Here is a 60,948-nt window from a genome sequence, read left to right as displayed (position 1 = left end):
TCATAAATAAGTCATAGAGTGTGGTCTTTACCTACTCTGTAAAGTGTCCTGAGATACCTTTGGTTATGATATGGCATTGTAAATAAAATTGAGTTGAACTGTTCCTTTCAATGAACATTGCAATCTTACATTATGATAACATAACCTAAGTACATTTAAGACGAAAGAGTACCATACAATCGACAAAACGAAACTTTAAACAATAAATACAAAGTAAATTAATACAAAACAATTTAATTCTAAAGTAGGCTGTGTAATCACATTTCCTTAAGAAATATTGTAGTATATCAGCTGTAAAAATACATTTCATTACATTAGATATTTTAAAGCTATACAACTCAAAATAATTCCGAAATTAAATTTTGAAGGGAAATGAATGAGATCACAGAATGTGAGGGGTCACACAATTTGTTGTAACACCTGCACTTCCTGGTCGGCGGACCAATCACAGCTCCCCCTGCCTGTAACGTTCAGTGACGTAGGCAGCTGTGGTACTTCCTCGTTTGTTTTCTGAGCTGAACCGAAACCAGACGCCCCAATCCAGGATGCATCTGTGCAGGTAAACACATTATTTTGATTTTGGATGAACCAGCTATATCACAGCACTGTCTCACTTACACTTTAGACATCGGTTAGCCAGTGGGTTTCTGTGTTTTTAGCCATAAGGCTGACAGTTAGCGCTGCTGCTGTAGCTCGCTAAGGTTAAATAGCTAACTATAAACTATAACGGTTATTCGAGTCATCAAGCCGCCCGTTTAATTTACTGTTTAACCAGCTAATGTCAGTGGTGTTCAGTAACGCCTGCACACTGTGTTAATAATGTCTACACAGTGCAGGCCACTCCTCTCACTTTCTCCCCAACAGCAAGCTAACGTCAGCTTAAATACACGTCCTTACCATTATGGGTCCTTACACATTATTCAAGGCTGTAAGCTCATTCTGATGCAGTGTTTACTACTACTACTACTACAACAACACATTATAATAATAATAATAATAATAATAATAATAATAATAATAATAGGTGCCCAGGTGTAATAAACATGGATTCAAACTGTCTCCAGGGGTGTAATAGCAAGCTATTTGAGCTATAATATAGTTATTAAACTTCACGGTCCTTCTAAAGGCTGCAGATAGATGTGCTGTTAAGTTGTATTGCATCATGACACTGCTATAAATAACAGTTATCAAGTTTATTTGATATAATACAGGGGGTCCTCAGAGTTACCACAGGGATCTTTCCTTTCTTTTGTCTGATAAAATACATTAACATGAATGCAACGTATAATTAACACATGTACATTTGTGAAAAAATAAATATATATATTTACACAACCTTGATGATATGCATTATGTAATTTTAGGTGTAAAAAACAAATGCAAGAATGATATTTCTGTGCCCCCTGATCTTATCTACAGTGGAAACAGACACTACATAACTTTTCAAACAGGAATCACATGGACTTAAAAGTGATGAAGTTAGGAGCAAATGTGTAGCCGTGGTTGCCCTCACTATGAATGTATTTGGTAATCCTGGTGTTTTTACCTATAATGAATTTTGATCTCTCCTTGTCTTTCTGTCCCCTGATGTGTTATATCATGTGTTTCTTTTAAATTATATTTGATTTTCTTTATTACCTTTGGCTAATTCAGTCAGTAACATGCATGTACTGCATATGGTCTGACAGTAAAGCGGGACTGCTTGGAGCTGCTTAAGCCGGGATTACACTGACAAGGTTTATTTAAACACACTGCCCTGTTATTCTATCATACAGCTTACATCATCCCCACAGCCACACCCACCTCTAGACCCACTCTTTATTATTCTTAAAACCAGCTGGGGCTACACATGGAGCACAGTGATCAGTATGTGTATCTAATGAACAAAAGATGACATAATTACCCTGTTTTTTGTTTCTTCCAGGGTTGGCATTTACATGAAGAGGAGAAAGCGGGGCTGCTCTCAAGCCTGAACATTTTTTGTCTTATTCCATCTGGAAGTCACTCTCTCTGGCCTCTTCAGATTGGTGCGCATCCCCTCTTCTCTCGCCAACATGTTGTGCTGGGGGAATGCAAAGGATGGACAGTTGGGTGTTGGTGTGGAGAGGAACCCCATGTTTGAGCCAAGGAACTGTCACGTGTTCAGTGGCAGGGGTCTGAAAGAGATAGCCTGTGGAGGACAACACTCGATGTTTCTGCTGCATGACGGTAGCGTGTACACATGTGGTTCTAACAGCTGCGGACAGCTGGGCCACAACAAAACAGGGACTTCCCCAGGTAAGCTTTCGGTGCGCACAGCAGATCGACTGACCTTTGTTTAATCATTACAAATTGTAGGCTGCTGTACTGCTCCACTGTGGAAAGTTACCAAACAGGTGTGAGAATGTGGGTGAACATGACATGGTGTGTTTGTATTGGGAGTGCTTAACAATGTCAGTCAGTCCACCACGTTGGTCCAGATCGAAATATCTTGCAACTATTGGATGGACTGCCATGGAAATGTGCACAGCCATTCATGGTTCCCAGAGGAAGAATCCTACTGTGATTCCCATCAGCCTCGGCTGTATTTTGTGTTTAGCTCTATTAAGAAAATGTTAGCAGCGCACATTATATCCACTTAACATCGGCATAGCATTGTCATTGTGAGAATGTTAGCATGCTGGTGTTGGCTAAAGGAACACTGTGACAAAGTCCAGTCTAATAGAGCTGCTAGTATGGCTGTAGGCCTCTGTGCAAAGCATTGTTGTTAGAAATGTCAGATTTTTGCTTCATTTCTAAACATTTTTATTTTCTTTAAATGTCAAGTATGTAAATGATTAGAGGATATTAATATGGAAAACATTCAGCCAAAAGAGACATTTACATGGCAGCTGAACTTCCTGAGGCAGATTTGCTCCATCGCGTGAGAATTTCTCATGATACCGTGATTCGAACATGACGATTTTCCAGGTAACCCCATCTTCAGGTAAAACTGAAGAAGGTTTCTGAAAATGAAGAGAATTGTCTTTTGCAGGTCTTGGCAAAATATCACATTTTACAGCTGATAGATATCACACAACCTGGATGAGCCTTATTTAGCATGGACTTTATGTTTTAGTTGTGTTATATATAAAATGTGTTTAAATGAAAAGCAAACTGTATTGTCTGTTTCTGAGTGGGTTCTATTGCACAACTACAAAAACCTTTCTGGGAGAGTTGAAACATTCATGGCTTGCGAAGTGATTGCAGACAGCGGTGGGTCGATTGGTATCATGTGGGTGGAAGTTTGTGTTACTTTGTACCGGCACGTGGGTGAAGCTGTAACAACAATGGATTCATGCAGGAATCACTGGACCTTGAGAAAAGAAATAGAGCTAATAGAAAGTCCTCGCCTACCTAAAAAAACATGGTGACAAGTATGTAGGATAGAAACTGCCTCGATGATATCCCACACATCATGTAAGCACTTGTTGATACTTCATCAGGTATGTTTAGTAGTTACTATATCTTTTAATAAGCCTACAAAATGTAGATTGCTGATTAAATGTTTTGAAACCATACATGCTTCTATTTTTCTGTCATGACACTGCTGACGTGTGACGCTCTTTCTCCTCTCACAGAGCTTGTAGGAGCTCTGGATACTCAGACGATAACGATGGTGTCGAGTGGTCGGGCCCATTCGATGGCAGTGAATGAACAGGGTCATGTGTTTGCGTGGGGAGCTGGTGAAGGGGGCCAACTCGGCCTGGGGACTGCAGAGGCGGCTGTTCGAATCCCAAGGTGACTGAGTAGCACAGCATAGAGGAATTCAAGCTGTTAGCCTGACAGGAGAAGAGACACGACAAGGAAATGACGTTCGCTTGGAATCAGTTTGTAGAGACATTCAAAATAACGATGCTATGAATTTGATTGATTTATGAATTTATTCAACTGTTTAGATGCAGTGCATTGCCTGCTGTAGGATAGTGGAGCCTTTATCATTGAAACAGTCTCTTAGGGTTCGCCTATTAGAAATTAGAAATTTAGAAAACTAATTTAAGCCATAGACAAACGTTAGGTCCCTTACCCCCTGGACAATCTCCAAACTTGAGCAATGTTTCAATTTCAATTCAATTCAATTCAATTTTATTTATAGTGTCAAATCATAACAAAAGTTATCTCAGGACACTTTACAGAGTAGGTAAAGACCACACTCAATGACTTATTTATGATTTACATAGACCCAACAATTCCTCTGTAGAGTACAGTGGCAACGAAAACCTTCCCTATAACAGGCAGGAACGTCAGACAGACCCAGCTCTGTGGAGGACGGCCATCTGTCTTGACCGGTTGGGGAGGAAGAAAAGGAGAGAGAAAGAGAGAAAAGACACACAGATGGACAGGGAGAGACAGACAGGCTTTGCTTGCATCTCTGGAAGTGTGTCTAACAGTAACTATAATATTTATAGTAATGTGAATATGACGTATATGTTAAGGCAGTTAATACAACAGAATAGTAGAAACAAGCACAGCTGAGGTGACAGAATATGAAAATGATAATAATTATGGTGGCAAACATGATCAATGATGAGTAGTGGCAATAGCAGCTACAATACAGCTACAAATTTTATAGTTTATTAAACTAGTGATAGTATATATGAGTAACAGTGACAATAGCAGCAGGAAGCGTCATGTAGGACCACGGCAGCAAGCACCACCACGATCAGCAGAGACCTGCGAGACGACAAAGCACAAACAGCTCCGGGGAAGAAGCTGAATCAGTAACATGCATTGATGGGACATGAATGATTCAGACAGAGAGGAGAGAAGCTCAGAGTATCAGGAAAAGTATTATCCCCCGTCAGACTAGGCCTATAGCAGCATCATTAAGCAGAATAAAGTCTTATCGTAAGCCCTAGCTGTAAGCTTTATCAAAAAGGAAAGTTTTAAGTTTACTTTTAAATATGGGGACAGTGTCTGCCTCCCGAATAACATTTGGGAGTTTGTTCCACAGGAGAGGAGCTTGGTAGCTGAAGGCTCTGCCTCCCATTCTACTTTTGGAGACTCTAGGAGCAACGAGTAGCCCTGCATTCTCAGAGCGCAGAGATCTAGTTGGGTGATACGGTACTATGGACAGTTTCCATGGTAGTATTTAATGCCACCTGACAACTGTGTTTGGGAGCAATGAGTAGCCTCTGACATGCTTTTTTAAAAGTTTGATTCACAAATGTTTCTTTTCCTAGGTTGGTCAAAAGGCTGTGTGACCACCGGATCTCTCAAGTGATGTGTGGGAATCAGCACTGCATTGCACTCTCTAGAGGTGTGAAAGACACAATTTCTTCACTACACCCGCACTGTTTATGTACTGTTGCATCCATCCACTGTTTGTCCCAGCTCTATCCATATCCACAGCAGTTTAAACTTCTCTTAAAATTCATCTTGACTGACTTACTGCATCGTATTTTGGTTCCCTACACATTTGAGACTGAGTGTGATAGGCTGACACAACTGTCAGTCAAGCTATCATACCCCCCAAAAACACAATACAAGCTGATATTTGTTCATAAATTAAAAAATAGATTTATAAACACGGACAGACACATTCAATTAATGATATCAGCTGTTGAGACCAAGCGTCTTCTTTCTTTTTAAATGTTTTACCTGATATTGACACTCAAATGAAATGGTAAATTTAGGGCACTATATAGTAAAGTTACATTTGGGACACTTTGGGGCATTCTTAATTCTTTTTTTGTCTTTATTTGACGTAGAGACGTAGAAAGAGAGGGATCCCTGAGAGATGTTGAAGATTCATGTTTTCATTTTAACAACTAGATAGTCCCACATTACCAAGAAAATGTACTGTTCTGTCAGCAAGTGTTGTAGATGTACAGTTACCGGTTTTCCTCCCTGTCCTTTTCCCTCTTAGATGGCCAGCTGTTCACATGGGGCCTGAACACCAGCGGCCAGCTCGGTCTCGGGAAAGGAGAGCCCAGCAAGCTGTTCCCTCATCCCCTCAAGTCTCTGGCGGGTATTCCTCTGGCACAGATAACCGCTGGGGGAGACCACAGCTTTGCTCTCTCATTGTCCGGAGCTGTTTTTGGTTGGGGCAAGAACAAAGCAGGACAACTGGGTCTCAATGATAAACAAGGTAATAATCAACTGGATAGAAAGAAGCCAGGTGCTGCAATTTAAGAGATAAAAGGATGTATCGTGTAGATTTAACACTTCACATATCAATTTAAGTATTGTTTTCTCTTAGACATTAAGACATGTTTATGTTTCATAGAAGCACTTAGTGTTCATAGAGTAGGAATGTACGAAGTAAAAAATGCCTATTGGACGGTAAAGTCACAGATTAATCGCCACTACAATACTCGATTTAAATGCAGAAGTTACTATGTTCCCCTAAGTCGTACCATTCATTTGTAAATTAATCAAACAGTGGAGAGCAGTGTGACCTTTCTTGCTGGTTTTGGTTCCCTTCTTCAGATCGAGCTGTCCCATGTCACATCAAATTTTTGAGAACTCAAAAGGTTGTTCACATCAGCTGTGGAGATGAACATACAGCAGCCCTCACAAAGGTACGGAGATACAACCAACAGTGGCTTTCAGTTCACACTATCTTCAACGCATCTTGCTGCCTCTGATAACATGCTACCAAATGTTTAACCAGTTTGGTTAGTCGCTGCTTGGTCAGCTGTCTTTTCTTTCTACATAGTGACTCATGTATGCGACCTTTATTGCACGGATGAAATCTAAATCTTATTCCAACCAGACTGCCTGACCAACTACTCTTAATCCAGCACCTTCACACATGCGCTTTACGTGTGCTCCTGGAGAAAAAATATATTCAACTTTTACTAACTGCCTGATATAAAGAAGAATCTCTTTCTCAACAACAACAATTCTGTGTCGTGTCTCTGGCAGGATGGCGGCTTGTTTACATTTGGTGAAGGCTCGTGGGGCCAGCTGGGTCATGGCTCCACCAATAATGAACTTTTACCCAGACGAGTGCTGGAGCTCATGGGCACTGAGGTGTCACAGATCACCTGTGGCAGGTACAGTCTCTTTTAAACCACCGACTTTTGGTTTTCCATTTTATTTGTTAGTCATTGAACATGTTTCTAACACAGTATCAAAGAAAAGTGAAGATTCAAAGATCACAAATGAATTGCAGGATCATTGAATTCTCCTAAATTAGACATATTAGAGGCTTGTTGTGTCCCTCTACATCCTAAATCTTTCTTCTTTTGTCAGGCACCACACGTTGGCATTTGTGCCTTCCTCTGGTGTGGTGTATGCATTTGGTTGTAATAGCCATGGCCAGCTGGGCACAGGAATACTGGGGGATGCCAGGAGCCCATTTCCTGTCAAGGCCAATTTCCTCACTGGAAATTATCATAGAACAGGTATGTGAGGTTGGCTGAGTGGCTTTGGCACGAAGACTGAGAACAAGATCCAGTTTAAGCAGTCCAAGTGTATACATTTACATATTTATTCACAAGTCAATCCCACATAGCAATATTTTCAGTGCAGGCCTGGGAAAAAAGAAGAGGACTGAGAAATTATACTTGCAAAAAAACACAAAACAGCTCTACACAGAACTCCCCCTTTAAATCTTGAGCCTCTTCATCTCTCCACACTGGCTTGACTTTGTTCAAGGTTTGTTCACACTCCTCTCCCATGGCCTAGGGTGCTACTAAGACATTGATTAGTTATCGTCGATGCTCGATTATTCCAAGGGAGATGGAATATGGTCTCTCAGAATTATCCACACATTTAAAATGAAAATACAACACATTCTTAGACATGCTCAAAAGCCATTAAATAGCATTTCTTATTGACAAACTATATAAATATACTCTATCAATACTCTACCTTTGCCCAGAACCCCCCCCACACACACACACTTAAGACAATAATGCTGATGTGAAATCAGGCTATGCAAACACTATGACACAGACACCCCCAGGCTCACTTTATTTAATTAATAACAGAAGTAGCTACGCAGCGTGTATTTGTGCAAGTGTTCAGCTTACTTTTAAAGGCTCTGTGCTCATTTTACAGTATATAAGAGTGTGGTTTAAATGGCTCTTTTGAATTACCTGGTTATTACATTATACTTTCCCTTTTTCTTTTGCTGGTGACCATGCTATAAGCGGGTTAATCCTCTTCTAGGTGTCCATAATCAGGAATAAATGGACTCTGCGGAGGCAAGATCCAGTTCGTCCATTAATTCCTGATAATAGACACGTCGTCGGGGATTATCCCTTGCGTAAAAAAGCATAAATACAATTACTCTAGGTAACTATTTGATTAACTGTTGTAAAATGTTGGTTGGCTAATATGTGCTGTTTCTTTTCTTTTTAAAGAATCAATACAATATACAGTGACCAGAATCATCTGTGGAGGAGACCATAGCTTCTTGTTGTACTCTAGTGATAAGGTATGTGATTTCATTAAAGTTGAAATGACCCTCTTTCTCTAAATTTTGTCGCCTAAATGAATTGTTATAGTTGCATCGGTAAAACTTCAAATCTGTGTCCGTGTTGAGTGTAATCACTCCCTTTAGACTCTGACGTTCTTTTCACAGAATTGAAAGCCTAAACAGCAAAACACCAAATTCTTTTGCCTCATAATTTGCAATGTAACGTCTTTAGCATTTTACTGCACACATACTCTCTAAGCACACATAATCTGTTTAACCTCAACATCAGCACTAAACCCTCAACATAACCTGATAATAATTACAAAAGTAAAAAATACAGATTAAAACAATGTCAAAATATGCAGCTTAATAATAAGAATAAGTAGTTCCAGCGTTTCACCACTGGGGGGAAGTAACGTCTAAGCTCTTACCACTTCTTAGAAAAGATCTATCATGTATTTTGAGCAATTGTCTGCTACAAATATTTAGTAAATGTTCAGGAATGTGCACGATTAAAGACACAACACACATTCAGCCCCTGCAGCAAAAAATATTTAGACTCCAGACGTGGCCTTTTGTTTTATCTTCATGCAGGAAAGAGACAAAAAACAGACTGGAGCCCAAATGTCTCTGTGCTGAACTGTGGACGTACCATTGCTTACAATCTTGTGTCTGTATCTTCCTCTCTGCAGAGTTGGGTCCCCCCAGAAGACTTCAGAGTGATTAATGTCAGTAAATCAATTGCCCCAATCAATTATGAAAGAATAAATTCCTGGAGGTTAAAGATGATGTACACCACAGATTCCAGTGTCACAAAGTAAGTCAAATAATGTCAGTGGTGGCAATATTTTTACACATTGGACTTGATTTTGTTAAATTCATTTTAATGTTCTCTACTTTTTGGTCAAACATTGTTTCACAGTGAGGTTGTGTAATATGTTTTTGTGCACAGTGACATCATAATTCAACTCTCCTCTACGGCTTGTTGGAACGGCAGTTTCTTGGACCAAAGGTACGTAAATGTAAACACCACGTTTATGAAGTACTGTTTCTCTACTTAACTAGGTTTTATTGCGGTTTGTACTCCAGTACGACAGCGGCTGCAGTCACTAATTCGATTTTACATAAAACACATATAATATAAATTTACAATATACAACACATTTTGTTTTAAATTAAACCCGTGGTTTACAACTTTTTCGGAATTTTACTCCATACACAAAAAGCAGTGTATAGTTGGGGCCATTTGTCCCGTTTCAGATGTCTATGAGTTGTAAGTTTTTTCACCAAAGAAACATTTTCCTCCAGATATTTCAAATAATTCAATATTTCACACAAAAATCACTGCAGAGTTTTGCAGCAGAACTTCTTCCTCCCTCTCATCATTATCTAACAACCCCTCAGATTTATCTGGTGACCCCTAGGTTGACTCAACTACCTAACGACATGTAGTTGTAGTTGTAATTTGACCAGCTACCTAAGTAAAATGCTGCTTATACATTGATGAATCCGTATTAACAATCCTTTATATAATATTGTTGATGTCGGGCAGAAACCTTGTATGTCCAAAACTGTCATTTTTCAGGAACGTGAGGTTTTGCTGACAGATTGAGGATCCAATGGATTTACAAAATTTAGTCACAAGCTCTTTTTTTATACTTTTCATTGGTTAAAACTGTATAAAACACACACAGACCTACAACGACGTTATGAAGAAAAAGAAAACTTATGTAAACTAAGGGTCTGTGGTGTCTGTGTCTGTGTTGTAAGCTACTGCTCATGTGAATTTCCCCGCTGTGGGATCAATAAAGTCTATTCTATTCTATTCTATTCTAAAAATGACAAAATATGGAGATGTGAGCTTTCTGCCAGACAGCGACAATGTATAATAACATACCAGTCCATAACCATTTTTATGAAGACTTCCCCCGTACAGCTGTCATGAGCAGGAAAACAGCTATAGAGACCAAAACAGTTTTTTGTCCCAGGCTGTAAACATGTTTATTTATGCTGTAAAGTTGGCCCCTTTAACGTGGGGGTCTATGGGTATCGACTCTCTTTTGGAGACAGCCCCATGTGGTCATTTGAGGTACTGCAGTTTTGCCAAAAATAGCAGAGGATCTTTGGACTGTTTGGTAGGCTAGACTCCTGTGACCTCAGAGAGTTTACTTAATGGTATGTCGTCTTACCTAACAAAACATGCTGATCGACAGGGCTGGGAAAGATGCTATCTGTTGGCCACTGACGGGTTTCTCTGACCATCAGTGTGTGTTGACTCTTTAATACAGACTCATCAGCAGATAGTTATCGTGGGCAGAAGTGTGGAGGCCATCGGGGTGGAAAACAGGCGCCCGGAGACAACATGAAGTACTTCATACTGAACTTCATGTCTGCTCAAACTACTGAAACTCACTAGGAATTAGTAGTCACTTAAACTTTTTACCAGTTTTCCAATTATTCAAGTACTGTACTTGTACTTGACTATTTCTATTATATGCAATTTATTGTACATTTTTTACAGAAAATACACTGCAGATTGAGATTATTAATTCAAAATATAAATCAACAAATTAATTATGTTGTATTATTATGCATTAAGTTACCCAGCAGTATATAAAATAGTTAATATTAGCCCCACTTTTACATTAAAGTGATACATTAATGCATCAATAATTACATCCCAATGGTACTTTTACTTTTGGAAGTATATTTTGATGCTAATACTTTTACTTGTAACAGAGTATTTCAACACTGGTATTTCTACATGAGTGCAAGATTTGAGTACTTCCTCTGCCACTGGAGACGTAGGAGAGAGGGATTAATACGACACAATTTTATTACATTTTATTCCATAATTATATTATTATCATCTATTTTATCATAATAATTTAGGAAGGTATACATACTTGTGAAAACAAAGCAAGGTAAATAGATGGACAGTAAATGCATGTTTTCGACTCTTGCAGACCTCCATTCGTGTCTATTTATCTAAGTACAACAAGACAACTAATTATTAAGCTAATGAAAGTTGTGTAATCCATCACAGAGAAAATCAAGTCTGCACTCATTTTAGTTACACCAAAGCTTCAAGAGTCTGTTGATTTATTTTCGTACCACATGTAGTTGTAAATGAATGGAAGCCAATGGCTGCCTGGAACTGTAGAGAATAAGTGTTTTTTGTTTGGCAAACAGTCTCCACAAGATCAGATCTGATGTATTTGTGTTATGACTAAATAAAACCTGTGCCATACGAATGTGAAGGCTTACACTATAAATAGCTGCTGTCCTTCACGCTGAGGAGTTTGTTGTACTCTGATGAAGACACAATAGTGCTGAAACGTCTGTTGGTTTGCACAATTAACGGCTAAAAACATGCATCAGTGCGCTTCAGTCTTCTCTCCCTTTTGAGTTTGTTGGCTCTTTGTTTAAGCATGTTTATTACTTTGTACTAACTACTGCTCTCCCAGGCTGAAGAGGAGATTTGCGGAGTTAAATACCTTTAGGCTGTGTTTTCAACTAACTGTGGGTGTTTAATCCAAAGTAACGTGCACCTTTACCATTGAAGCTTTACCACAAAGTCCCTGAATCTGAGCTCTGACCTGTTTTTATCCTGTTAGTGATCACTGAGACATCATAGAGAGTTGACACATAACCGTGTGTTTGTTTGCTTGCTTTCTCAGTGATGATGCCCACTTCAAAACCAACCCAAAGATCCCAGGTATTGATCTCTGCTCTGTCAGAATGCTATTTGAGACGCTCAACAAACCGGCTTTCTCTGGACTTCTGGAGCAGGTATTGACTAAAAGTGTGTTTAAAAAACTGTATGTGTACAAGGGAATAACATTCAGTCAATGTTGAGTAACATTGAGTCAAAACTCGACACGACTCAGATTAGCTTCCTGTTTGAGTTTTTGTCACTGTAATGAAGCAGTTAAAAGAGGAACTTTGTCATTGTCACACAGTAATGGAGAGAAAAAAAACATCCATATGTTAATACTGGGCTTGTTTTGAAAGTACTTCAAGTTCTGCTGCAGATTCATGGCAAAAACTGCAACTCTGACTCATAACCTCTAACATTAGCACAGTAATAATAGGTTTGGGGTGCATGCACCTCATCCCGACATGAATTATAATCCGTGTGGACACCAAGGCCACATTCCCAACCACTAAAAGCCACTCCCAATATTTTGTGATATTTTTGAATTGAGAAATGTCCTATACCTTTCTCTAGTTTATTTATTAAAGTGGACCTATTATACTTGTTTTTGGGCTCATACATGTATTTTATGTTTCTAGAACATGTTGAGATCCTCAAATGTGCAAAAAAACACTTTACTTTTCTCATACTACTTATGGCTGCTCACCCAGAAGACCGTGTAAAATCACAAATAATGATTTATGAACCAACAACTGGACATGTTGCCACTGGACTGTGATCTGACATTAGGGAATAATAAATAACACAAGCAACCAATAGTACAGCTTTATCTGGCGTTAGCATGTAGCGACATTTACCTAGTGGTGGACTGTAAGGGAATATAGCAGCACTCGCTACTGTCAAAAATCACAAATATTGCTAAACACTACACAACCGCACATGTTGCAGCAGTGAGTGTGATTGTGATATTAAATTAGGGAGAAATTAATAACACAAGCAACCAATATGACAGCTTTGTCTGCTACTAGCATGTAGCTACATGTAGTAAACAGTGAACCGTGAAGGAATATAGATGCATTTTGTCAAAATAACAAATAAAGACTTTTAATCCAAACAAGACACAACCAGACATGTTCCAGACTAACATTTCAGTGATATGTTACCTACAGCTTCTGAGTCACTGACATGGACCTTTTATAAATGCAAAAAGTCCCGTCTTTTAGCATAAGCCTAGACGAAAATCTTGCCTTATACTGGTGACGCGGTGGTGCGTTTCCTGATGTGGGCGGGCTGTACGTGGAGCAGATGAAAAAAGAAAATCCACAAAGGCTTTAAGTCAGACCGAGAAAGTAGAAAAAAACTGTCTGAAAGGAGGCGTTGACAGCAGTCTGAATCCTGAGCATATCTGCGCATGGCGGTTATTCACACATTTACCTCAATTTTTGAAACTTTGGTCATGTTTAGCATAAACAGCTGACACAACGGAAAAGCATAAAAGGTCCACTTTAATACTTGTAGCTTTCAAACATGTCATAGTACAGTACATTTCAAATACTTTTCTCTGTATCACAGTAAATATTGTTCATATCTATGTTATGGAAAGTGTAAACATACACAATCTGTTAACCGTGTCCGCCCTCTTACTTTGTCCGACTCTCTCTTTAGGCCACCAAGAGTTTTGAGAGTCTGTTGATCCCTCAGCTGCCACGCTCCCCTCCTGACGTCGAGGCCATGAGGATCTACCTCATCTTGTCCGAGTACCCAGCCCTGCTGGACTCCAAGAACTACATACGCCTCACTATCCCCCTGGCAATGTCCATCCTCCGGCTAGACGCCAACCCCAGCAAAGTATTGGGTATCATACTTGCATGCACACACTACAAGTTTTTTAAGACATTTGAAATCATCTTTGGTCGCTGATAACACAGAACATCATGTCAACACCATCACACTTCATGACTCATCACCTACAGTACACCTGTATCTTCATCCACATCCATGTTATCTATTCTCAGGGCGCACTCACACTGTCCATCCGTACTGTGCCCAAGCACGTTTCACGGCTAAAGTCTAGTTCGTTTGACCAGTGTGAGTGCAACCGTACGTCTCCTACGGCCCGTTTGGTAGAGGCAGGCTTTTGTAAAGCATGTTTGCACATGTACGAGCACGAGTGTGTGCACGTGTCCGAGCACGAGGCCTACGGCTGTTCTGACGTTATTTTATGTGCGCCTGTTTGGACATAGAAAAAAGAAGGACGGACCATGCGAGGACATTTAAAACAACGGCGGCGAAAGGTTCACGTTGATGTGATGCGGAGTGTTTACTGCAGATTTGGTCAGAAAAACCACAAAGCCAAAACGTTACCATGTTTTCTGCGATGCTTTCCATTATGTGGCCAAAAGACTGCACGCTTTTGTAAACAAAGCGACGCATCGTGTGACGTCAATCAATGCCTGTGACGCATTTCGGCGTGATGACCTATAGGCATGCAAGAAGCACGGGGCACGGTACGGATGCACAGTGTGAGTGCGCTCAGTCTGTTATTTATTGAGATCCGGATTATTCAACAGGATTACTCATTGACTTTGGAAATATCATGCATCTATTAAACTTAAAAACAAAGTTTTTACATTTTCTTTAGCTATATTTCAACTGAAAAAAGGAGATAAATATGAAATATATCATATTTAAATATATACACATTTATATCCCCAAAGAAATTTTAGTCAAAAGCAACTGGACTTGGTTGTTTGTCTTTGAAGACGTTTAACCTTTTATCTGACCAGTCCCAGCCTTGAGCAGTATGAGAAAAGTAAAGTGTTTCTTTTTCCATTAAAGCATCTAAACATGTTCTAGAAACATAAAATACATGTATGAGCCCGAAAGCAATGGCTTGGACAAATGAGAACATTCACAGGCTTATACACATTAATAAAAATAATATAAAAATAATAAATAAAAAAAAAGTAGATCAACTATATTGTAACCGAAGTGAACTTCAACAACTTTTAAAAAAACTAACAAACATATATTCAATATCTTAAAATGATGAATAAAATTAAATCAGACCAAAATAAATTAGAATAAATATGTTCTTGTGTACTGACACAACCTGCTGAAAACTCTTAAACATATTCAACAAAGCGCACCGCTGTAAAGGAAGAGGATGTGCTGACAAGACAAAACGAGAGCTTCATTGCGAAACAGAATGTGGCGCAATAATTGTTTTTTCTTATTTTCTATAATCGTTGAAAGCCAAAATTGTGATTCGAGTGAAGTTTTGAATAATTGCCCAACAAGAACCAAGAAAATTGTTCCAAAAATATATGAAATACATTTTTGAGGCTGATATTGATATTTGGTGAAATAGGAAGAAGTCCAGGCTGTTGCTTCAGTGTGAGAAGAATCAAAACAAACTTTGGACCTGCTTGAAACTTTTTGGTGGTTATTTAAACACGATTTTTTTAACCTTGCAGTTAAGTTTTTTTGGTGTGTGGCTTTCTTCATTGTTGAGATACTTGGGAGTTAAAAGATCACCACACACACACACACACACACACACACACACACACACACACACACACACACACACACACACACACACACACACACACACACACACACACACACACACACACACACACACACACACACACACACACACACACACACACACACACACACACACACACACACACACACACACACACACACACACACACCACTCCCCCCTCTACCCTTTCCCAAGCTCACACTTCACAGTAGGCCAAGACCTGATGAACTCTGAAGCACCCTGAAGCACCCCTCAAAGGCATTCCTGGTGCACTTGTCACACAAGAAAAGTGACCGAAGTAATTGTCAAGAATGAAAGAGGAGAGTTACAAACCCAGCTTATGTTCCTCACCTCTGCACACCTGGCCAATAGCTGCATGAAGTGGGTGTGAATGTTACATGGTCCCTAGACCCTCTAATCCCCATTGACCCTCTAATCTCGACAAGGGAATGGTGTGGCGAGTAGGTTGTTCTAGATTTAGTTTGAAAATTTGCTGAGAACTTGGTTCAATCGGCATTCTGCAAAGACAGTATACAAACAGTACAGGACCCTGCCTTTATACATTTATTGACCATGTAGAGCCAAATGCTGCAGATCAGCGGAGAAACTCCTCTTGTGGTTGAAGTGAAACGTCGTCATGTCTTGTCTGAGCGAGGTGTGTGTGTGCTCTGTAATTTAATTCAATCTTTTCCTCCGTCCCTGCAGATAACTGGTGGTGTTTTGTGGACGGCAGCGCGTTCACCAGAATGGTCGACATGTACAAGAGCATAGTTGTGTTCATGCTAACGGGAGGCAAGACGCTGCTCGTACCTGTGTTCTACGAGAACTATTTTGTCGCCACACTAAGGCTGCTGGAGAAACTCCACAAGGTATCCCCTCAGCTCACCACTGCTGCTGCTGCTGCTGCTGCTGGTCAATGCCATCAATTCTGCACTGTCCCTCCGCAAAGTCTGAGGAGGAAATGTGTTTTTCCTGTTGTCTTGGTAACTGTTGAGATATTCTGTAGACAACTGTGTTGACGAAGGTTTTTTTTCCATGTTACCAGGTAAACTTAAGGGCCAACCATGTGGAGTACAACCGCTTTTATATCCCTGACATCACCAGCCTGGTGGACATCCAGGAAGACTACCTCAAATGGTTTCTGAGTAAAGCTGACATTGTGAGTTCTCCCCAGCAATGTTTCACTTTCTTGTTACTTCTCTGCTGAAGCTACGTGCACACACATGCACATGCACGCACACGCACGCTCTTAACTCTTGTCATTCTCAGTGTCTGTAGATACAGTGAGGAATTCTATCCAGAACTGTTTGTGGGTGTGTCTCTGTTTGTCAGTTCTTGTTTGTCTAATAAGTATCTTAAGTTCAAAGACAAGCCTCTATAACTACTTTGACACTTAAGGATCTTGCATCTTTTTCCCTCTTCAAGTTGGGTCAATTGACTTTGCTTTCTCTCATTTTGTTTTCTAGAAAGGGGGATCATCCTCCCCTTCACAGGTACTTGATTTAAAAAAATCAACTTTAGCATCTAAAATTACATGTTTGCTGTGCTTTTTATCTTATTAGTGCAGTAAGTATATTTTTTTATTTTCCTTGCAGAGTGACTTCCCCTCAGTGAACCTATGTGCCTACCCGTTCATACTGAACGCTCAAGCCAAGACAACCATGCTGCAAACAGACGCTGAACTGCAAATGCAGGTATCTGCTGTTAACGTGATCTTGTGGTTTCATACAGTTACGTCACTGAGGTTGAATTTGATTGTTCTCCATACATTTCTTTTTATTCTTTTATTATATTATATTTCAATTTAACTTTATTATCGTTACCAAGATGGCAGTAAGCGGTGCAAACCTACACAACGTCTTTATGCTGCTCACGCTGGAACCCCACCTTGCAAGGAACCCCTACTTGGTTCTCCATGTGCGCAGGAACCATTTAGTAAGTGACACGTTACGTGAGCTCACCATGTACTCCGATGTGGACCTCAAGAAACCGCTCAAGGTGAGAGCTACGCCTAAGCTTTCGAAGGTCACTGTAGTTCCGTCATTTTATTTTTTCTGTACTTTTTGTGATCTCCTCTTGTGCACCTCCCTCCAGGTGATCTTTGATGGAGAGGAGGCCGTGGATGCAGGTGGAGTAACTAAAGAGTTCTTCCTGCTGCTGTTGAAGGAGCTGATGGATCCTGTGTATGGGATGTTCACTCATAACAAAGAGTCCAACCTGCTTTGGTTCTCAGACAAAGTAAGCTAACACTGTGCTAATGATGCAGAAAGACTTCTTTGCAAGTTAATAAAAATGATTAGTCTCGTGGAGCCTTTTAATAATAAGTAGTACTAAAAAAACCAAATGCAGTCATCCTTTATCATTAGGCAGAACTTTTTATTGAGATTGAAAAGGAGTTCCCAAGTGGTGTAACAAGTAGTTTGAGACATTAAAATTTAGGGGTTGAAAATAGTTTCACTGGTTGAATATCAGCATCCTCTTACTACCGCTTCCTGGAGCTTCCAATCTTTCATCCAACAGTTTGCTCAGTTGTCATGGAAATAGCGCAGTAATCATGTGACTAGAGTCTGGAGCTCTGGTAACATGACATGACTTTTATTGCAGTAAGAAAGAATAACAGTATTGTCCACAGTGATGTCATTACTGCCATTAAATTTAGATTTAAATTCAAATGAACATTGTAATTGAGTCGTACTGTACTATCTCAAACTATTTGAAGAGCGCTTTTGTATTAAAGTGGTACATAATAAAATGCAACACAATGTTCTTTACAAAAAAATGCAAAATTTAAATATAATAAAGCAAGTGTAGAAGCAATCAGTGCATAATTTTCAATGGATTAGACAAGACATATACACTGATGAGGTAAGCCATGTTTTAAAGAGAAATGTTTTTAACCTGCTTTTTAAAAGTGTTTAGCGTGGGGGCCTCTCTCACTGTACTTTTCTCTCTCTGTCCTTTTTTTATTTTTACGATCAAATAAAATTTAAGCACATAATCCTCAACCTGAAACCTCATGTAGAGCCAAACAGACAAAATTCTTTGCTGATTTTTGTCAAAAGCACAACATGCAGTTCAGAGATTAGGAACAATATTTCCCATTGTGTTTGTGAATTTGTTTGGAAGCGTTTTATCATGCTTTTATAAAAATGTATCTTTTTAATATGTAATATCAGGAATCTTAGAGATGGATCTCCAGAAAGTGTGCTCTAGCTGTTATTTGACCTGCAGCTGTACTTTCCAGGAATAGTGGGAACAGTCAGGTTTACAAAACACTTGTCTCTATAAGGGAATGTGTCCCTGAACTTTAACAACCGCAGTTACTTAAGTCAAATGATAGAAGATCCAGCAGAGACACAGAAACGTCACAACCCTTTTGTCTGTGTTTGCAAGGTCGAACTCTTATTCAACTTGTCAAAAACATTAACTATATTTACTCAGACTTTGTGGAACATGCTTAGTTTGCGGACGAGAGTTTAAAATATGCATTTATGTTTTCTAATACTGAAACTCTGAAAGCTCTAACTGTTAAAGCATGTTAAAGGTTGAATATGTAGAATCTTTATTAAAAGCTATATTTCTTTTTAAATAATACACCCACGAGCCGGTTTTGAGGAGTACAGAATGAAAGTATTGCTTTTCCATAAATGACTTTCTGTCACGTTCTGTTTACATTGTACCAGCGTTGTGCATTGCAGGTTACCAGGGTTGTCTGTTGTTAGTCTACAGAAACGAGGAATAATTTTGAGTTAAGAGCTAGCTAGCTAATCGATTACACACCACTCAAAGAAACACTACCAGTTGAGGACTGGCTAAAGTTCAATACTGTTGTAAAATTAATTGATTAGTCGAAATTATTCGTAACCCTGTATGATTAATTACTTGACATGGCGCAGGCTGATCGCTGAAACACTCGGCAACGAACCTAGCAACCCGACTGCTGAAATTATTTTCTGTTGTTGCCACTACGATCTTGAGACACTAGTTGGCGGTGTTCTGCTCATTCTCCATATTCAACCTTTAAATGGAATTAATTGCCCATTTATTTTCAGGGCGTTTTGGATTAAATGTTTTATTAAGATGTTTCAGCTATCCAGCCCCAGTTGTTTGTTGAAGAACAGACAGTAGAACAATAATTATATATAATATAGGCTATAATGTGAAAAGCATGATCAGAAAGTACCATGTTCTGGCTGGTATATCATCATCTCTACATGTTTTAAACTTGTGGGATGTGAGATGTTAATGTACACTGTACCACTTTTGTTAGGTGTTACACATAGAGACAGCAGTAATGAATACATAATCCTTGTGTGTGTTTCCAGTGTTTTGTTGAGCAGAATTGGTTTCACCTGATCGGGATCATCTGCGGTCTGGCCATCTACAACTCAACAGTGGTGGACCTCCACTTCCCCCTGGTTCTCTACAAGAAGCTGCTAAATGTGTCACCAACGCTGGAGGACTTCCAGGAGCTCTCACCCACCGAGGCCAGGTAACCTGATGTCTGAGCTGTAAAGGAGAGGACATTTGGTCTTTGTTTTGAGGGTGGACGTGCGTGATTTGAAACGCAGCCATAGATTGTGAACATATATAAAGAAAATGTTTCCGGGAGGATATCAAGCAGCCAAACAGGCACACAATCTCCTCTACTGTGTGTAACCTGGAAACAGGGCAGGTTACACAAACAGACAAGCAGCAAAACTGAAGCACATCATTCACACAAGCCCTTTGAGAGATTCCACAACAGCGCCGCAATGACGGAACGGTTTTCACACAGCCTGTTCGTTGCGGGGCTTTTGTGCCTTTATCACACCCTGTGGTCTCTGTAAAAGGTACAGAGACGGAATTGAGGGAACAGATCTTACAGATTGGCGCCTCTTAACCATCAGCGGAGGTAGTCACAGTGCTGCAACATTGTCAAAACAATGTCTGTGTGAGTGGGAAAGCCAGCAGGGAGTAAAGCCACACAGTTGTGTGCACGAGTCAACCTAAGGGAGGAAGTAGAGCAGAACCATGCACTTTAGACCATGCGCCATGGATCTTCCAAATAGGTCCCTATGTGTCATATGCTTTTATTTAGACTGCAGAATAAAGTCAGCACACTGGCTGCCTCACACTGACGAGGAACGAGATAAGACTTTATTTACATAATTGTGTCAATTGTTTGAGATTAAATTAATTTGTTTTGTGTTTTCAGTATTTTAAATTACTGCAAAATGAACTGTAGCTGGGGTCAGTATTGTAAGGCATTGATATTTGATCCTCTTTCACTAATTATAGTTTCCTTTGCCAGCTACACTTCCTCTTTCCATGTTTCCTGTGTTTTTGGTGGTAAATATCCAGCATGTTGTTTGCAGGAAAAACTAACCCACTACTCCCTCTGAGTCATTTCCTGTGGTGCTATGAGCTTATATGTCACTGCAATGTTTATTCTAACTATTCTATTGGACTCATGCTGCTGTAGGACAGGCTGATCTCTGGTTTTAATTTTAAAAGTAAAACAGGGAAAGATTTAAATAAGGTAGAAAAACAGACCCACATAGTTGCAGATATTATTAATAAAGATTATTACAGCTACCAACAAAGGCCTCAGCTTTGCATGTTGGTGATATGTATTTTTTATTTTTCGTATTTTACTTTACTTTACTTTACAGGGACAGTGCATATTAATACACATTTCTGTAAATACACCAAATTTAGCCAGAAGGCTAGTTCTGCAGTCCCTGGCCAGATGTAACAATAGGCCCCCTAAAAGGTAAATAACAATAAGGTAACACATTACCTAAGATAAGAGCAACACTGCATAACCACATATGCTGTAGAAATATTCAGTAGTTCAAGGCATAAAATACATGAAGCATGCAGGACAAACAAGAGTCAGTAGCAATAGCGTTTACAGTGAGGCACGCATCAGCACATTAAGATGTGTTAGACATACAGGGAGTAGCACATGCAGTAGCATTCTGTACATGCACATTACAGGACAACATATAGAAACATTGCATAAAGACATTAACAACAAGTCTATCAATCATAAACAAAAAAAAGAACGTATACGTCCATCTGACTGTCATATACCTCTGCGGAGAAGTAAAGGCCAGAGGCTAGCTGTCACTCAAGAGGCTGCGCCTTTAATTATTCATTAACTTTAAACTCCAATAAAATAAAAACTAGCCTGGTACAAAAACATTCACCCCCCTCAGTGTTGTCATGGAGATATGACCTAAACATACAGACTAGATTGTTTCTTTGTGCCAGGCCTTAAACAGGTTTAATTATGCTGTGAAAACGGCCTGTTTAACATGGGGGTCAATGAGAAACTGCTCTATTATGAAACCTGCCCCTGTTGGTCACTCGACAAACTGCAATTTCTGGCACTTCCTTATTGGATCAACCAGGAAATCGCTGTGGCGGGGGCTTGGTTTTCAGTGCTGAATCATGTTTAACCAATTCAGTAGATTTTTTTCTTTTCATTGCACAGTGGTGGTGGAATTGCATTGTTTTTTTTGTCCAGAACTTTAAGTGTTTGTTTGTACAAAGACTGTAATGGTTTTAGTGTTGTGTGATTAGCCTGAGACAAGCTCGTCAAACAGTAGGTGTGAGAGAATGTCATTGAATGCATGTACATATGGATGCCGTATGCATGAAGGAGCTATTTTTTCATATGAAACGTACTAATTAGTTCATGGCGTGGTGAACATTTTTAATGATTTTTTTTCACACGCTTGTGTTTTTTCCTTAACGACACAATGATGTGTTAACAGCTGTTCCTTCCAGACATCCACTCCCCTTCTGCTTATTCTTCTGCAGGAGTCTACAACAACTTCTAGACTATGATGGAGGTGATGTAGAGGAGACGTTTCTTCTCAACTTTGCTGTAAGTGTAACTTTTCACCCATATCATCTTCATGACTTTAAGGTTTTTCTTATTGTCAACAAATCCCATGAAATGGCCAGAACCAACAGTTAATGTCCTGTTATGTTGTTGTATGTTGTTATTCATGATGATGTTCAATGCATCATGAATAGGCTTCTGAATGCACATATGCGTGAGTGAGTGATCTGTCTGACATGTCATTTACCATTTTCGGTTTAGGACTTAATCATGTGATGGTAAAAAAACGTTTTTTAATAGTACACAACAAAATGTTGATCGACGTGTGCATGAACACAACAGCAGGAGAGAAGCAAAAGTACTGAGAAAAAAGAAAAACTCCAAATCTGTGCTCTAAGACTATTTGTTGTGTCCACACCTCAGATCACCAGGGAGAACTACGGGATGACAGAAGTCAAGGAGCTCGTTCCTGGAGGAGAGAGCATCAGTGTGGACAAACACAACAGGTGAGGCAGCTCAGCAGATGAATCAGCTCCTCCTTCACTGGATGTCCCATTTGAAATGACCTTGTTTCATGAATATTTTCAATGCCCTCTGTTCTCTCTGAAAGACAAACAGATCAATCCGAGGTTTTTAAATATATTGTGTTTTCCAGCTCTGAGATTAATGTGTCGCTCACACAGCTGGCAGCTCGTGTCCCATTGTTCCAACTGAAGGTCATGTTCGGTGTTGAAAACAGAAAAAAACAAAAGCAGTTGGGTATTTTAAGTGTCATTCTGTGTGTTTTTCCTCCACTATCGCCACCCTGTTTCTTCAGCTTGTCCTTGTACTAGTGGCATTGATTACAGTGTGATATGAAGAGAGTTGTGTGGCGGGCGGTGTCAACATGTCTGGCTGCTGCTGCTGAACAGATGGCGAGAGCAGCAGGGACCTAAGTTGTTCCTGCAAAATCCCCTCAACACTCAGATATAAAACTGTAATAACAGAATTAATAGATAAAACCGTTGTTGCTGTGGTGTAAAACATCCACAGCACAAACACTGAGGGAGAAGTGTTTAGTGTCGTTTTACACTTGAGGCTGGTTCATTAGATGGCTTCACAGGGGTGTGATCTGTTTTTTTGGTGTGTTGTTTTTAAAGATAGCGGTATTACTTGTACCTGTGCTGGCTCCTGCAGCCCAGTTTACTTCTTTAATCTCAGTAAAACAATACTTTTGGAGCATCTTGCTTCCTTTATTTTCATGCCTTTCCTGTTTTAACGGGATGTTGCGGTGGGATGTCATTATAAAACAGCAAGTCAGCATTTTATCATGGACACTTTTATTTTGCTTTTCAACACATCGTGGTTCATGCTGAAGTCGATACTATGGAGTCTTCAGGAAGTGATAGTGGCTAAGTTAAGCATCTCAGGACTTTGCATCAAATTAAATTAGTTTTACACAAAACATCTCATTCTATTAGATTAATTTAAAACTTCAGACCTTTTTAGGAGAAAGATGTGTGATTGTTTTCCTTTACAGTATTTGCCTGGCTGTGGTTTGCTTTTGCTTTCTCTCTTGCAGGGCCCAATTATATTAAAGTTTTACTGATAATAATATATTTTAGTATAAAATGTTTCCAGATTTTGCTGAAAATTAATCAAATCGGATCTGAAAAAAAGTATGTGCGTCCATAACTTTACACCAAATAATTAAGAAAATTCAGTTGTTTTGTATTTAATAAAATTCAGTAGGGAAAACTGATTATACGAAAACAGATTCAGTCCAGTTGAGTTAATGTATCACAATGGAGGAGGAAGTGAGTGTTAACAGTCATACCTTGAAGTCTGAATAAATTGTTTCCTTATAAACTGATTAGTGAGGATGCAGCTGGAGTGCAAAACAAAATGATTGTGTGTGTGCGTGTGCGTTTCAGGAAGGAGTTTGTGGAGGCCTACCTGCGCTACGTTTTCTCAGACTCTGTGAGCGAGCAGTACTCGGCCTTCTCCGCTGGCTTCCTTAAGGTGTGCGGAGGGGAGATCTTGTCGCTGTTCCAGCCCTCTGAGCTGATGGCAATGGTGGTCGGCAACAACAACTACAACTGGGAGGAGATGGAGAAGGTCAGTGTCTGGTTTAAAAATCTGTACGTGTAATGTTTGCAGTCCAACGGTCCTGCAGCAGAAATCAAGTCATCCATCTTCAGAACGCATCTTCTGTGTCCTAACAGTATCCGAGCATCTGACCGCTCTCACCCTATCTGGCCCTGTTTAGCTCCAACAACATATTTATTTAGATCTTTGCAGTGAAATGAGTGTTTGTTTCATATAAATGCAGTGAGTTAAAAGTTCAACTCGAGTTCCCTCGTGGCAGTGAGTAATCCAGGAATTCATTAAGTAGAAATCCTAAAAATGTGCAGTGACGCAAGTGTTTGCAAACTGATGGTTATGGATGTGATGATGATCATGTTTCATTGGACAGAGCTGGAAATTGACTTTCACATCATCAGCATCTGGCAAGTTAGTCACAGTGTAACTGACCAAAAAGGGAGTATTTTTCACCGGCACAGTGGCGAGCAGTGACTCATGACATCATGATAACTTTCACAGGCTTTGACTGGGAAGATTTGTTCAGCAGCTGTAGGTTTTGAAGACATGTATAATAAATTACTCATTGTAAATGTGTACAGCCATACCTGCCACGCTGTGCAGCTGTACTGAGGCAGTGTGAGTACACTGGTAATGTCAGTAGGTTTACCAGGTTAACTTGTTCATTTAGTGTAAGGATTCTAACATTTGCCAATTATTTGGACATAAAAGAAAGTATTGGACAAATTTTGACTTGCTTTTGGCTCTAGATCAAAGTTCAGGGGATCGACAGAGTCAATAGGATCCATCCTCAGGGGAACATGAACGTCTCGACAAAACTTAATTGCTTAAAATATGAAGAGAATTATCACATAAGGTCAGAGGGATCATCTAAGACCGATAAAATTACAGCAATAACCGCACCACAATAAGGAAATATAAAAATGGATATGCAGCGTGTAAATTATTAACTATATACAGTATATTTAAAATGAATAAATAAAATCTAAAGTACATATCACTGATCACAATATATCTTTTTATTTCATTAGATTATTTGGCAGTACAGATTTGCCAGAATTATACTAAAAAACAACATGCAACTAAATCAGTAGTTTGAAAACATGGTGGATGATATAGACAGTTTGCCTATTTTGTCACTTGGGATTTGAACAAAGATGGGATGTCTTGGCATTTGGTTTCTCATATTTTAATATTTATCAACTCTCGTGTCCAGAGATCCCTGTTGTGCAGGTTATCAGTGGGACGACGTAAGAGGGGGTTACATAAGATAAATCAAGGCTAAAGGAGATTTGTTTTCTGAAATGTGTGTACATCTGTCTGAAAATGTTTTAGTGATGATAAAAAAGGGAAAAGCTTTTCATCACAACATATTTTCTCTCTGCAGAATGCTGTTTACAAAGGGGAATATACAGCCACTCATCCAACAGTCAGACTGTTCTGGGAGGTTTTCCACGAGTTCCCGCTGGAGAAGAAGAAGCAGTTCTTATGTAAGCATTTAATTGCCTAATTGCTCAGTGTGCATGACAGTTTAATTCCCACGCTCTCATCCTCAAACATCTTATGAATACCGTTATGACGTGCAGTTTGTTCCTGCATAAAGAGAGATCTTGCAGAGGATGGAGGTTTTGATCCCAAGTTCCTTCCTTTTGTCCATATGTTAACATGTGGACAAGAAGATGAACCCCAAATTACCAGGTTAAACTAACACCTCACATGGTAGCTCACTGTCATGGGTTGTGAGTTTGTATAAATGCAGCCATGTACCATTTATGCAGGCGTATGCGGAGCGTAGGACTGTTCTCATTCTGCAATAGTAGTTTATTCTAACAGCCAAAATACATGGGGACCATATGCGGTGCAACACAGTGGCAGCAGAGCTCAACTCTGTTTATTTTTAAGCAGCTCATTTTTTCTCTCTACGTGGCTACGCAGGTCTCCAACAGATGAAAACTACATCCAACTGTGTAGAAAACAAGTACAATCTGTTTAAAATTGATAAATGACCATACCTCATTGTACCAGAGGGCACAGTGAAGCGAAGCGAATCAAATCAAATCAAATCAAAGCGTTTCCATGATCCAGTAGTTACAACCATCCAGGTAATTCATTCAGTACCGGTCAATATAGCTTCCACTTCCGAACCCTGCATAAAAAAACTACATTATCATTTGGCAAAACTCAACATGCACACTGCGCCCTGTCTACGTTCACTGTGCGTTTGTTCACAGTGTATTTTGTCTGTCCTCTGTGTCCCTGCCTGCAGTGTTCCTGACCGGAAGCGACCGTATCCCCATCCACGGCATGGAGAGCATGCGTATCGTCATCCAGTCCACAACGGCGGAGGAGCACTACCTGCCAGTGGCTCACACCTGCTACAACCTGCTCGACATGCCCCGCTACCAGACCAAAGAGATCCTGCGCCGCCGTCTCACGCGGGCTGTGGAGCAGTACGAGGGCTTCAGCCTGGTCTGAGTAGGGGGAGACCTGCAGCGTTTTTTCTTATGCACTTTAACAGCAATACGACCCCCATGTCAGTGGGAAAAGAGTCGGGGGGACTGCAGCACACAAGAAGGCCATTCTTCTTTATATGCTCTAACAAGATTGTTAAACATCTTGAATCTGAAAGGTCTATGTAAATGCAGAATATTAGCATTTTTATTACTTTGGGCAAAGCTTCTCAACCTTTCTAGACCGTTTGGAAGATAGTTTAAATGCTGGTGTGTATATTTGAAATATATCACAGTCCTGAAATAAAATTGGTAAACCTAGGATAATAAAAATGTGTGACCAAAAGTCAAAGGCGAGAGAAGTTGAGAAACTTTGGCTTTGAGTGTTTGCGTAGTTTTATTATTGTCTTTTTTTTTTTTTTTTTGCATAGCTGTGTATTTTATATTCAACTCCTTAAATTCTATTTTTTAATCTTAAAAGAATTACGTTATTACCCTGAGACTATAAATCTGCTTTTTGTTACTTTTAATTTATTAAATAGAGTGGTTATTTTTTTGACAAAATCTAAAATGTGTATATATGTATGTACATAGCACTTTGAATATAATCTTTACCTTTGACATCGGGAGAAATGTTTGTTCCCGCTGGTCCTTTTGAACGTGGACACCAGTGTGTCCTCCCTGCCTGAAATGAAAGAAAGACACTTGGAGAGTATTCAGCAGGCAGACAAGGTGCCGGATGACGAAACGTGGTGAATATTATTTGCAATCTCTTGTTTCTTTTGAGCTGAGGATCACAGAGCAGCTGACTTTGTCTTGAACCCGCATTCAACAGTGTTGCCTTCTACAGCGAAACCTACATGAAAAGCTGACTTTTAAAAGGTGGTTTTAGGGGTTGTTGTCTGTGTGCATGTTCTTGAATGAAAGCAAAAACCTCAAATTTGGGAAATACGCTCATTGGCTTTCTGAGGGAGAGTTAGACGAGATAATACAACTTTTATGTCTGTCCGTGAAATATTATATTACGTTAAAGACGTGTTTAGTCCATACAAAAAAACTTTAAAAAGGTACCATTTTGCAGGGGGGATATGTAGTTGACGTATTCTGTGACCTGATAAGGAAATAAATGAGCTAGATAGCTGGAAATTCGGGAGATTGAACTTCACCTATATTGCCATTCCAAACATTTATTACTAATTCAGTACAGTGAATTAATGGTCCCCAAGTTAATATAACATTAAATGATTTTAATGTTATATTAAGGTCACAGACTACAGCATTACAGCCCTTAAGAAATAATCCAGTACATTGTTGTTTTTACACTACAGTTTTGTGTGGATTAAACACATTATTATTATTATTTAGTATTATTAATAATAATAATTGGTGAGCTTTAGAGCTAACAGAGCTAAGCTAACTCTCTATTAGAAAGTGAATAAATGTATGTCCGAAAAATGTCCTTTAATACTAAATATATAATCATTAAAATTAATAATTGTAATAGTTTGTTGCAGATAATGAAATTGTGACAAAACAGTGTGGGCAGATGACTTATTAAATACCTTAAATATAGTCGGCTGATAAACTGTATCTATCATATAATTTGTTACAAAACTTGCTCTGATGATACTGTAGCTTATTTATTCCTACAGTTAAACCTCTTAATCCAAACTGATGTTTAATTAGGTTGTGCATTGGCGTGAAGTGCGTGGAATGGTCTTGCATATACATATATTTTTTATATATTTCATACATGACAAGTGGTGTCAAATTGACTTCAGACAGTAAATGACTTGATGTGTCTTAACAGGAAACACAGATGCATCTGTTTAGCAATAACAACCTGAAACGGCCCAGTGGTGTAGTGATGATAACTCTGGGTCGTTCTTCTAAAGGTCTTAAACACCGGACTCTTCTGGGATGTTGTTCTTCTTGCTTTGCTCTATACTGCATGTACACACATGTTGAGTCAGTATTTGTCTATTTAAAGCTCAATTATTCTGCAGAGTTTAGTCCTATGCAAAAGTTTGTGCATCCCTTGACTTTTTTTTTTTTTGCACCTTTTAATGTGCAACTGAAAATGTGATTATTATTATTATTATTATTTTTGCACATTTGTCTGAAATCTACACAACGCTCTCTGTTCCAGCCAACTTTTTAAATAAAACAATACAGTGTTTCATGATTGATTATTGGACAGAAGCGTGTTATTTTTTTAGCTTATTATATTTACTTGCACTCTGTTTGATCTTTTTATAGATAACATTATTTTTTGATCTGACTTTCCCCTTACAATACAATTTAATTCATGATCTTGTCGTTTTTGCTGTTTGATACTTATTGTTCATGTATAAACACTATAGAGTTTAAACAATTAGTTAATTAATGGATCCACAGAAAATAAATCAACATTTATTTTTATATAATGGATTCATTTTGTTTAAATATTTATTTCAAGCAAAATTTCATCCTGCTTATATAAAAGGTAAACTTACCATCTTAAGGCACTTTTGGCCATTTTTCACTATTTTCTAATATTTTATAAACAAAACTATCGGTTAGTTAATCAAAAACATAACATGCAGATTAATCAGATGTTTGCAGCTTCTAAAACCTTTGTATACTCATTAAATTAAAGGTACATTTTTATCAAACTATCAATCAAACACTTCAGAATTCACATACGGTGGAGATCAAAATTAGAGAACAACTCATAAATACTTGATTCATTCTGAAATATTGCTGTTTTTTACGGTCCAGAATTTGATAGAACATCCACTGTGGCTACACCACTGCTTTACTAGCATGTTTTTTTAAATAACCAAGGCACTTCAACAAAAACCTTTATTTTGTGAAAAAAAGACAACACTTTCATACCTCCCAGTTTTTGGTGTTGATCTGGAACCTGGTGACAATTTACTTATTGTTGGTCACACCCTATTTATCTGGCAGCTCTCCTGGTTACTTTGCAAGATGTTGAGCTGCTCTAAGGCGACTAAAACCCTGGGACAGCAGGTTGTCCCGATGAAGGCCAAAGGGATGACTCTCTCAGCCATCAGAGAGGTTGGGCGTTCACAGTCTGTGATTTCAAGAATATTGAAACTTCACAAGGACACAGATTAATTCATTAAGTCCCTCAAAAAGGCCGGTCGTCCACGTAAAACAAGTGCATGAGAGGAAAAGATTATGCAAAGACTCAATGGGGAATCGGTTTAGCACTGCAGCTGGAGTTGCTCGCCAGTTCAGTGCTGAACAGGGCAAGTTTTTGTCTCGGCACACAACGTCTCGTCATTTAAGACTTTTTGGACTGAAAGCCCACTTTGCAGTGACCAAACCCTTCATCGGCAGAAATAATGAAAAGGCGAAACTTGTCTTTGCTGTGGAGCAACTGGTCCAGAATGCACTTTACTGATGAGAGTACGTTCAATTTATTATTATTTATTTGTGTCTGATGGAAATATTATGCTCGTCGTACGACTGGGGAAACCCAAAGTGTGTGAAGAGGTCAGTTAAATATCGAGGAGGAGGTGTCATGGATGTTTTCTGCAGCAGGAGTTGGGTGTCTTGTACAGCTACATGGCAGGGTGACGCAAATGTTTTTTATTCACAAAATAAAGGTTGTTGTTGAAGTGCCTTGGTTATTTAAAAAAAATCATGCTAGGACAGCAGAGCTATGGCCACAGTGAATATTTTATCAAATTATGAACCATAAAAACTAACAATATTTCAGAATAAATTAAAAAAATATATAATTTGTTCTCAAATTTTTTTTCTCCGCTGTATAATGGATAGTCAGTCATTGTATAATTGGTGATAACACGGTGTTTATGTGACTTTCTATAACATAGAACATGTATGAATGGTGAGGTCACACTCTTAAAGCATGGTAAACAAGATGGCGTTCGTTCCTCAAGAGGGGTCAGTGGGTTGCTAACGTCAACGTGACTATGGCATCCATGACGACCAACCCCTGAAACTGTCATATTTTTATATAACTGTATGTATATGGTAGGTTACACAGAAGCTTATTTGTACTCAGATTGATTAATTTTCCCTTTTCAATACGTTGTCCAGCGCCAAAATTATTTTGAGTACCTCTGATTTGCTGTATATGTGAAACTGTTAAATAAAGTTTAAAAAAAAAAAAAGACCAACCGCTGATACTGTCATATTTTTATATAACTGTATGTATATGGTAGGTTACACAGAAGCTTATTTGTACTCTGATTGATTAATTTTCCCTTTTCAATACATTGTCCAGCGCCAATTTTACATTGAGTACCTCTGCTTTGTTGTATATGTGAAACTGTTAAATAAAGTTTTTTTTAAAAAAAAGACCAACCGCTGAAACGAGAAGTTTAAGTTTCGCGACGCACACGTGATCCAGCACATAGACGGCTCCGCTTAGACAGCGGATTTACCGTCACATTTCATTTTAACATCACTTAACAAACTGCAACCATAAAACCGGTTAACATTAAGTAGTTGTACAACCTTTCTGTGTCTGTTTAACGTTGTTTCACAAAGGTTTACTAACCTGGAAAGGGGGCGGCGGTTGAACACCGCGTCACGACTTTCAGCCCTTTGTGAGCCACAACGGCACCCGTAGCGTTTAATTAACATTTTCACAGCTAATTACCGCCACCTTTCTTTCTTTCTTTTCTATTTTATGTCTTTTTTTGGTGAATTACCGCTACCTACTGACATAACAAAATCATATTTGTATCTGCTGATCTCATCCGTCATAGTGATGGAGAGCCCTGTATTTCCAAATACAGCATTTTCTTCCCCTCAGATTTCAACTCAGTCACACAAAGAAAAAACACACAGCCAAATTACTCAGTAAAAATATGATTTCATTCACATTATATACAAAATACAAATACAATTTATGTACTAAAATGTACACACTCAAAATTCATTAATTGCCTTGCCAGTGTTTACATTCAGTAAAAACGAAATTCACACTGATAAATCATCCATTTTGGAGAAAGGAAGGAAAAATGTACTCGCTCACAGTTATGTAAACATACAAACACAAGTGATCCATATTTACAAAAGAACGAAAAGAGCTCTGGAGAGGACGACGAGGGAAACAACTCCTGAGTCGTCACACAAACTTTTGTCAATGTTTATCACTGTGAGCAAAAACATACCAGTGATTTCAAGATGAGAAATAGCTTATTTGACAGGAAGTAAATAAGGAGAGAAGCAAGTCAATGCATACAATATACAGTCAAATGCTTAAAGTAAGTACCAGTGATCACAAAAATAAGCTGTTTTCTTGAATATGAGCTATTTTGGTTTGCAGTCACTGTCTTTGGGTTGTATAAAAAAAAACTCTTATTGAGCAAATACTCGGTTTAACGTCTAGAGAAGCAACAATAGATTATTTCAGATATTATATGGTGGTCAGAACTGAAATAGAGAAAGCAATTCATTTAGTGAATACTGTTAAGCTGATTGAAGCTATACAAATACGAACGTCTCCCTTACAAAAATACACATACATGTTGATCGCAAAAATCCTTCTTTAAAAATAGCAATAATTTCATATCTATTATTTTACTCACAAGGATTTTCTTTTAAGACTTCTACAGTAAAGCGTGAGAAAAATAACTTTTCTGTTCCAGTAAAAACATTCAAAAGGATAGAAATAAATTATTAGCAATACAAGTGTGATTCAGGTTATTTGTGTGCGTCTTGAGAAATGTCCTCTAATGAAGGTGAGGTTTTTGTCGGAAGCAAAACTTCCTCCGGTGAAGCAGGTTACGCTGTGTCGCTTTGAATCAGCCGCGAGTCGGCTGCTCTCTGTGAGCGCCGGAGGAAAAAAACCCAGCTGAGCTCGACAGAACGGACTAACAGGCAAAACTGTTTCCCCCGAGCCTGACACATCAGGCAAAACAAGATCGGGTGAGATGTGTTTGAATGTATCTCTTAAGTCCTTTTAGAGTCTTTTATTTTTCTCTCAGGTTAATTTAGTCGACTCTCTTTTGCTGATGAGGACTTCCAGCAGCCGCAGTTTGGCTTTGACATGCTTGTATTCGTTGTACTCGACTGCCAACGGGGAGCGGTCCTCCTTCTGCACATTTCTATGGGAACAAGACCAAGAACAAACTTTAAGAAATGGAGAAGGCTCAGCAGTGCCAATTATACAAATGTCTGCTCATTCCCTTTCTCGTTTATATATCTTTTCTTTTACCTTCCGTTTTGTCTGAAAAACTGGTCCTCAAACTCTTTCAGGTCCTTGCGGAGTCTCTTCTTCTCCTCTCTGGTTTCTTGGAGTTGCTCCACGAGTTCCTGCCTGTGAGAGAAAGAAAGAAATATTTTCATAGGTCACACAAGAATATTTAAAAGCGTTAAAGGTTGCATCATGCAGTGGTGGAAAAAGTACGCAGATTCCTTTTTATAGGAGCATTTTCAGCAAAATATACTTAAAATATCAGAAGTAAAAGTAGTCGCTCTGCAGTAAATTGTCTCCTGTGAGTGATATTTAAATGTATATTTAATAATAAAGGCATTATTAGATTAATACTGATGCATCAGTGTGTCAGCAGTGTTTCACTTTAGAGCTAGTTTGTGCAGTTCTCATCCTCGGGGGTCAGGCCCCCTCAAGGAGTTGACACACCAAGCCGATGAGCTGCCAAAGTTTGGCCGACAGTGAGCGTCTGTCGCCCCCACTTTTTTCGGCCCTTGTCGGCTGTTCTCAGGCCTGCTGAACCAGCTTCAATGAGAGAAATCACTCTGATTGGCAGTTCAGTCAGTCCATGAGAAAAGAAATGGAATCCCGGCAAGTGCTTAAGTCAAGAGGCGGCGAGATCAAAAACAAAACTTGTTAGATCAGGTAAGATTATATCTTCAGTCACTGAGCTCTACCAAACAGTTGGTAATTGTTTATGTTATTGTTCGCTACTGCTTGATAAATATAGTTTGATCTCTCCACATCAGGTGGTGTTCTTACTGTGCTAACTAGCCTCTTAAATTCGTCCTGTTGGTCATCTGGTTTCCACTTTAGTCTCTAATATTTGCTATTTTGTGAAATTAATAATTGTATCGTCTTTGGGGCTTGAAAAGTTATTTAAATGAAATCATCTGGGAAGTTTAGAGGGGAAATGTCTCCTTGGTGGACCTACAACATATAAAACCAAGCAAAAGTGAGACCACCACTGTGGTTATGTGAGAACTCGGTTGTGTTCGCTCTTTCCAGTAACTTACGTGGTGGCGGAGTGCAGGTTGGACAGCCTCATGTCGGTCGTGTTCTTAGAGGGTGAAAGGTCGTCCACGGGCGAAATGAAACCGTCTGCTTCCTCCTCCATGTGGTCCAGGAAGCCCAGCACGCTGATGTCAGGCCGTACAGTCACGGTGAACTGCATCTTTGAGTCTCCGTCGTCCTCTGAGCCGTCCTCTTCCTCCTGCAGAGACAAAAAGAGGGTCAAACGACGGCCGAGGGTTGAGAAGGACTCATCGTGCTGTGGCATTCATAGCGAGGCTTCCAGGCTCCAACGCCGCAGTGCATGAGGGTCGTGCAGTGTTAGTCACCAATGGTAATAAATCATCACAGCCGCACAATGCACTTCCACGGTCCCCGTTGGTGATTCATGTCTACACCCATTAGAAATGTGTGGATGGAGTTAATGAAGGCAGTCAACCAAAAGACACACAGTCCACCTTACCAACCTTAAAAACTTTTACTTTACGTAAAGTCCTGAAACTACAGCCATCTCAATACAATGAGCACATTGATTTAGTTCTCGATTACACACCTAAAAGGATCGATGCTCTATCACAACTTGGGTCTTTTCTTCTTCTTCTTTTTCTTTTTTAACTTTGACCATCATTTATTTTGTTTGTTATAACGTCCAAGTCATGACTGATCCGGGAGCATGACCCGGTCAGTCAGATGATCAGACAAGTTTTAAACAAGCTCAGAAAGTCATCTAAATATACCTCAACGAGTAGTTCAGTCATCATGTTCCAAATCTGATATTGTTATATTGTTTTTGTGTGTAGTTTATTTATGCTGGTGTTCAGGATTGACAACTGACTGCAGCTGTGTCCTGATCAGACGTCACCCTAGCTTGTAGCTCACTGACTATTGTGACAGTAAATATCTGAAGATGACCACGTTTGTTGTTGTATAATATTATATTAATACAATATTCCTGTGTTATATTCCCATTTCATAAACCTTTATTGTAGAGCAAAACTGTTCTGTGTGATGAATGTTTTAGTAAATGGGTATTTTGGGTAATCCATTTCAGTTTTCTCTTCAAATTAACATGGACTAACCTGGATGCCTGTTTAAAATCTTTCTGTTTATCTGACTGCTCACGTATTTCACTTCTTTTTAACCACTGCGTGTTACTATCTTGGCAAGTACAACAACATTATTCCTATTAGAAACGTTGGCCAAAGCTATAAAAATAAGACCCAGGTTGTAATAAACCAGAATTCTCGTTTAAAAACACAACCCGCACTGCTCAAAAATCACAGAGCGCTTCAAACAGCAGATCCAGGCAGCTACTGATTCAACGTCTCTACAGGAGCTGGTGGCAGGAAACAGGCAACCGCCCAATCAACAGGCAGCAACCAGGTTCATTAGAGGGTTGAATGGCAGTTAAATGAGGGGAAGGGTGGGGGTTGGAGGGAGGTGGGGCCGGGCGTGGCGGGGCGGGGGAGCTGGCGACTGATTATTCAAGCAGCAGCAGCTCTTCACCTTGATATCATCGAAGAAGAGTGCGGTTTCGCCCTCGATAATGGGCTGAAGGAGAGGACCTCTGCGCTTGCTGGAGGGAGAGCCCTGTGGTGACGGTTAAGAAGGAGGCGTTAACCATGCTGATGTTAACAGCAAGGCCACGAGGAAAAACGCCACACTGCTTAATGTCACCTTGTTTTCCACAGGAGGACCAACCGGCACATTTTAAAAACGTAACTCGATTCTCATTAGTCTTGACAAACAACGTCCTGAATATGAACCAAGACTGGGGTTAGTTTAGTTAATTGAAGCCTCACGATTCTCTCTGTGTGAACCATTTTAACATTCAAATAACACAACAGCTGCTTATTATGCTTTTCTTTTTGTGTGTACAAATCCAAGCAGTAATATAGAACAGAATAAAAATAAATACAAAGAAAGCAAGAAAAAACATTTTGCCCAGGATCATGACTATAATCAAATGGATATAAAACAGGATATTTAATTTTTTAATTTTAGGTTTAAAAAAGAGGTGCTTGTTACAGGGTTAAAAGCTGTTCCAGGATAATGAAAATGCTGTATCATAACTCTGTGACAGTGGTCCCAATTTACATGATGGGGATTAAAGGTAGTGCATTATGTAACAGATATTTACTGCAGATCATATCTTACATAATAGAAATGGTTACTTAATAGTTCACACATAATACGGAAACGCAAAAGGAAGCATATACACACGTCTGTATTTTATGCCACAAAGTAGCATTAACAACACTGATTGTAGTTTTTTTCCGCTTCTTATCTACAAATCAGAGCAAACAAGACCTCACATCAAAGTGACGACAACTCTTTCCACAGTTTTTGCCCCTCAGCTGTTCATGATGTAATTTGCTGTGAACTCAATCAGCCACTTATGACCTGCTTTACGATCGGGGGATACACTGAGCTACTAAAGCTGGACTTAGAAAGGTGGATGACAAGTCTGTGGCATGAATGCTGCCAGTTCCCACAGTGGGCCTTAAAGCCAACATGAGCTAGGGTTAAGTGTGTGCAGACGCTCCGACAATGTGGTGATCTTTGCCGCATGCTCGTCAAAGAGCAGCAGGACAAACGGACAGCTGTGGAGGAGAAAAGAAAAGGCACGGAGGTTAAGATGTGACACTTACAATGACAGGGATGGTGGAAGCTCTGCACAGGATCTGTTTGACCAGGCGATATCTGTCGTACAGGGGCTTCATGATTTGCCTCTCGCTCTTGGAGACCTGAAGTAGCAAAAAGGACGGACACAAAGACATCCTGTTAGCACAGCATTAGCTTCTTTCTGCCCTCCTCTTACGAACCGTCTACAGCGCTAACATGACACAAAAAGACAGCTAACCCTGACTGGCCCCAACTCTTTACAGTCCAGTTCTTTAGAGCGTGAAGATCATTAACCACAAACCACCGAGGAACTCAGCGTGAGGAGGTGACAGAAAGGTCAGCTGCACTTCCTGATAGATACGACAACATGCCACAATTATGGCAACTGGATTTGGGTCTGAAAAGTGCGGTCAGCACTTCTGTTTTCTAATAGCATAGATTTACACGAATAAAAGATAAAAGGAAATAAAAAAACACCCAGCCTTTCATTTATAGCTAACAGACACCCACTGTGAACGCTAACCATATGCACACGCTCTGGCTTGAGACATTATTCACCCTTGACTTGCAATCTGGGTCACAATGAAAATATTTTCATGTTTGGGCCAACAATGGCTGGTAGGAGATCTGATACATAGTTTGGTTTGGCCTTTTGCAGAGGCTGTATGTATCTGTGTGAGTTTATGAAGGTGAATGTGAAGGATGACTAACCGGTCGACCGTGTATGCTCTCGTAGTACAGCAGAGCTTTCTGCAGGGCAACTTTCTCCGCTCCGATCTGCTCCCGTGTCATATCCTGTCAGCAGAGGACAGATAGCGAAACATTAACACATCTCAGAAATGATTGATACTTTTTATAGTACAGGAAACATCCAGTTTCTGTGCATGTCTGGCTATGTTTTGTCTATTCGTCCTTATGAGGTCATACCTTGATGTCCTCGGGGCGGTTCACTTCCTCCCTCTTCTCCTGCAGCTTCTTCAAAATCGTCTCCAGGCTGCTTTCCACCGGAGGCTTTGGCACTTTCTCCTGCTGAGGTTTCTTCTCCAGCAGAGAGCCGAAGCTTTTGGGCAGCGTGTTGCTGCGCTGACGGGTCAGAGGCGGCAGGTCCTCTTCAGACTTCATCAGTTTGTTTTCTGACGAGAAGGAAAAAGATGTATGAGCTTTGTTCGTTTAAGTTTGATCTCACTGCAGACAGTCTATCAGATGTGTTAACAGAGTGCTTTACTTACCTTTTAGCTCTTTACGGAGCTTGGCGAGTTCATTAACCCATCTCAGCACCTCTGGGTTTCCAGCTTTATCACTGTGGGAGGGCTGCATGAAAGAAAAAAAAGCAATAGCACAGATGAGAACATATTCTCCTTTCACTATGAAGCAGCGGCACCTTTAATAGTTGCTCATGTGAGCGTGACTGCATCAATCATAAAACTCAAGTAGAGCTCGCATGGGATTATCAAACTTTATTTACAGCCACTGGCCTTTAAAAAACAGTCCTAGACCTTTATCCTCTATTTATAATGAATTATAATGACTCGTGGAGTGTCTTCAGATAGCCAATAACCTTGTTTATGATTTGTAAAAATATCCTTTGACTCATATTTTGGTTATTTTTAAAGTGATAAACACTTGATACTAATACACCTACCCTGTATTTACGCTCCTCTTCAAACCGCTCCTCAAACCTGTGGATCTTCTTCCTCAGTATATGGATCCTCTTTGTGAGCTGGGCGGATGTCAACTCCTCTTTCTCATCGTCGCAGGAGCCAAGAGACGAACTCCGTCTGCGACTGGAGAGATATGATAATGATATGTTATTTTCAATGACGTTACTTTCATACTTGCCTCTACATAAAAAAAAACATGTCAAGTGTTTACCTGACAAAAGAGTGTGCATTTGGTGGTGAAGGGGGCACTTCAGTGTCGTCCAGATACTGCTGGCAGTGTCCGTAGGCGTAGAAGCGAGGGGACAACATCGGGTCACTGTCCTCCTCCAGAAGTTGGCGGATCAGACGTCCCCCGGCGTGAGGGGACAGTCGAGCTTCCTCGCGGTCCATGCTCTCCCTCTGCAGTGAGGAGTATGCTGGGACCGGTTCTAAGAAACACAGAAATAAACACGCTTTTTTAAAAAACTTTGCTTGTTCTTCTGTTAAAGAGATGATGTAAGCACAAGATTAGTTGATACAATGCAAACAAAGGACAGGTTAGTCCGGGATCCAGGAAATGTGGTGCAGACAAACACTAACGGCAGATTCATATCATAGACCTCTGTAGCTACACAATAACACCAAAAAACATGGGCTCCTCTGAAGTTCAATGACATTTTATGAACTGTAGATCAAGTATCAAATCTGTTTTTTAAATCAGAATCATTTCATATCAAAATATTGCTCAAAAGGTTGAGCTACAACAAAAAAATAGAAAACTAATTTGCTGTTTTTAAATGACTGTTAGATTTTGCCTAGCTTTTCTATGTGGAAAATACCTATCACAGTTTGGTATAGCTTCAAAGTAATGTTTTCAAATTGCTTGTTTTGGCCAACCAAGAGTCAATTTTCATCATCATCATCTTAATTTTATTTATCACATAAGAGAAAGTAAATGTCTGGCACAAGTAACATAGAAGATGGGTCAAAAATGTTCTGAGAAAGTCAAACAACATGTTCATTTTCCAAAGATCTGCACTCTCCTCTCTGACGATTTGAAAGTCACTGGACATGATGAAGCTGCTCTCTCTAAAACCGTCGTGGGACAAAAAAACCTCCTCTGGGGCTCGATGGTCACAGATGTTGTACTGGAACTGTGAGTGAGACACGCCCACCCTCCCTCTCTCTGTTCATCCCCTGGTTACAGTCTCTGCTCTGGTAATAATTATGTCTGATGAAAATAGCCATGCAGATGCCCCTGACAATCCCTGGGCTATTAATAATGCCTTGCTCGCTGTGGGATAATGTCAGGCCACGACCCCTGTTGAGAGGTACAGTGATGAGTTTGTGTCGTAGTTTCCACTCTGCATTGTGAGAAATAAACTGCTTGTGTCTGTGCAAGCACGAGGGGATGAGAGAAAGACTAGAAGAGAGAAATATCAGACTTCACTGTTATAATAAGAAGGTAAAACTCTATAGAAACTATGTGAAACTCAGCAGCAACAATAACGTAGATTTCATGGAAAAGGTGAGACCTGTAACATCAAGTGTCAGGAGACTCTAGAAATATACAGAGCAGAAGAGATGGAGGGAGAGAAAACAAGCTCTGAGGGAAACCAACCGTCAGTGAAAACATTCATAGTGTCAGAAAGCACACGTGAAAAAATGCACTCCCAGTCTAAAACTGCACATGCATATTTTTCTTAGCTGGTGTGAGTTGTGCCACACGAGAAGCAAGTTAGCTCAAATTCCAGCTCAGGTCCCGCGGGTCCTCTTGTACTTTTAGGTACGTGCAGTTTATCAAGAAGCAACTCTGTGGTATGTTAGCGCTCACTTACAGCAGCAGGTGAAACTCTTAATCACGTGAGAATGTCTTCCTTTGAGCTCTATTATCTAGCTCAGAGTGCAGTTCAGTGTAGCGGGCCACTAAGGCTCCATGGCATTTGAGATTAATCCTTTAAATCAACCGCTCGCTGATGTTCAGGATTAACTAGACTAATGAAACAAAAAAACAAGCCAGTTTGCCATTCCACTAAAGGTTGCTGTGTGTGAGAGACACTCGGCCACAATGTTCCAGATCATTCAAGCATGTTGCCATGCAGAGGAAAAGGTCAGACAGTCTTTTCTTTCTTTCTCTCTGATACATTATTTGCAGCAAAGCAACTCAGCACTGACAGTGATGTAACACAACACTTACCATCACAACAACTTGGATGAAAAATGGTTTTGAAATCAAGGAAAGGGCTGTTAAAGAATGGAGAATCTAGAGGGACAGGAGAAGAAGGGAGAGAAGAGAAGTAAAGGACAAGATGAAGGAATGGAAGCAAAGAAAACATCAGCATGCATCATTCTTGCTTCAGTAAATATGATAAATCAGAATAACAAGGGGACATAAGAGCTACAGAGTCTTGTCACTTCCTGTTGAAATGCCAGTTAATTTCTTTCCAGCATAGTTGGCAGACAGGCAGGGACAGAGCAGCAGCAAAAAGCAGGTCACCATGGCAGAGGCTGGCACAAAGTGTACTGGGACAGAGGCCTTACACCACAGCCTAATGCCCTCCTGCACCCACAAGCCCATTTTAACAGTATTACACCTTCCGTACAGTGTGCACACATCCCCTAACAGTACTTACTACCATTATACAATTTATTAACTGCTTATTCTGCTTCGCTCGTTTTGCAAGAGCATAAATCTCCCTTTCGCTCTTTTTACACATGCCAGGAGTAAAAAACAACAAAGTTTCCATTTTGCAAAATACATTAACACAATTGCAGTTTGTGCAATGGCTAGCTCTGCTTGCACTCGTGCTTTAAGGGACCTGATCTGTTTGCCATCTCATGCAACTAAAGGAGATGCTGTATGTGTGTAGGCCTGTCACAGCCAATCATGCAGACTCCCTGTGGCGTCCTCGCTGCCACGAACTCAGTTATGTATTCAGGACAGAATGTACAGGAACGAGATCAACCAAGAGGCAAAAAGACAATTAAAAAAAAACCACAACAGGCAACTGATTTAATACACAATGTCTTCATAATTCCAGTGTTAAAAACAGCCATCAGGTTTGTAAATTTCCTGAACAAACAGTGCAAATCTACCCTCTGCTACATCCTCCCTCAAGCAAATTAAATTTTTTTATTACAAGCGCACACAATCAGAGACACCATGTACAGATTGAGAGAGCTAATCCAACTAACGACACAACTTTATACAGACTTAAGAAACCGTCTGTTGGCTCAGACACAATATTTAAGTACATGACCTGTCTTCTCTCGTGCTTAAAATGCTGCACAGCAACAACAACAACCTCTTACAGACGTTTGCTATTTTTTATGTATCATATTTGGCCACTAGAGAGCCCCACAAAGCATGCAATCGTCTGCTAATGTTTCCAACAAGAGGCTGTTGAAGGTAAGAGATTTATTGCATGGGACAATTTCGCTCTGAATGCCACATCAAACAGGAAACAGTGGTGGTGGAGAGAGTGGGAGTGAAGACCAACGTTTGAAGAGGAAAGATGTCAAGACATGCCACAACATGCCCTTTCACTCTTTCAAATAGGAGGAATGAACCTGTTGATGATCATTCCAGTGTACAGTTCTGCTTGGCTTTCACTGCTTAAATACCTCCACCCACCTCCGCTGTGTCGCAACGTCCCAAAAAAAACAATCACACCCTCAGCGCACTGCGATTGTGCACAATTTCCTTTCTGCACAAATGCCAAGATCGCTGCACAACACAAATACATTAATAACAAACTCAAAAGAGGTCTCGAAGGAGGGATAAAGCAATGCTCATGACTATTTCTGCAAACTCTACACTAGAAATGACACTTGACAAGTGTAACATGAGATTAATTAAAAGTTTGACCTTGTGCAAAGTTGCCATTGAATGCATAATCACCATCACTACTAAAATGGCGCACAAGTCTTAAAATTTCAACCATGATCGATAAACTCTCCAAATGCAAGCCAAGTTTCTACAGCAGGTCGACTGGTACACTGTTATCACCATTCCAACTCCCTTTTAATGATTGATTTCTGACTGGGAATTACAGCAGAAGCCCAGTATGGAAACAATTCATTGCCAGAAATTGCCAAGTAACTCACAAAAAAACAAAAACACGCTGTTTGCTCTTTAAATAAAACCACAGGAGGAGCTCTAATCTTGACTACACTGCATTATATTTTCCCTTGAGAGATGAATACAATATTTAAGGTCCCCATGTGGTCTAATTTAACAGAAAGCAAAACAACATCTGTAGTGTTGCATTATCTTGCCAGCCAGGCAAACAAGCACGTCTCCACCAATGTGTTTTTTCTGCTAGATATAGGTGGCTAGAGAACTTAAGAGGATCTTTTGCAATTAAATCCAGCAGGAGAGGCAGAAGGAGCTGTGTCAGGAGGAGGAGGAGGAGAGGCAGCAGAAGGTGTGCAGCTGCCACCCAGACACCCATGTGCAGAGCTGGGTTGAGGGCAGTGAGTGGGTGGTTCGGACATGTTTGTGTGAAAAGGTGTGTATTCCAGATAGTATTGGACCTATTTAGAATTAAAGTAATGCATGTAAGAGAAAAATCAAAGCATGAAAACAGCAGTTGGATGGCCTGTAGCTTTACCTCCCCAGTTGTTTTCCTCAGTAAGTGCTGTCAGGTCCAGCCGGGGCACATCCTCACAACTCTCGCACTCCTGGTCAGAGCCTCGCACCTCTCCACCGCCGACCCTCCCCGTGTCACAAGTGACGGGCGACTCCTGGATCTTCATCCTTAACGTCTGCACAACCATGAGAGAAAAGAAAAGAGCGCTCAACGACGATGACCAGCCTGTGAACACACTCTTTAAGTTGAGCCACACACTCCCACAGACTGGCCCTGCCCTAAGAGAGGGGGCTGCTCCCTGCTCGTGATTGGCCGCCTCTGTGGCCAAAACATCCGCCCATCTGTCTTTGGCTGTGTGTGATAGAGCAGGAGTGGTTTGGCTCCGCCTTGTCTTTCACTCAGTGGAATCCCTCTCTCCCCCCTCCCTTCCACTCTTATTATTTTCTCTCTCTACAGTAGTCCTCCTTGCTCTCTCTCTTGCTCGACATGCACGTATTCCCCACCCTAGCGCTGCTCTAGACTTGTTTGTTTCACAGCAGCAAGAGCAGAGGGGAGGGGTGGATGGGGTGCTAGAGGGAGGGAGAGAGAGAAAGAGGGAGGGAGAAGGGGAGGAAGGTAAGGAGAAAAAAAAGCAAAAAGATTGTGACCCAGCACACGTAGGCTGACTATGGTGATTTTTTTTCTCCCCCTAACAGCTGCTCATTGCAGAGAAACATCCTGCTCAAAGTAGAGCTATTACATGCAAGCCTTCTCCTCAATTCAACTCAATTCTTACACTGAACACTGTTTACTCATCATCCACAAGCTTCTCCTCTCTCACACTTTCTCAAACGCCACTTTGATTATCCTCGTTGAAAGCTGTGTAATCAAATTCTAGTGTAACGTAAATTATTTAGGGAAACAACATAACTCAGTGGATCATGTATTTAAAAAGTGTCCATGGATCACTTAGCACTAAGCCCACGGGGTCCCATTTCCTCTGTCTGGGCGTGGGACCAAGCTATTTTTAGGGAAAAACAGATCAAGACGCACTGCTGCTAGATCTCATAAATGCCACAGACGGCTTTCGGGAAGGGGTGCACTTGAATGTGGTTACAACAGCCCTTGTTTTGTTTTATTTTTGTTCATGATACTAAGTTGTTGTTGTTGTTGATGGCAGGTTGTGTGTGTGTGTTTTAGTGCTGAAGTGAGGCCAAAAAAACAGGAAGTTATCAAGTCTCCTCAGCTGTTACAGGAAAAATAACAGTGGCAGAGAACATACAGACCGTGATTGAATAAAAGTGATGTAGCTCTTACCGTCACTGCCCCCATGAATAAGTACATGCTGCACCAGTCAATCAACACATCCAAGATCCCATTATCACAGATCCAGGCACACATATTCCTCTAAATAACATTTAGAGCAATGGCGTTCAGTTGTATCAGCTTTTAGAACCAGTGTGCACGTACACAAACCACCAGTCTCACAAACAAACAAACTAACAAACTACTGTTTCCAGAACTTCATTGAAGTGTTGATGGTGATCTCGTGGAGGATTTATCGGCTGATAATGGCATATCCCATCACAGACATATCGGTATCAATCAGTATCCGCGTAGATGTTGTCTGATATGTGCAGATATGAAAACATTGTTTAGCAATTAACTGATACCGAACATACAGTCCTGATGTTGATGTAGCCATTTATTTTCACAGTTTTCCTCTCTAGAACAGGTTGTGCAGTAGGTAATTTGCTAGATTGAAGCAACAGCGCCTATGATCAGATACACTATCACAAAGGCTTATGGCTGTGTCGTTTACAGTTGCTCAAATCAATCCCACTGAGAAGAGCTTTTATCGAGTATCAAAAGCTGTTTAAAAATGCAAGAAACTGGTTTTCAAACTTTCCTCAGTGGTCAGGAGGAGTCGGATAATACGTGTGTAAAGTGACCACATCGTCACAGGCATTGTAACTGATGTGGCTATGTTTATGTAGCTGACTGTCCCCTTACTTTGGAACAATAAAGGTTTTTTTTCCTTTGCTTTGTTTGAATTTTGGACTTTCCTCCATCTCTCTGTCTCCCTTTTCACTTCCTGCACTTCAACTGAAATTCATGCATCATCAGAGTCCCGTGAGTGCAAAAAAACGATTGGTTGACGATGTAATACGTTGTATATATAATGTAAAATAACGTTAAACATTTTTCGATTTATCGATCTCAAAAATCCCACATTGGTCAGGCTTTATTTCATAGGTGTGTTTAAGTTTAGTGGTTTAGAGCCGATTTAATCAAGAACAATTCATATTGTCACATGTGCAGATTCACAGTTATTTAAAGACTCATCATGAAATCTGTTCTCAAGTAACTTATGATAACAGAAAAACTTGTTAATTAGCAGCTTTTGTTTACTTTGTTCTAAACAAGTTGCTTCCAGTATACTTAAAGTGCCTTCTTGTGAAGTGTTACCATGTAATTAAAGTATGGACTCATTAGGCATTGTTATGTAAAGTTTTAATCTCAGAGGTGAGAGATGTTGAGACTGAACAACACCTCGTCACATAAAACATCTACAGTCATCTTCAAAGGGGCCCAAAAGTTTCTTCAGCAAGTTGAACTCTTGTTTTCAAAACCCTTTTTAATGCAAATGGCTCATTAAAGGTAGTTTGATAAAATGCATCTTTTAAGACTTAATGATTAGTTTATCTTGTTTTAACTGATTAATCAACCAGTGAATCACTGTCGCATCAGTGTAGTGAACAATGTAAACCCACTTCAAGATGCACTGAGGAGTAACACTGTGGATTAACAGGAGCACAGATGTTACAGCTCAGCATGATCCTGCTTTATTCAGACACACACAGACACAGACACACACACACACACACACACACACACACACACACACACACACACACACACACACACACACACACACACACACACACACACACACACACACACACACACACACACACACACACACACACACACACACACACACACACACACACACACACACACACACACACACACACACACACACACACACACACACACACACACACACACACACACACACACACACACAACTCTGTCCCCTGAAACATCAGTCAACGTGTTCACTGAAACACTCTCGAGCCATGATTACATCATCATGAGAGGTCCAGCTGGTACAAAAGAAGAGTGAGATAGACAGAGCTACTATATCTGTCTATGTGTGTGTGTGTGTGTGTGTGTGTGTGTGTGTGTGTGAGGGTAAGCATTAGACAATGATTAAGCTGTTGTGTGAGGGTTTACACACAGTGTACAAACAAACACAGAGTGGAATTCAAGGGACATTTTGCTGAGATGGCACACAGCCAAAATTATAACCTTGGACACGCACACGCACACACAAACGCACACGCATACACAAAATTTGGAGGATTTGGCCTGACACAAGCTTCCTGTCTGATGGCTTTGATTTCTCTTTGCTCTCCTACACCATCTTTGTGTGGGAGCGCTTTCTCCACACACTCGTTTCATAACAAATGCACATTTACCACACACACACTTTCTTTGCAACTCATCCAGTAAAAGCCTTGAACTGATGCTAAAGAAAATCTACTCCAATGTTTATGTTCATGACATATTGATTTATATTTATGACATGTCAGTTATGCAGACATCTTTTCACAGTCAATCTGAGCTGCAAACAAACTGCAGCTGTCACTTTCACCTATCAGTATTTCATGTTTTGTGTACAACATGCTCTGATGGAGGAGTTGTGTGTGTTTACAGGGACCACGACTACATCAATAGATGCAATGGCGACACACAATACACCAACATACGGAGCTTAAGGGTCTAGTGTGTTTCAGTTTTTTAAAAAGATGCAAAAAACAGGTACGGAAGAGAATAAGTGTTTGTCCTGAAATAATATTACTATATTGTTATAACAACTCAGAATACATCATATGTCAATTAATCCGTTCGATTGTTTTTGCAATTAATTGATCAATTTTTCAATTTATAAAAGGTCCGAAAATTGTAAAACCATGAGTTAAACGTCAAGTCTTATTTTGTGAACGAACAGTCCATAACAAATAAATGCAGTCACATATGAATTAGCACTGAAATGAAAGGGAAAAGCAGCAAATTATCCCATTTGAGAAAATGCAAACAAAAAATGTTCTGCATTCAAAACCTTACCTAAGTAAAAGTACGCATGAAGAATTATCATCCAAATCCACTTCCAAAGCGCTTTGCTGAAAAATGGTACCTATATGATGCTTCTGGATTAATATCACTGATGCACTGATTTAAATGAAACGGGTGAGAGCCATGTGGGGGCTATCCCAGCCCAGGGTGATTTTTGATTTATATTTTTATTTCGGGTACAGCACCATTATCAATAATTTATATAATGTGAATCTATTGGTTGAGCAGTAAGTAAGCAGTGAATGTACAGTATGTAAAAACATTTTTAAAAATGAGCCGCAGGTGAAGAGGTCACCATGCACACAGGATCAATCTTTTAATGAATCTAACTAACTGCAGCTCAGGATAAGACAGTGATGGCTTGATGGTAACAATCATCACTTTACTTTACTTTAATGACCAGCTGAGAGGCTGTCGGACCGGCCTCTCCTCAGAGCTGTGCCACGGCGGCTCCAGATGGCCGCTCAGTGGCACAGTGAGGCCGTGGTGACAAAGCTGCAGCCTGAGCTGCTACTAAAATCCATCTGGACTGCTTAGAAAGAGATTCTCCATATCTGTGCAGCACTGCACGATTCTGTTGAGTGGTGCTGCTCCAGATTCAAACTATGAGTATCTAGTACCGAGTTTCCTTCTGCTCACACAGCACCACAAACTTCAACTGAAAAGTACAGGCAGGCTGAGGAATTACTTTATATTTGTGGAAGAATAAACGGTGGGAAAATCCCTATTTGCAAGAAACTAAAATCTCTAATTTCTGTGGAACTGCAGACGAGTTTCTGTTCAACAAATCAGTTGTGGAAGTGATAAGTAAGAGAGCAGCATGGTGTTGTGAAGGTCAGTACCACACTGGTCAAAACAATCAACAGTGGTTAGACTTGTTTCAATTGCTGAGACTTTCTGTTTGCCACTGCTTTTTGTTAAGTCTGAGGGTATTTAGTCATATTTAGTACTCTGTTACATTATTTTTTATTGCCCATGTCTCTTTTCTATCCTGTCTTAATGTGTTTTTGACTCGTCCTACTCTGTCTGACGTTCCTGCCTGTTATAGGTATACGTTTTTGTTTGGTGCCAATATGATACCTGAATTTCAGATATATTATTTTGGTGCAGCTGCCAAAACAATAGTTTTTCTATTGTTTTTTGAAACCTGGTGTTGCTGACAAATTTCACTCAGTACCATAACAGATTCTAAACCCAGCCCTAACCTTTCTTCGACAGCCATCTCTCTAAAATCTGACACCGTGTGTAAGAAGAGGAAGGCGAAGAGCTGAAGCAAACAATGCAACCTAACAGACAGAGAGAGACTTATAAGAATTGTGAAGTTGAACCTACCTGTGGAGGAGAAGAAAGGCCATCTTTTCTTGAAATGTCATCCCTGAAAAATCCGACAGAGAAACCACTTTGAAACAAAACTTTGACTGATCACACCGATAGTTTATCTTCCAGTCAGAAAGCTCATGAAACCCCGGACCGTTTATAAATACAGATCTCTGCTGCCTGTCTTTATCAGATAGTGTAAGCTATAAACATCACAGTATGCCAAGCACATCCCTTAAGATAACAGACAGCGTTGTCACTAGCGGCCAGTAGCTTATCAATGTAAAACAAACATTCAGGTAACAGGCGCTACAACGGGTTTGAAGGAAAAGGTAAAAGTGATGAGAAAAGACGATTCACCACATTCATTCACTTTTTTTTAAATTCTCAAAGGGATCAAGTTAAGATACTGAAGCACTTACACTTTCTGAAATGTCTCCATGTGGTTCGCTTCGGGTCTCTCACCAACACATTCCTTGAACTGGAAAAAGACGTGCACATTTTAAACATTAATCATCGACATACAGTAGCTCATTGTTATGACCAGTTTGTTTCTAATTATGTCTCATTAGCATATCCAATGAAGATCATCTTTAAACCTTTCATGGGTTAAACCTTAATTGATCTATCAAAAATATCACATAGAACAAAACATACTGTATATATTGTGTTATCATGTGTTGCTGTACAAACAAGACACTTTCAGAGTTCCTAATAACAAGCTCATATTTACAGAGACGGCTGTTCACACCAGCAGAGACCCTCGCTAACATCAAACCTCTGCCGTCACCGCAAACCTCAGCACCACAGTCGCCCAGCCAATCACGATTGTGCCAGCTATTACATATAGACCAGTGTGTCAAGGCATCAGGTGTCATCTGTGGTGTTACATAAGGGATTGGCATGAGGATTCAGTTCCTTCAGTGTGAGAGTGTAAACTGAATAAATCTATTTTCATCGGTTGGTCATCTGAAATTTACATTAGCACGCGTGATTTATGAGCCAGCAATAACCAGACTTGCTTTCATGCAGCTGCAGTGTAAGAATAGTCTGCAGTGACTGGATCATGGTACTCTTAACCAATGATGCTGAGGTGCAGCAGGAGATAGGTACTAGTATGTATTAGAGCTATAACTAAGGACTATTATCATTGATTAGTCTACTGATTATTCAACTTGCTATTGCTGATTATTCTATTGTTCTATAAAATTAAGTGATGTCTACAAATCACTTGTTTTGCCAGAGAATATTTGATATAGTTTGCTTGCAAATGGACTTTAACAATGGATTCATTATCAAAGTCGTTTTCCAACTGTTTGACTGAAATACCTGAAAATCAAGGTGCTTCAACACATCAATGCAAATTCTGTTAATACAACATTTCCATAAAAAATCCTGAGATTATTAGAAATGTGTTGACAAATTTCTCGTGGTATCACCAACACTAGCAGTAACTAATTCAGTATGGAAACGGAAAATAAAATCTTCAGAGGATTCAGAAAACAAGGTAATTAAATTATTAATTAATTCTGAATGAAAGAAGTACTTTACTGCATCTCAAACATTTCCCTTCTACATGATACAAATCCTGAGCGCTCAACATTGTGGTCTTGAGTACCCGCATGACAACAAGTTGCTTGTCTGGCGCATCATCTTCTTCGGTGGATAAAAGCTGCAGATAATTGCGCACTAATAAGTAGCTCTCACATTTGCACTGCTTGGGAGAAAGTGGTTTACAATTAGTGTGACATGCTGCATATTACAAGCCGCTGTACAATGAGAATGGCAGGAACCATTAGGCAGCTGCATCTTGCTTCCTGTCATTTTCCAACTCGCCGCTGTCTGCATTTAGTGATTCTTGTTAACGGCAACTGACAATTATTTGCAGTGAGTCAGAAAGAAAGATGACGGGGAGGTTGAGCTGAATGCTTTAACAACCAATCTGCATCACAGGTGCATGGATGGTGATGCTGTAAACTGTTGATACTGTTTACTGTTGTTTGTGCATAAAACTGGCACCAATCTCAATATTTACTACAACCTAAAGTCGCCATGATATTGCTTCAAACAAATGAAAGCTTCAAACTACTGACCTGCATTTCAGACTGACCAGTCACAGTGAGAGAAAAGATTAAATCGTATATAGAAAGAAAGCTGTCAAAAAAAAGAGTGGGATAGATGGTACCAAATCACAAAGATAGCAAGAGACGAGGAGAAAAGATGTGATGACTCACTGCGTTGGCGTCCTGGTTGTCTATAAGCTGCACCAGTGTCGGGCTGTGTTTCAACTTCCTGGGTTTGGGGGTTCGCTCAGCGTGACCACTCTGACCTCCCAGTGAGTCCACGCTGCTGCCCGTGTCCTCTCCCACGCTGTCTGAACTGCTCCCGCCCTTCGACGGGATGTTCTCCTTGTTGGTTTCTGCTCGGACAGACGCAGCTCTGTTCTCAGACGGAAAAGGAGACGGCGTGGAAATGAGACATCTGCCTTTCATCTCGCTCTCTATGTTGCACACTTCGTTTTGTCTTAATCAGCTTGACATTGGCTGAAATGTTTCAGGAAACTAAATGCCAATGTCATCCTGATAACTCATTTTCATGCTCTAAAGCTTGAGTTTGGTGTTAATTCTATTTACTGTACATGCTCTTATTGACATTTTCTGCCTTTTTTGGACTAATGCACTCCTCTAATCCACGTCTGACTGACCTCGCATCAGATCTCTCTCAGACTCTAGGACATCTCCATCAACAAGGATTAGCTTCTTACTGCTATGACTCCAGTTGTTATGACTGCGATATATCTCACAGGACGGGCTTACCGCACTGAATGAAACCTTATGAATGTTTGCTGTTACCAAAAACACCAACTGGGAGTAGTAGCACTGCAGTGATGCACTGATGTCAGGCTGTAGTAATGAAGGGCATTTTATTGTGCTATACCGGCACAGTAATATTAATTAATATTCATCTTAGTTTCTGTTTATAAGTCAAGATGATCTCCCAATGCAATAGCAATTTTCAAACTGTTGAATAGAATTTAAATAGAATTCACACACACAAATTTAAATTTCGAAACAATTAAATACAGCTTGAGAAGTTGCACTGATGCTTTCTACTATAGCTGGTATTTTATACTTTCTTTTGCTGAGTCACCTAACTCTCTGAGCTCAATCAAATAATTGGCAAAGTACATAGTCTACTTTAGTTGTCAACAACTCAACTGAGTGAGGTATTGAGTGATTATTATTTCTATTATTATTGTTTTGTTTTTGTTTGTTACATAAAACCATCTGAGAGAGTATCATTGAAAATTGATTGAAAAAAGACAGATGCTTCCAAAACATACATGGCAGGTGATTGGATGAACAATCTGCCTAACATCTTGCCAAAGTCGGAAGAGAGAAAACATCTTTTCCATCAAGAAAAGCCTTCACTGTCATTATTTTCTTTCAATGAAGAAATACTGTCCAGTTCTGATATAATCATTTAATAAACAGTTTTCGTTCTCGTTTTATCGCAAGAATTCAGCTGCTGTACAAGGTGTAATGGATTAGCTCCTCACCTCCTTATCTTGAAATAAGAGGTAATTTTCTGCACTACAGTCGAGAAAAAAAAAAAACTTTTATTTGCAAAACACAAAAAGTTGAATTATTCTAATTGTACTAGCAGATTTCTTCTCTTTTTTACGCTAAGAAACTTTATGGACAAAATCACAGACAAAAACGTAGTGAGAACAAGGTTTTTGCAGTGCACTTTAGTGTTGCTACTAAAGACAAACCACCACTTAATCTAATGCTGGTACCATCAACTACCAACACCATGACGATGAGAGACTCATTGTACCTGTGTCTTTCTTTGTGTCTCAGCACCTCCTCATGTTGCTCCCTCTGGTGTCGTCGTCTTTGTCGGGCAGTTGGCGTCGCCCTTGGAGATGATAGACGTGGGGTTAACTCACAGTCCTCTGAACTTTGATCCCCTACAGGCTTTACGTCGAAGAGGTGCTGCTCCACTGCTGAACGAATTGTCCTGTCCAGAAAACTGAAGGACCGAGAAGAAACAAAAGGGAAGTTGGTTAAGAAATGTACAGTTCAGTATTATGAACAGTTACGAAATAAGTAGAATTCAAGAAGTTATCTCTAAATAAATCCATTAATTACAAGACTTCAACAGTAATTAAGTTCACCTACTTTACCACATCTGGTCTGCAGTGGACAGGGGAGAGGTGGTTACTGAAAGAAAAACAAGAGGGGAAGGTGAGTTTAAAGCTACAGAAACAGGTGGTCACAACAGGTCACTGAGCAACGCTGAAAATCCCGCGGGCTCTGGTTCTGGCCCTAGGTGATCAAGGCATCTAGTGTGCATGAGTGAGTGTTAACTTCAGCTGTGTTCAGAGCATAAGTACGTCCTCTGAGAGCAAAGTGGCTGGCTTCTATGACTACCGGTAAGCCTTACAGTAGAGTATATGGTCAATACTCTCTATACTGATCTGTGGCTTAACCTTTAGCTGTCTTTTTAGTTATCCTCTCTTTTTTTCAAAACACACAGACATGTCATCTACAGGAAAACACTAATAAGCAAATGATAGATGGTGATACTATGAGTGCAGGGATGTGTGTATATATCTTATTCAAAATATCTATATCTACATATTAAGATAGTGAATTATTTCAGTCAGACAGCATCAAACACGTAGAAACATGTTAACTTTCGTGAACAGTTTGGTTTGTTATTGAATGTGCAACTGTGCTTCTATGACAATTAAGTTTTTTTCTCATTGAATAGGATGCACAGGATGTTATTGATCACACTCCAAGGTTAAAGATGTTTCTGTCCATATTCTAATGATTACAGGACAGCAAATCTGAGAACCTCATCATTTTAATCAAGTCAAAATCACAACCTTTCCCATAAAATAATTGTCATTTTTTCACCACTCTCCATCTTCACTCTAACTGATAAGACACCATTTCTGCTTTTCCTGGAGAACAGCTACCTCGACATGTATAGGGGTGACCTGAAAAAAGTCTTCCATAAACAACGGTGTTGACAGTAATAGCACAGCTTTCCAGAGTACGGTGCACTGATAAAGGGAGAGATAATAACGTGTGTGATGGTACACTGTGAGGGTGACAGTGGTGAACCTGTGTAGCATGGCAGAGACATTATCAGAGCTGTAAGCAGGGAGAGAGATTCAGTGAATCAGAGGAAAAGGTGGCACGCCCCACCCGTGTGATAACCAGAGGATCCTTTTGATGAGCTTGACAAATTCAAATCGTAAACATGGGGCTGTAAATGTCTGGTGCTTTTATATGGTGAGTACATATGTACTCATGACAGGAAAGGTTATTCAGTTTTAGCTCAGTTTCATTTATTCTGACAGTTGGAAGGTAAAGAGGCAGACGGAAGAGTGAAAGTGACGTCAGTCTCACAGGTGCTCCAGAGGCAGCAGACTAAACTTCTCTGATTTTCTGTGGGCAGGAAAAATATTAGCCCACTACCTAATAATAGGCTTGGCTCTGAACGCAATAGGTTAAAGCAACACAAAGTGTTTCAATAGCTTACTACTGTTGACTTAACCTTAGTGCCTGCAAATGTCAGAGGCATAAATGCATCAAGTGCAGTGAACACACTAAGCCCTGAAATAGAAGGATTGTCATCCATGCTGAAATCAGCTCTTTATATAAAACTGATGAGATGGTCAATTATATAACCAGATCATGTGCCAGGGGAAGATAGTTATCAGTCCTTTAGAAATGTACCATGACCTATGCTGTAATTTTAGCAGTGACACTGACGGTTAAAGGCAGTGCTTCACAACCTTTTTGGATGTAACCCCTTAAAACAAAGCACTGTCTACATCTTTAATCATCTCTTTACCACTCTTGATGTATTTCTTTGTTTAGTATATGTTTTTGTTGATTCGATTAGTATATTTTGTTTATTATTTGTTTAATTTAATATGTATTTTGAGAAGTACTGACAACAAGAGTCAAATTCTTTGTATGTGTCCATATAAATGACCAATATATTTAATAAAAATGAAGAAAACATTTAGTATTTTTGAACCATTTCCTCTATTTAAAAATGTATAAAATCTTATTTAAAATACTCTTTTTCATGATGAAATTCTCAAATACACTAACTCAGACACGAATCTACTATCCATGTACATTTGTAATGTGAAATTGTTTTTATATTTTATCTCTGCTTTTAGTTAATGAAGTAAACAAAGCGACTGTCTGTTCCTGTCAAATGTAAAATATTTAGTAATTAAATATCTCGAGACATCTATAATCAATCCAAGTAGTCTGTGGGCCAGCACAGTACAGACAAGGTGTGGCAATTTGGTAAATCACCAAATCAAATTACATTACCGTCTGGAAAGAACTTTGCATCGACTTAGCTTTAACTAAAAATGCAACAGTGTGACACCAGTCTGGTATGAGACAGTATTGTTGCCTGGCATGTAATAATGACAGTCTGAGTCATGAATTACAGGCAAAAGAGACCATAAGGTAAGAGGGATGAGTAACTGAATCGGAAACATAACGAGAATGTCATCCCCAGAATATGCCTGAGCCAGGCCAACATCCTATCTTCAACACACATGTCCTAAAAATATAAAATCATACCATCAACAACAGTCAAATGGTGGCTCAGGAACTGATCAGCTGTGGATGTTGCAAACCAAAGTATTTTCTGATTCCCCGGCTGTAAAAACTTTATGAGAGCTATAGAGTCTTACAAATCAAATACCTCTAAAGTCACTCCCTGCCTTTCTGTTGCCATTGTTAAACTATAACATCATAATGTTTGACCTTAAAACAAACTTGCCACTGTTTGTTTAAGTTAAAGGGATGGAAATGATCCAACTTTACCCCTGAAGAGGGATAAAAAAAGAAGTTACATAAGAATAATAGTTGTTTGGTCAAGGTCTGCTTCAATAGCTTGTGTAAGAGGACTACGCTGAAGGTTTACACAACAGATATCACATAAACATGGCCAGGCAAGTTTATTTGAATAGCACCTTTCAACAGCAGGGTCATTCAAAGTGCTTTACATGAGACAGAATGGCATCAAGGAAATATATAAAATAAACACAAGGCAATATAAAAAGACACGTGGGAGTGGGAGCGTTTAAATGTTGAACAGAAGAGTCTCGAGAATGGAGCCTTGGGGAACGCCATATGGTAATTTTTAAGTGTCCTTCGAATAGGATTCAAACGAGTTTAGCACTGTTTCAGAAAGTCCTCAGATTTCCAGTCTGTCTGGTAATATGTTGTGGCTAACCATGTCACTATCAGCACTAAGATCTAATGATACCGAGACTGAAACTTTAGTGGATGTCATTCAATACTCAACAAGTGGTGCTGTGGTTAAACAGCCGTTTTAATGATTATATTTCCAAACGGGAGATATAATATGGGTCTGTAATTGTTCATTAGTGAGTTTTTTTGATTATTCTTTTTTAAGAGTACCTTAGATTTTCTGGGAAATAGCCTGAGAGAAGATGAGTGTTGCCTATTTGCAGATGATCAGATGCCGCGCAGTTTAAAACTGTTTTGAGCCTGTAGGGAGGATATCAGGGATATCCGACTGTTAAGACGTGACGTAAAACCCTTTCAAAAATGATTTCCGGGTTCAAGCTGTTCCGAGTCTCATATTTCTACAACACCACAGAGCCGTGTTACCTGTTGTTTGAACAGATCTGAGTTTTTAAAAAACAACGTAATTGTCATCTTTACCACTGACGTAAAGAGGTGATCGTAATTGTTATCATCTTCGGCCGTTGTTGTCTGTTTTATGTCAACGGAGCGTTTGGATCCGGAAATCGTATTTTGAAGGGCGTTACATCAGATTTAACAGCCGGATAAAGACAGCAAGGGGGTTCATTTCTCTTTCATTATTATTTACCCGCATGATATTTTATCCCTGGTGTTTTTTTTCTTATCAGAGACTATCTTTGCTTTCGTGGGGGCAATAGCGTCAATTCCATTTATATTGTCTGATAATTATCTACAAGATCAGGGAAAACAGGAATAGGAACATAAGGTCCAGAAAAAGAGTCTGCTCCTAGGCCTTGGTCGGAGCCACTGTATGACGCAGTAGGCCCATGGCCAGTAGGGGAAAGAGGGGGCATATAGGAGTAGTAGTAGTCTGTTCTAGAAATCTTCCATCCTGTCTGTGCTGTTTCCAGGCGGATTTGCTTGGTGTTGATTTGAAAAGCGGTGGTCTGAGATGCAGCAGTGCAGCTTTGTGGCATCCATTAATGTCACGTCATATCCAGTTAAATGTTGATCTTGGTTTGTTGGCAGGGAGGTTGGAGGACACTGATGAGGAAAACTTTTGGTGATCTCCTTGGCCTTATCAGTCTCGTCAGCCTGAGCTCAGGAAAGCTGTTCTCTCATTTTGTAGCTTTCATTATCAGCAGAGTGGGTGTTACAGAATGTGCTACCTGGAGGCAGAGGTAAATGACGTGGCAGTGACCAAGGGGAGGCGATTTTAATACCAGCGTTAACCAGAACTTCCATTATCAGTGAATACCAAGGGGAATGAAGGGAGGAGGAATTAGGAAAATGCTGACATTGAGGCTTTGATGTTTTGTCTTTGTGGCGCTAAGGCTGCTATGTGTCTGGATGTGTAATCTTTGGCTTGGCCGACCGCTGCAGACTGAATCAAAACTCAAGATATGAGTGGAAGCCATCTGCCTTTGTCCCCAGAAAGGATTAAAGTTATCAATGTAGTTGATCCCTTTCAGAGTGCAGGTGTTAGCAGGTTGATCCCCCTGTAGACATTGGCGCTGGCCCACTAGTAAAGATCCAGGCTTCCAGTTTGTCCAGACTATTAAAAAGTTCAATGAAATTCTGCTCTAGCACTTCTGAATGCTCTCTGCAAACCTCACTGGCTTCCACATGCAGAATAATTTGATACATTTTGGGGTGTTTGCAAGTTGAGAAATTCTCTTTTTTCTGTTACAGACCATAGCATCTTTGAACCAGCATGCTGATCCATCTGTTTGATTTTTTTTTAACCTTTTGCTCAACATGAAACTTTTTTTTGCCTTTTTCTCTTGACTGGCACTCTTCATAATACTTCCATGTCTACACTTAACAGTAGTCATTTCCACCTCTGTCCCACTGAGATTTATTAATCGTCCGAACCAGTTTTCCAATTAAAATTTTCAGGGTTGACTGAGGTCTTCAGACAGGCATCCCAGCAGGTAGAAATCCCAATAGTAGCACATGAATCCACTGGTTTCTTTTCAGTGAGTCTTGGGAAAGTTATGTTGTCATTGGGAAATAACTTTCCTCTTGAATCTTGTTGAGTTGAATTCTGATGAATTTACTCACCAGTAATCTCACCTTTCTTGCTGTCATTGTGATCTTTCCAAAGAACCATGGAACAATCCAGGAAGTCAACTGCGCCCGGCCAGGAAATGGCGCATAACCCTCCGTAAAACCACAGCAGCCCATTTCTACACTTAAAATTGTATACAGCTTTAACCATCGCCATATGATGTATTAATAAGTGAACTTTAAAGAGTAGATTTTTTTAACCTTTGGCCTGACTAACTTTTTCCCTTTGCCTCCAGCCTTTATGCTTAGTTGAGCTAAGCAAAGCATCTCCTGGCGGCACATTTGCGTATTTAACAGACAAGTATTAGAGCGGTATCAAACTTCTCATCTAACTCTTGGCAAGAAAGTCAATAACAGAAGAACAAACAAATATTTCCCAAAATACTGAACCAGTCCTTTAAGAAATATAATCTTTATTTCTCAACTTCTTTGACACACTCAAAAAATGATTTTTGAATTTGTGAGCATTTTTAGATGTCAGCATCTGTTTTTCCCAGTTTGATGATGCCTGTGAGGTTTCCTAAACTGTTTAGTCAGGTCTGTAATTAAATTATAGGTCTGGCAGTTTGGCTTTTTTTGTTTCAGTGAGTATTATTTTAAAAAGCTTGCAGTGCAAATCTTTGTTTTGCCAGAGCTTTAAGTTTTCTATATATAATTGCTTCATTCAGAACCTCCTAACTAAGAAAACTGATACACAAATAACAGTAAGAACTAAATTATAGGTTTCTGTAGTTGTGTGTGTGTGTGTTGGGGTTTCAAAGTCAAGTGTTTACGGCATAAAAAGCAAGGAGGAAACAACTCCAAAGCCTCTAAAGCAGAAGCTTATACCAATTAAATCCCCCACACTGTGTGTACCCAGGGCCGTCCATTTAGGTAATCCAGTATTACACCACAGTCAGATATTAGCCAGGACCTTTAGAGTCTTTGGTCAACACGCAGAAGAAAACTTAGCTGATTTATGATCCATTTTGACTGGGCTGAGGTTAAGCTCTCATGTGGCAGCCTGGGAGAGAGAGAAAGTCTGTATGGTATGTGACAAAGTACAAGTCAGCCACGGAGTTAGTCATTGATGAACGTGAGCGAGAGAAGTGAATGACAGAGGGACAGAGAGAGGTGAAGGGAGAGCGAAAGTGTCAACAGACATTAGTCTGAGGCACTCGAGATGACATAGACCCGGGCTGCAACTAATGACTTCAGGTTGACCTTTTTGTTTTTCTGTGAAATATTGCAACAACTTTTGGATGGATTGAATGTGTCTTCCCGAAACGGACAATCCGAAATTCAAACCCATATCACACTGTGATTGGCCAGCAGAACGGAGGTGCCAAAGCAGCTTGTGTTGAGATTTTTGACTCAACTATTTCTGTCACTTTTCATGTAAACAACCAATTGCAACACTATGAATGTCTTCCAGGAAAGACTGTCTAAATAGATCATGAATAACATGAATAACATGAATAAATACAGTGAACACAACGACCCAACCTAATTACTTCTATGTTCTCTTGACATGTCCCACATAGTTCAAATTTTGCCTATTTTTAATCAAGAGAAAAGGTTTTATATACATTTCTGTACATTTATACACAGGGTAGATGCACGTGTACATACATGGTGACTATATGCACTTATATCATATACACCCGTGCATACCTGTGTGTCTTTACACTCCATATAAGAGTTATAGAGACCTGTGAAATGTTTTAACTGGGGCTTTACATCACTTGCAAAGTGTTTTGTAAAATGTCATCTCCAGTTTAGTGAGGAAGTATGCTGAGTACAGAGATTTTCTTATGCATAAAAAGAGATTATATATCCTATACCACAGTAAAACAGGTTATTGTTATGTCTTACATACAACATACTGCACTTAGCTGATTCTATGTCTGATCACATGTTTACTTAGATTAGTGCTCTAGTTGGGACCTTTGACCTTCCGTCCTGGGTAAAAAGGATTTGTGTTTTATTACATTGGAGACAAGAGGTTCCAATCGAAGTTAATACAAAAGATTTTTTGTTACATCCAGGTTTGCTGCTTTTTATAAACAATTTTACAATATCTACAAAATTCGAATCATCTGTATTAAATACATTAAATTGCGTTTTGATGTTTAATGTCCAATTCATATAATACATGAATCATAACGTGTATTTAAAGTTGTACTGCATTCTTTTTTGTCAGCTCTGAGTGCATAATCATAAAGCTTCTGTCCTCTGTCTATTCAGTTATTTTTAGGGAAAAGCAATAAAACGGGCTCAATACAACGAGCCATATCAGCTCTCAGGTTATATCAGCAAACAACACTCCAGTCAAATGTGCCAACTCTCAATGACTAACTGAAGAACCGACCGTTAACACTGACAAGCTGCTGAGTTTTTCAGGCTTTAGGTCAACATACACTCAGGGCTAAATGGGAAATGATGACAGCAGGGTTATCGATGATTAACAGCTGATTATCAGGTAGGCGTAGCAGGGCTGTGCTGGAACGTTATCACTTGCAGATGCAAAAATTATAATTTGTACAGTATACATGTATTGTAATGGGTTCATTTTACTGTTTGATACTAATGGAAACCCAATTTATTGAATGTATTAAATATATAATGAATATTTGTTTGATGTCGTCATATATTATTACTGTTTATCGCTATTTTTACTATTTCCCAATTGGTTGAAAAAGGATTTAAATAATTAATCGATCATCAAAATAGCTGAAAAATTGTTTAAGCTCCAGTTGTTATTCTTCCTTCACTCTTAGTCTTCACCCACGGGTGTCTTTTTGCTTGTGTGTCTGAAACATGTGCTGCGGCTGCCTCTGCCACAAAAAACAAAACAGTGGTATGCAAACTGTTGCAAGTCCACGCCACCCTGCTTTCCCTAACTGGTGGTTCCATTGTTTCCGATGATAATGCATTAAGGCAGCAGGCAGACACTTCCCCCCACTCCTCCAGCACCAAAACAACATACTGTCATCTAGTTCTGCCAGCTTTCTAATGCAAAGAGAGAGGAGGCCTACCTCATGTAGAAAGGAGATATTGGCCTGTCTTCTTCTTGGGTGCTG

The 60,948-nt window shown here is 39.8% G+C and overlaps 2 protein-coding genes across 2 annotated transcripts in view; one reads left to right on the top strand and one right to left on the bottom strand.

Moving 5' to 3' along the window:
• The first annotated feature begins 494 nt into the window (after positions 1-494).
• Positions 495-29,111, top strand: herc3 (HECT and RLD domain containing E3 ubiquitin protein ligase 3). Its single transcript, XM_083930993.1, has 25 exons — positions 495-559; positions 1,925-2,277; positions 3,600-3,759; positions 5,202-5,278; positions 5,888-6,109; positions 6,451-6,542; positions 6,889-7,019; positions 7,219-7,370; positions 8,334-8,407; positions 9,082-9,206; positions 9,342-9,401; positions 12,070-12,181; positions 13,713-13,902; positions 16,306-16,469; positions 16,646-16,759; positions 17,067-17,093; positions 17,196-17,294; positions 17,428-17,598; positions 17,695-17,838; positions 19,926-20,092; positions 22,411-22,477; positions 22,859-22,941; positions 24,349-24,532; positions 25,905-26,007; positions 26,784-29,111. Exons 2-25 carry the CDS (start codon positions 2,055-2,057, stop codon positions 26,990-26,992), a joined length of 3,150 nt encoding a protein of 1,049 aa, XP_083787119.1. The 5' UTR covers positions 495-559; positions 1,925-2,054; the 3' UTR covers positions 26,993-29,111.
• Positions 29,112-31,806: 2,695 nt separating this feature from the next.
• The window catches only part of fam13a (family with sequence similarity 13 member A), a gene marked incomplete at its 5' end in the record, with an annotated part of 54,852 nt that continues 25,710 nt past the window's right edge, over positions 31,807-60,948 (bottom strand). Inside the window, 18 exons of the mRNA XM_083936847.1 lie at positions 31,807-33,059; positions 33,170-33,271; positions 34,183-34,379; positions 35,684-35,767; positions 36,829-36,924; positions 37,514-37,597; positions 37,730-37,935; positions 38,032-38,113; positions 38,445-38,586; positions 38,675-38,891; positions 40,640-40,705; positions 43,056-43,209; positions 48,549-48,591; positions 48,956-49,014; positions 50,768-50,972; positions 52,374-52,568; positions 52,718-52,759; positions 60,904-60,945. Coding sequence (XP_083792973.1) covers positions 32,936-33,059; positions 33,170-33,271; positions 34,183-34,379; positions 35,684-35,767; positions 36,829-36,924; positions 37,514-37,597; positions 37,730-37,935; positions 38,032-38,113; positions 38,445-38,586; positions 38,675-38,891; positions 40,640-40,705; positions 43,056-43,209; positions 48,549-48,591; positions 48,956-49,014; positions 50,768-50,972; positions 52,374-52,568; positions 52,718-52,759; positions 60,904-60,945 — 2,140 coding nt within the window. The 3' untranslated portion in view covers positions 31,807-32,935. The remainder of the gene's footprint in view (positions 33,060-33,169; positions 33,272-34,182; positions 34,380-35,683; positions 35,768-36,828; positions 36,925-37,513; positions 37,598-37,729; positions 37,936-38,031; positions 38,114-38,444; positions 38,587-38,674; positions 38,892-40,639; positions 40,706-43,055; positions 43,210-48,548; positions 48,592-48,955; positions 49,015-50,767; positions 50,973-52,373; positions 52,569-52,717; positions 52,760-60,903; positions 60,946-60,948) is intronic.

The sequence above is a fragment of the Echiichthys vipera genome (genome assembly GCF_963691815.1).
Source record: "Echiichthys vipera genome assembly, chromosome: 2".
NCBI lineage: Eukaryota > Metazoa > Chordata > Actinopteri > Perciformes > Trachinidae > Echiichthys > Echiichthys vipera.
Note: the sequence above shows the minus strand (reverse complement) of the source record. Positions and strands in the feature narration are given on the sequence as shown.

Bases quoted from the DNA above. Each gene is read 5' to 3' on its own strand.
- herc3 (XM_083930993.1), top strand. From the start codon at position 2,055: ATGTTGTGCTGGGGGAATGCAAAGGATGGACAGTTGGGTGTTGGTGTG. The intron at 5,279-5,887 runs GTGTGAAAGACA...TTTCCCTCTTAG, and splicing joins CTGCATTGCACTCTCTAGAG to ATGGCCAGCTGTTCACATGG. The intron at 7,020-7,218 runs GTACAGTCTCTT...TTCTTTTGTCAG, and splicing joins TCACAGATCACCTGTGGCAG to GCACCACACGTTGGCATTTG.